Source organism: Saccostrea echinata, unplaced genomic scaffold, assembly GCF_033153115.1.
Source record: "Saccostrea echinata isolate AGI-Se365-2 ecotype Australia unplaced genomic scaffold, CSIRO_AGI_Sech_v1 ptg000025l, whole genome shotgun sequence".
Lineage (NCBI taxonomy): Eukaryota > Metazoa > Mollusca > Bivalvia > Ostreida > Ostreidae > Saccostrea > Saccostrea echinata.
In genome coordinates this window covers 5,917,260-5,989,348 of record NW_026889774.1, presented here as the reverse complement: position 1 = coordinate 5,989,348, position 72,089 = coordinate 5,917,260, and the positions used below count along the sequence as shown (strand labels likewise).

Here is a 72,089-nt window from a genome sequence, read left to right as displayed (position 1 = left end):
AAGCATAATCATGATGTAATGAGTTTCCTGGCCTTATAAAGTGAATTTCTTTGTGCTTTCCATATTAATATTTCTTCACTTAGGGCAGCTATGGTAGATTTGGAGTTATTGTAAATTTTATCGTTTTTTTTTTTAATAATGATAATTTCATTGCAATATTAATCGGTAACAATCCTCTAATAAAAATTAAGTTCAAATAACTGTATCTCACTTCCATTCTCAATGACCGTGTAGTGTAGGGCGCCGCCGCGAGAATTCCATCGACATCGAAAGTAAGTTTAAGATTTGCCTAATAGATAGATGAGCTATTTAAGTGAATTTCTCTGTGCTTTATATATATATAAAGTGTCTTGTTAATCTTTCGTTCAAATGTTTACAAATTTTCAGCTAAATCGTTCTATCAATCCGCTAAAATTTCCACCGCCGTTTTTTTAAATTCATTTATGAAAGGGGTCTTGGCAGCTTAATTTTTTTTTATACAGGGAGAGGTGAAATTCAGACATATATGTAAACATGAAATACATGTATGTGGAGATAACGAACAGTATTCGAGCTCAAAAGTCCATTAATCAGTACAAAATAGGAGCAGAGGAAACAGGGACCTCTAAGACATCAGAGGTGGGATCAGGTTCCATGGAGGAGTGAACATCCCCTGTCGACCTGTCACACCCGCCGTGTGCTCCTTGTCATGATCGGGAAATAACGGAAAAATCCGTCGACAATTCATTGTGTAAATAATGGCCTAACAATTAGTATGAAAAAAGTCGGACAGCATTTGACTTAATGATAGATTGTATTTACTGACTAGGTCATTGAGTAGACCATAGAACTTGCGAAATGATGACTTTAAACGAGACTGCTGATATTCTTGGTTCATCAATTTGTTTGTCAATAACTTACTTCGTTTTAGAAATTGTTCATGCGTAGAGCATGCTCTGGCGTAATCGAATCAACTGAGAGATATAAACTTCGTATGCAAGTGATAATGGTATATTGCTGCATAGGTAAGGGAACTTGACGATTGAAAAGTTGATTAAAAGTCATCACGTTTATCATAAAGCTTTGTTGTTAGATTGCCATTAACGTCTTTTTCTAATAAAATATCCAAATATGAAACAGATTTGTCAGGATCTGTGGTATCTTTTATGTCAAGCTCAGCGGGATATATCGTGTCGACATAAGAATGGAAATAACCATTGTTAATTGACAATACGTCGTCGATATAATATCTAAATGTCGAGCTGAAAACCACAGCAAGTGTTTGTTTTTTTTTACTTTTCTCGTAAAAGATTTTGAACAAATTCTGCTTCATATGAATACAAAAATAGGTCTGCTAATAATGGGGCGCAATTGGTACCCATGGGAATTCCAATAGATTGTTCGAAAACCTGGTCTCCAACAAACACATAGATATTATCAATCAGAAACAAGAGCATCATTTTAATGTCAACTTCAGAGTACTTATGAGTCCAATCAGATTGTTTTTTGACAAAGTAATTTTGCAAATGACATGTAAATTGCAGGCATTAGGTTTACATGTACATACAAAATTAATCGGTATGTTTTTCCTTTAAATCGAATTGAAAAATAGAATAGATTATATTCTACAATGAATTTATATCTTAAATCATCCGTTTGTTACTGTGGTTTCATTAATATTCGTGGGCATCAATTTTCGTGGATTTAGTAAAAATCACTGTTTCGAGGATAATGATCATTAAAAAAAAAAATCACCTTTTCATTTTATTTTTTTTTTACTCTCTGTATGCTTCAGCGGGAATCGTCACGCCATTTACAATGTTAAGAGTACGTTAATATTTTAAACCAGTTACTTACAGGTGACAACTCTTTAATTTATTCTTTATATTTCACTCATCTGTATTTTTAAAGTTGGAACCTTGAAGCGTTTACAACGCAGTGTACATGGTATAACAATAAAGGGTGAGGAATTCCAAACACCGTCTCCATTGTAAGCTAGACTATGATCTCAATTGGCAAATTTAATATTGGATATTGAAACAGATTATTAAAAACAATTAATTAAAATAGACTTTAATTTAATCAACGTTTTGGTTAAAAGATGTGCAAGTATCTCAAAATATTAAGACAATTTGGATTTAATCTTTTAGGCGCACACACGGACGATAATTAAGTGTGGCACCAGGGTATTAAAAAGTAACAAAAATAATTAAGTATTTAAATTTACAAAATGGTGTTAAAGACTTTTTTCACATGCACAGCGTGTTGTTTTTAGACTCGACGGTGACATCCAGACCCCCATGTTTGTAGATCTCTGAACAAACACATCCACGCTCGCTGGATACGACGCAACGCTTAAACATGCAAAATGGACGACAAACAAACTTTGAAGGGCTTCGAAACGGCAGGACTTCCGAACATACATACCCGCTTTCTCATGTTTAACCCCCCCCCCCAAAAAAAAAATTGTTTCAAAGTCAAATCAGCATTAAATTGTGTTAGAGTAATTAATTATTTCTACCGACATTTTTATTTTCTGGTAATTTGTGTGTAGGTGATAATTGGTGTTGGACAATTAGATTGTTTGAGAATAACAAATTTACACATTTAAACCTGATTATCTATCATCCTTTGTGTTATACCACTGATTAGTATATGAACGGCGTTGACAGTTCTACGTACATTTTGTTTGTTTATCTCCGTTCAGAATATTTAAACATATTTTGCTAAAAATTGCCAGATAATTAACAAACAGTATTTTTAAAAAAAGTTATTCTTTAAAATGATAAAATTCGTTTATAAAGCCAACCTGTTGGGGAAAGGGGGGGGGGGGATATTCACATATATTAACGAAAGTATTAATAGGCTTTTTAAAGGTTTATCAAAAATCAAAATGGAAGCACCAAACTTCGATGAGTATTTTGTGGATCGACTCAACAACGAAAATTGGTGTTCCACGAATAATGATGAAACCACAGTATATTCTACCTTTATTCTGTAGATCTTGTTATTTGATCATTACTTTCCTGGGTTCCTTCAGTATTCATACTTCCCATCCATCGGTATGTCACAAATTGTTTATCCAGGAAAGTTTGAATACTCTGTATATAGTGATTAAAGTAAAGGCTAAGAGTTGGAAGGAAAATCGTTTATTTTCTCATGGCAAACATTTTATTTCTATCTAGTCTTGTATTCAACCAATAAAAAAATGGCGATGACGACAAAATTTCAAATCAACGATATGAAATTGTTATGAACATTTCTTGTCAATTCTAGCTTTGTCGATTCTGATGTTTTTTGTTTGTTTTTTTCCCCCTTCATTTTTAGTCATTTTTGCATTCATATCATGTGTAAATAAACTTCGCCTTTAACAGATCACAATGGAAACCATCTTCCTGATATCTTACTATTCTTTATATTCTTACATAGCTCAAAGCTAAAATGAAGAATTGGAAATAATCATTAATGTATTTTATAAATATGTGTTAAATTCAGCAATTCCTTCAGATGCGAAACAAGAAAGAGATTTTATTCTGTCTTTACTGCAACTTTATTTGAAGTACGATTCATTCGATATACCGATCCCTATGTAATTTTATAGCATTTCAAAGTTCAGTTTATGAGGTACATGTAACTGTATATTATAAAGCATAAAATTACAGTGTCATAAACCCATATTAACATGATGTAATATGTATGCTACTTATCGAAGTCCTTCGTCTCAAAATTCAGAAGACATATTAGGATACAAATTTAATTAACCGTTCGAAGTGTTTTTGAAAAGTAGGTCAATGGTCAAGGTCAAGTGGATAACGCTGGTATTTTACATAATGGTTTATGACTAACAGTACATATGCTAAATAGCATAGACTTACCTCTCAAATGCCCCCAAAACATGTACATGTATATCTTTTAAAAAGTAGGTCAAAGGTCAAGTTGAAAGGTCACTAGGTAGGTAACCATGATATTTTACAAAAAGCCCGAGTGACAATTTATTAAACATGACCAAAATATCAAATCCATACCTCTTGCAGATCTCAAGGTGTAAAGTGCGACAGACTAACGGACGGACAGACTCCAGGCCCCTCGATCATGAAACAGACGTGGACTTGGGTCAAGATTTCAATCATCTGTAAATTGTTACTCGTGAACTGAAATCTTTACTTTGCAGACAACAGCAGTTTAATGATGCAAGATTGAATGACAGTTTTATTTGGAACTGTTGTTCTTTCTAAATGACTTCATTATACTATAAAGATTTTGACCTAAGCATAAGACGTTTCATGATCTTGGAGCCAGGTAAAGTGATCCTTAAGTGCCGTCCTGCTCTGTAGGCAACTCAAAACCTCGTTTGTGTACATTGTATTGCATCTTTAATGATAATGTATGTAAAAACTGTAAAGCGTCGTTAAGATCTTTTCCTGTCCCGAAACAAATCATTTTATTTATGAATTTGTCTTTTAGCATCAAGTGGAATACTAAATGCTACAAATTTTGTTTTGGGCAAAGGTCGATCTGTGCAATGTATATTTCCGGTTGTCAATAAATATAATTAACGTGAAATGAATAAAGAGCGAATGGTTCGGCATATAAACGGATACCTGACTATTTCACTAGTTTATATCTTTATCTGTTTTAATTTGCTTTAATGCTATTAAAATAATGATGTTCCAAGTATCTTATATAATGTATTTGTAACTGTTCAACAGAAACCTCCGGGGCGACCACTGGAACTGCTAACACTGATGTAACTACAAACGGCGCTAGCAACCCCGCGGCTACTCCTAGTGTGGTACCTTCAAATAGTCCTCACATCACTACAACAACTGGAAACTCCAGTTCCTTAGGATCAGGAAATGGAGCCAATGCAGTGGCTTCTCATGTCTTCTTTACATCGCTGGTTCTGATCGGAGTATTCCTTTTAGGCTTATTGAAATAGTAACATAAGCTGTAAACCATTTCTAGGAGATCGACAATTTTTTCAGCCTATGATCTTTTTCAAAGGGAGGTTTATTTTGAAATTAACAATTGCTGAAATTTCGTAAAATAAATAAATTTTACTGCATTGCATTGCGTATTTTTTGTTGCATTCAAAACTTAAGCCAGGCGCTTGTGCTAATTTGCATTTCTATGATTTTCTTGCAGGCAAAAATATGTAAAAATAAAATTTCCACCTTAATGACTTACCGGTAATTTTCGTAAAGGGGCAAGATACGTTCTCGAAATCAAAATGATATAATGATTAATTCATGAAATATAATTCGCATTACTTTTATATCGTTGGGAATAATATTCTATCTTCTATGGTATTTTATCTTGTTCAATATCGAGGTGTAAATCAAGTGTTCACAAACACCAGTTTTACGGCATCTATATTACATGAAATAGCATCTAATAGTCATCTGAAAGCTAAATTCAACCATATATCATTGAGAAAAATACTTTTATTGAAATTGAACTACATGAAAGGACATTCTTAATATCTAATATGACCTAAAAACATCAATCACGGATGGCAAATATCTGAGCATTTACCTTTACTACAAATATAAGGTGAATGGTCTAACTTACATCACAGTGAAAGATCAAGTGTTTTTACATTCTATCTAATTAAAAATGTATAAATTTATTATATTCTGGTGTAATATAGGTGAAGTATCCCAAGACATTCCTATATGAGGCATATAGATTGGTTAAAATATTGCTATTTAAATTTCCGCAAGTTACTGAAAGTCTTTAAATAAATTTGCATTAAAAACTTTTTAGCTGCTTGAAATCATTTCCTTTGAAAATTGAATCAGATGCTGTCTTATTCACTCACTCAAGGATAGCTGATTAAGTTGGAAGCTTGATACAATAGTGGACAAAGATGTGCAGTATCTAATAATTATAGATTAATTTTGGAAATAAACTCCGAAATATCTGTGTAAAAACGAATAATGACCCCCATAGTATAATGACTTCCGGTCATAATTCGACGTAGAAGAAGTTTTCTTTTTTCTTTTTTGCTTATATTATCAAAAGAAAGAGAGAGAGAAAAGAGTGTGTGTTTTGTTCGTTCATTTGTTGTTTAAGGTCTCTTTCGAGAATTTTTCACTCATATTGAGGCGCCACCACTTGCCAGTGGAGGGCTGTACTCGGCACTTACGGTCTTTCAGCAATGAGGGATTTTTTCGTGCCAGCACATACTGCGACACGGGACCTTGGTTTATATGGTCTCATCTGAAGGACAGATCCCTGCATCGTACAGTGGATTCGAGCCCACGGCGTTAGGATCAACTCCTTACGCCGCGATTCTAACCACAGCGCCAAGCTGGCGACTAGAGCGAGATAGATAGAATTGTTGATAATGTCTATCTACCGGTTAATTAATTAAGTTGCATCCCAGTGTCTGTTTTTAAGACAATGATTTAAACAGTGTACATACATATAATTTTAATAAAGCAAAATTGTCTTACAATATGAATAAGAAGAATTACGTGATGTTAAAGAGACTTTCGTACATTTTCACGAAAACCGAAAAGAACAAGCATTAATTAACTATCGGTATCCAGTGAATATGGAAACAAAAGTTGAGATACGAATAATTTTAACCTAAAATGTAAAGGAATGCATATTATGGAGTCAATACAAAAAATATCCGTATCTCGTAACCAACGTGAACTTGATCCATGTGCATTAAAAGTGTACCATGTTTGATTTTCTGGATGCCTTTATCAGAGAAAATTCTTGTCCAAGAAGAAACATCAGATCTGTTCGAACAAAATGTAATTCGCTAAATTAAACAAGTAAATATCCAGTTCGTCCGAACAATTCCGAACAAAAACAATTAATCTACTTTCTTCTAGCGTACGAGTACTCAGTATACTTAATGTGTACAATGAAAGAACTTATTTATCCACACAAATATTTTGTTCGTCCGAACTAAGAACTAACTTTAAGAATTATTACATGTATATATATTTTTGTCAGAACAAATATCTAATTCATCCGAACAATTGTAATTCTTTTCTGGGCTTCAACTGCACAATACTATTGCATGTTATTCCCTATTTAGAAAATTTATTGTCTTCATGGTTTTTTATTAAGTTATCAAGAATCTAGAATGATTACAAATGTATTTCCTAACAAGGTCATTACAATGACCCAGGGATTTTCGAATGCTCACTTTGATTTGGGTGTTGAAAGCTCAACTTATTTGTCAGTATCTTGCCTCTGTTTCAATGTTAATTGTACTCAGACCATGCTCTAACGTACTTAATAAATTGGGAGACATAAACACCATATGCAGGCAATAGTGGAATATTACTACATAACTACATGTATGAAGTTGGCGATGGAAAAGCCGATTCCGTTTGTTAGTAGATCATAAACATCTATTATACGTGAAATATCAAATTATGATAAAAAAGATTAAGACTAAAATGTTTGCTATTGCAAGCAATAGACATACACAATAATCTATACAGAATGATCACGTATTTCTACCTCCCAGAAGAAAAAACAACTGAGTGTACAAGTTAAGTAACTCGTTCGTTGTGTGAAAAAGTTTGTCCAACCGGATCCATGGCAGTGGAATAATTTTTTAAATCATTAATGTTAATACATTTGTTAAGTTTCATTAAGATTTTCCAAGCCAACCGTGAAAACATTCGTTGATAAAATTTTTCTTTTTTGTTTCCATGGCAACGGTGGTCAGTTTGAAAAATCGAAGTATCTAATCAACATTAAGAGTTGCTGATATTCATGTCTGAAAAGTTTCATTAAGTTTTTCCAAGACACGTAAATCTCCATGAAAAGCTTGGGCAAAATAATAGGTCTAGCGATAACAATACATGTATGTCGTCCTGATTTCAGTTCTAGAGGACATGATAGCAGATTTAACCAATAACCACTGTGACGTGAATTTTAATTGTATGCTGAGATCACAATAAGTCAGACGAAAAGAAACACATTTAATGCTGTTAAATACTTCTGACTGCTTGTTTGTCTATAGTCTTATCTTTACCATTATATTGATATTTGTCTATAGTCTTATCTTTACCCATTATATTAATATCCAGATTTTACTCGCAAAGTAATTATCGTAAATTTAATTAAAAGTCTACTTTCTTTTTTCGAAAAACATGTAGCCGTGAAATATCAAAAAAAAAAAAAAAAAAAAAAAAAAGCACAGTGGTGGACACATGTTTATGGAATTCCATATACGACAGCCAACTGCTTACTGCCAACTGCTTACTGCTTACTGCCAACTGCCACACATATTTGAATAAATTTTCATATTTATATTGATATTTATGTGAATTTTCATAAAACCAGGCGCGGATCCAGGATTTTTTTTACAGGAGGGGTCCACCCCAGTAAAAAAAAAATCCAACCCAGAAATTTCTTGACAAAAAAAAACAAAAACGTAAACTCCTTTCCTAAACGTAAAAAACCTCTTTCTGTGGGGGTGGGGGGTGGGTGGGGGGTGGGGGGGGGTAGGGGTTGACATCTTATGCTTTATATCTATGACTTTTCATATCAACTTAACACGGATCCACGTTTTCTAGGGGGGGGGGGGGTCCAAGGTCATCGTGGCTTTTAGTTGGTTTAGTATATACATTAAATAACTCTACAAATTCCAGGGGGTGGTCCGGACACCCACCACCCCCTCCCACCGAACACCCTCCCCCCCCCCCCCCCTAGATCCATGTATGTAAAACATAACTTATTTGGGAAAACAAAGAGATATAGATCTTTAATTTGAGAAAATATTTCACTATAGAAATTAACGGAAAATAGAAATTTATTTTCAAAACATTCCCCCCCCCCCGAAACAACAGATCCTTTTTCAGTTTTATTCATTCCAAAGGTTTTGTTGTCTCACGGAGGGGGGGGGTGTTTTTGAAGATTAAAAACAGGAAAATAGTCATTTTATTACCAATTTCAAATGAGATAACAAATAAAAAATGTACTTTATCACTTTATCAATCTCATATGTTAAATTTTACATAAGTTAAAACATACGGTGAGATTTAAGAATCATTTATCCATTTTCATTTTCATGAGTATTTGAAAATGGTGATGTTTTCAACCTGATTTCAATTGATAAGATTTCCTACCCCCTTATGAAAGGAGTTGTAAATAAGAGCAATTAACTTTTGTCACTGGTTTTTAAAATTAGTACTTAATACTCATGAACTTTTCTTTGCATTCAAACAAGTTTTTATGTCCAAATTGCCATTTATATGAAATTTTAGGGATGTCAATTTTGTCAATAATTCATATTCGAATATTCAATGCAAGTATTCGAATATATTCGAATATTCGATAAAATAAATAAAATCTGTTTAATTTATATAATGCATCATCCTACTCTCATGAAAGGTTTAGCGTAGGTATACTTATATTGGAAGTAAAATTGTTTGAAGACTTTTGTAGGTGTACAATAAGGAATTCCATTTGATATTTGTCAATGTTTGAAATAAATAATTGATTTCAATGTCGAAAAGTATAATTTTAACAAAGGAAACATGTGTATTTATAGTGGCTCCAACTGAGGAACCAGTCGTCTTACCAAAGGCGAGATGTAGTCGTAACGGTGTACTTTTCAGATTTCAATACATGTAATGAATTACAATTATCTGCCTAATAAGAGATATTATTATAATCTTTGATACAATGTAAACAAATATTTCAATAGACAATTTTCCTAGGTAATTAACTAATTTCCCGATAATGAATATAAAATTTAGAATTATGTACAACCCGAGATAATCATTGACAAGTAATTTACACATTTATTCTGAAATTGAGCAATATTGAATACAGACTAATTCTATCGGACATTCATTCAATGATCAATTAAATTTACTTTGAAAAGTATACTCCTCGCGTCTTTTAGACATTCTAAGAAGGTTTTCATTTTGTTGTCCTTGATTCTAGATCCGATAATATCTAACTAATAAAAACTATGAAAGTACGTTTTGTATTATACATAAAGCATTATTGTACAATTCATTAACACCTTGCTCAAAACAAAATACATGTAATTTAGTAGATCTATAAGATAAGAAAGTAGTGAAAGAAATCAGGCGATCGAGATTGATCGTTAGTAAATTAAACAGGGATAATTCCAGCACTGTTTTAATCAAAATTTATTAATCACAGTACTTCTTTTTACGAAATCTGAAAAACACCGAATATTCGAATCTTAAATTCATATTCGAATATCAACTCATCGAATGAATATTCGAATGTTCGAATATTCGTTGCCATCCCGAATATGAATTAAATAGACGGAAAATGTAGGCGGAATCGAGAGTTAGTGTGCGTAGTTTTTACAATAATAATAAAATTTGCTGGATTTAGGAATTTTTAAACTGTAAAGGCGAGGAAGGAGTAAATCGGAAGAAGGAGTATTTTCTCTTTAAAAAAACAAAACATTTAATTTTTTGTATTTCGCTGCAGGCAAATAATTTGATAGCTTTTTTTGATGCGGGTAAAGGGGGGGGGGGTCACATACGACAAAAGAACAAACTTTTAAAAGGGTCTTGAGAAACATTTGTTGGTATGTGTATTTATAATAGAAATATTACTGAAAGTTAAAATAACAAATAACTTTTACCTAGTTTAAAATATCGAGTAATATCTTTCGGGATTTTCTTTTTACCCTAGGCTTTAAAGTTAGAATTTCCAATTTTAAAGTTGGAATTACCAATTTTAAAGTTGGAATTACCAACTTTAAAGTTGGAAAAGCCAACTTTAAAGTTGAAATTATCAATTTTAAAGTTGGAAAAGCCAACTTTAAAGTTGGAATTTCCAACTTTAAAGTTGGAATCACCAACTTTAAAAAAAAAACATTACGTGGCACTAATACGCTTCCGTAAGGGAGAACTACTGTATATAGAATATGTTGGAAATTTAGTGGTTACGCCCCTCCCCCAACCACCACCACCATGAATGTTTTTTACAGATCTAACAGATCAAACATTAGCCATTAAAACGATTTATATAAGACACATGTAAAAATTCCCACACATAGGTACTTTTCCTAGGGTAAAAAGAAAATCCCGAAAGATATTACTCGATATTTTAAACTAGACAAAAGTTATTTGTTATTATATCTTTCAGTAATATTTCTATTATAAATACACATACAAACAAATGTTACTCAAGACCCTTTTAAAAGTTTGTTCCTTTGTCGTATGTGACCCCCCCCCTTTTACCCGCATCAAAAAAAGCTATCAAATTATTTGCCTGCAGCAAAATGCAGAAATTAAATGTTTTATTTTTAAGAGGAAACACCCCCTTCTTCCGATTTACTCCTTCCTCGCCTTAAAAGTTTAAAAATTCCTAAATCCAACAAATTTATTATTATTGTAAGAACTACGCACACTAACTCTCGATTCCCGCCTACATTTTTCATCAATTTAATTCAATATAAATGGCAATTTGGACATAAAAACTTGTTTGAATGCAAAGGAAAGTTCATTAGTATTATGTACTAATTTTAAAAACCAGTGACAAAAAGTTAATTGCTCTTATTATACCCGCACTTTCTAAAGAAAGTTCGGGTATATTGTTGTTACTCATGTCTGTTCGTCCGTCCGTCTGTCCGTCTGTCACACTCTTATTTCTCAAACTCCTCTTACATTTTACACAGTAGCCTAATCATCTTTTGGGAGATGTTTGGTAGTGTCATGTAGATGTGCAGTAAAGTTTCGGAATTTTCATTTTCACCCTGGGGGTCAAATGGGGGTCGAAAAATGACGATTTTTATGCAAAAAGCCCCTGGTTCCCTGAACTCCTCTTACATTTTACACAGTAGCCTTATCATCTTTTGGGAGATGGTTAGTGGTAACCTGTAGATGTGCAGTAAGGTTTCGGAATTTTCATTTTCACCCTGGGGGTCAAATGGGGGTCGAAAAATGACGTTTTTTATGCAAAAAGCCCCTGGTTCCCTGAACTCCTCTTACATTTTACACAGTAGCCTAATCATCTTTTGGGAGATGGTTGGTGGTGTCCTGTAGATGTGCAGTAAGGTTTCGGAATTTTCATTTCACCCTGGGGGTTAAATGGGGGTCGAAAAATGACGTTTTTTATGCAAAAAGCCTCTGGTTCCCTGAACTCCTCTTACATTTTACACAGTAGCCTAATCATATTTTGGGAGATGATTGGTGGTGTCATGGAGATGTGCAGTAAGGTTTCGGAATTTTCATTTTCACCCTGGGGGTCAAATGGGGGTCGAAAAATGACGTTTTTTATGCTAAAAGCCCCTGGTTCCCTGAACTCCTCTTACATTTTACACAGTAGCCTAATCATCTTTTGGGAGATGATTGGTGGTGTCATGGAGATGTGCAGTAAGGTTTCGGAATATTCATTTTCACCCTGGGGGTCAAATGGGGGTCGAAAAATGACGTTTTTTATGCAAAAAGCCCCTGGTTCCCTGAACTCGTCTTACATTTTACACAGTAGCCTAATCATCTTTTGGGGGATGGTTAGTGGTGTCCTGCAGATGTGCAGTAAGGTTTCGGAATTTTCATTTTCACGATGGGGTCAAATAGGGGTCGAAAAATAACGTTTTTTATGCAAAAAGCCCCTGGTTCCCAGAACTCCTCTTACATTTTACACAGTAGCCTAATCATCTTTTGGGAGATGGTTGGAGGTGTCTTATAGTTGTGCAGTAAGGTTTCAGAATTCTTATTTTCCCCCGGGGGACAAATGGGGGTCAAATTTTTAAAAAAAAATATTTAACATGTTTAAACATCCTGGTTCCCAGAACTTCCCTTATATTTTATGCACTAGCCTTAAATCATGATCATTTGGAAGATGATTGATTTGTCCTGTGGATGTGTATAATGGATTTAAAATTTGCATTTCCATGTGGATAGCAAATAGGGGCAGGAAAAAAATGGCCCCTCCCTAACCCATGGGGTCATGATTTGTACAAACTACACTTCTTGGGAATGTTTCCATATTAATCATGCTTTTGTTGTTCTTAAAAAGAAGAATTTTGAAGATTTTTTTTCCCTTTTAAATCTCTATAAAACTTTGATCCCTTATTGTGGCCTGACCCTATCCTCGGAGGTCATGATTTGAAAACTAGAAATATGTCCATAGGACATAAATGCCCCACCAAATGTATATTACTAATGCAACATGAAAATTTGTATGAGTGTATGAAGTTTGATGAGAATATCTTGAACAGTTTCTTTAAAATTGAAACTAAAATCTAAAAAAAAATGGATATAGATGATAAATTCTCACAAAATTATGTATAAGTGCATGCTTACATAAAAATATCTTAGATTGTTTCTTTAAAACTAAGCAAAATACAAATTAAAGAGAAGGGAGGTCAAGGTCACAGGAAAGTGCAAGGTGAAAAGTTTTTGATGCAGTTGAATAGCTCTCACTAATACATATCAGCATATTAGGTTTGATAAAAATATCTTGAATGATTTATTTAAAACTGAGCTTAACACTTATTTGAGAAAAGAGAGGTCAAGGTCAAAGGAAAGGTTGAGGTCAAAATGCTGATGCAGTTGAAAAGCTTATATCAGTATGTATTTACTATTAGCATAGAAGTTCAATAAAAATATCAGAAATGGTTTATTTAAAACGTAGATGAACACTAATTTAAAAAAGTGAGGTCAAGGTCAAAGGAAAAGTCAAGGTCAAAAAAGTTGATGCAATTGATATCTCTCAGCAGTATATATCAGCATATGAAGTTTGATAAATATATCTTGAATTGTTTATTCAAAACTGATCTAGACACTAATTTAAGAAAAGTAAGGTCAAGGTCAAAGGAAAATTAAAGGTCAAAAATTTTGATGCAGTTGAAAAGCTTACATCAGTATGTTTCAGCATATGATGTTTTATTGAAGTCGGACATGACAAACACTATATGCCTCGGCCATATTCATGGCAGTGCATAAAAAACTTGAATCTACACTATATGAGGATGTTTCCATATCAAAATGACTAACAAGCAAATTCAAAGAATTGTGGTCCCCTGCTTTCCGTGTCCTAGTGGATGGGATGCCATTATTTATGACATATTGTTTCAAATATGCAGGCCTTATCATATGTCATTCAAAAGTAATCACCAAAGTTAAAATTTTTGAATATTAGGTAAAACATCAAGGTCAGGGGGTAAAAAAATCATAGCATGCTTGGAAACATCTTGTTACAGGTAATGTACATGTCAAATATAAAAGTCCCATCTCTTCTCAATCAAAAGTTATCAGGAAATATAACATTTTTGAAAAGTAGGTTAAACTTCAAGGTCAATGTCACAGAGTCAAAAGTCATGATATATTTAGAAAGGTCTTGTCACAGGTAATATACATGTATAATATGAATGCCCTATCTTTTCTCTTTCAAAATGATCATTTAAAATAATGTTAAATTTTTTGAAAAGTAGGTCAAACTTCAAGGTCAAGGTCATGGGTTCAAAAATCATGTTATGTTTAGAAAGTTGTTGTAGGTAATGTACATGTGAAATATGAAAGCCCTATTTCTTATTATTCAGAAGTTATGACCAAGGTTAAATTTATTGTGACAGACGGACAGACTGACAGACAAATGAGATTTAATGTCCCCTAGGTCCCTTTTGTGAAAACGGACGACAATAATGCCCTTGCTGTTCATGAGAAGAAGATTTATGATGGAAAAAATCCCCTGCATTTTTCTATGTAAATCATTGGATCCCCATATGTGGCCCCACCCTACCCCAGTGGGTCATAGTTTTAACAAATTTGAAGCTACACTAAGTCTGTGTAAAGAAAGTTTCAACTTTTTGGGCCCAGTCAGTGGTTCTTGATAAGACTTTTTTAAAATGATATCACCAAATTTTCACTAATTCTTGATTATCCCCCCTTGAAAGAGGGTGTGACCCTTCACTTGAACAAACTTGAATCCCCTTTACCCAAAGATGCTTTGTGGCAGGGTTGGTTGAAATTGGCCCAGCGGTTCTAGTGAAGAAGACAAAAATGTGAAAAGTTTACAGGCGGACAGATGGATGACAAACAAAATGTGATCAGAAAACCAGAAAAACTCAAGTGAGCTAAAAACTTATGATCACAAGTACTAGGAAAGAGTTACAGTATTTGAAAAGCAGTTTTTTTTTCATGCATTGTTTTCAGAAGCTGAAAAGGTATGACTTGTATCCATGTTGAAAAAACTTCACATTTCAGAAAACAGTATGATTAAAAATAGTTAATCAAGGTGCTTTGAGTAGCAAAATAAGCTTAACTGGTATACTAATTCAACCACAGAGCTTAGTGAATTTTAAAATGCACAACCTTTTCAACTCTTAATCATTCTTAAAATATTTATATCATCATTTCTGATTCAAGGGAGAACTAGAGATATGATCAGAAGTATATCCATTGACTAATAAAGATGTACATGTATATTGTGTTTTTTAAGTCATTAATGTTTGTTTGTTGTTAAATGTCCCTCTTGGGAATTTTTCACTCATACGGAGACACCACCACTTAAAAATAATGAAGACGTACAAGTCGGATTTGAGGTTAACATTCATTTTAGAAGTTTTCAACAATTAAGACGTAAAGAGATAACTCCTTCCCCTTGCCCCTTCCCCTTCCCAGACCCCTGTTTGTTCATGTATGCAAACTAGTCTAATACTTTGGTTTGACATAAAAAAAAAATGTGAATATATACAAATAGTTTAATGGTCCATCTCTTTGAATGATTTTCATTCCTAATTCTAGGAGGGTACATGGGTTGACCCAAATTCATGAATGAAATGTCAAGTAATCTTATCATTGATGCACTTTTATTTAATTTGATGTAGTCATATCATGAACATTTCTAGTTCATTAAGAGAGTGGGGATGATCTCCAGGGGTTCATAACCTTAAACCATTAGATGTACATAACATAATAACACAAGAAACAAAATTATGTATAGTCAAATGGGAAAGTTTTCTACTATTTAGGAGTCACATGATCATTTGTCATTTCAGGGACAGGGAGCGGCTAGGGAGATTGGAACCCCCCCCCCCCCCTGGAATTTGCAGAGTTATTTAAATAGGACTATATACTGATTAACAGAAGCAAATAAAAAATGACTTTGGATGCCCTCCCCCTTTAAAAACATGGACCCCACCATCATTGTTTTTATTTTGTTTGTTTGTTTTTTTTTTTTTTTGCTCCTCAGGAAATTCTGGGCTGGAATTTTTTTGGACTGAGGTGTGGACCCCCCCCCCCCTCCCCAGGAAAAAAAATTCCTGGATCTGTGCCTGTAACTGAATGTAATGTCGACAACGGGAGATAACTCTTCAGAATGTGAAATTCGTCCATTGTGGCATCGATGATCCACTCTCTACCATCGGCTCATACATTCCGTGTCTGAGAGAGAAACGAACGATAACTCTGCATAGGAGACTGCCGATGATCTTTGATCCTTTTTAAACTTTAACCTACGGTAACCATTTGCATTTCGGTTTATTTTACCCCAGTCTATACTTAAACTTGTACTTACCGACTGTCATAGGTCCTGTCAACTTTATGAAATATAATCCAATTAAAACACAAAATGAATTAATTTCCACTGATATACATATAACACTGCACCATGTCACATGGCATGTGCAATCTAAAAATGATAATGGTAAAACTAGTACTAGCACTGGTAGGGTGACACAAGCCCAATGTGATGTAGAAATTTTCAAAAAGGTGTTCACATACTGTTACATGTACAGTACAAGAACAAATTTTAAATTATCATAACAAACGATGTTTTAACATAACTTTGCCATCTAGGCCTATTTCCAAAAACAGGCAAATTGTGTGTGTGTGTTGGGGGAGGGGGGTGACAAAATTGATTGGGTATGGCTTTTCAAGGAGGTTTTTGCCTAATCAAATACTAAAAAAAGTTTGCACATTTTGATAAATTCATCAAAAACGCTTTGTACTAAAATAATATTATTTGTTGTTGAGAAAATAAATTTAAAAAGTTCCAATTATGGGCCAAAAATTTATATCCCCCCCCCCCTTTTTATCAAAACCTAATTTACATCATTAATTAAATTCTGTTATTTCATACTGGTAATGAATTAAGTATATGAAATGCGTATAAGAGGTTCATGGGTCACATGGTCACCTGAGCATTTTATGCTCGATTTGACGAATACATGTACTGTGTAAATTATAGAATTATTTGGACTTTTTCCTTGGTATGCCCAATATGAAGGAGTGTGCATTTATAGGCAAACACCTTAGTGCGGGTATTACTGTCTCATGACAGCATCTAGTTTACAACTCCTTTCATAAGGGGGTAGAAAATTTTATCAATTGAAATCAGGCTGAAAACATCACCATTTTCAAATACTCATGAAAATGAAAATGGATAAATGACTCTTAAATCTCACCGTATGTTTTAACTTATGTAAAATTTAATATATGAGATTGTTAAAGTGAAAAAGTACAATTTTTATTTGTGATCTCATGCATTTAAAATTTGTAATATAAAATGACTATTTTCCTGTTTTTAATCTTTAAACACGTGCCCCCCCCCCCCCCGGTGAGACAACAAAACCTTTGGAATGAATAAAAACTGAAAGAAAGGATCTGTTGTTTCGCGGGGGAAGATGTTTTGAAAATAAATTTCCATTTTCCGTTAATTTTTATGGTGAAATATTTTTTTTCAAATTAAAGATTTATATCTCTTTATTTTCCCAAATAAGTTATGTTTTACATACATGGATCTAGAGGGGGGATCGTTGGGAGAGGGGGGGGGGTCCAGACCACCCCCTGGAATTTGTAGAGTTATTTAATGTATAGACCTATACTAAACCAACTAAAAGTGACCTTGGACTCTCCCCCCCCCCCCCCCCAGAAAACGCGGATCCGTGTTAAGTTGATATGAAAAGTTATAGATATGAAGCATAAGATGTCAACCTCCCTCTTTTTGCTTGAAGACTGTCATTAGAACTGGAAAGAGGAAATATTTCAATACCCGCATTTGGGCGGGATTTAATCTAGTTTTAGTTAAAATTATATATGTGACCAACGTAATTACATGAAGCACAACCTTGGGACCTGACCCTTGATCCAGTGACATGAATTGTCTAATTTTTACAAATTGATACAATTGTAGTCTTTTTTTTTAGTACTCAAACATTTTGCTTGCTATATTCCACGAGTAAACCTCATTGCGAGAGTATTTTTTTACTTCATTCCACAGGCACCAGGTGTTTGGGACCAAAACATCGATTGTATTTATTAATTTTGTTTCCTTTCATCTGCATTGCTACGTACCAACATGCAATACTGTATACAAGGAAATTTTTGTCTCCGCTTTATTTTCGCCCCTTTCGCCCTGCACACAAGTGGGTGAATTTAAGAAGGGGCGAATTCAAAGAAGAGAGTAGAAGAAGATGGGTGAACAAGGCGGGCGAAGTGCCTATAGTGCGACAAACATGAAGTGAAAAATAAAATCTCGATTATATAAAAATTTCTTTGATATTTCATCTAACATAAAAGTATATTTTATGCTAAATCTCTACAATTTACATAAATCTCACAAAGACTGAAATTATTTGCCTACGAAATAGCACACACACACTAAAGAGTACAAAAAGGATCATTTTCTCACACTTTAAGAAAATTTTTCGATATGAGTGGGTCTTCGCTCCATGTTTTTGAAAGTTGATCCTAAAAGTCTGCATAAAAATATACATTTTTTGGTTTACAAAAACATGGAGCAAAGACCCACTATACCTTAAAAGTACACTTTTGTGACAAAGCATTCGCATCTTTCCGAGAAATACTTGAAGTCCATTAAGTCAAGGGTTATATCACAGATATGATTTAAATGCCACAATTCGTCAGGAGCTGCGTGGCGTAGTGGTTAGCGTGTTAGTCTCGAATCAATATGAGCTCCGGATTTTTATTGATAAGGGGTTCGAATCCCACGAATACCATTTTATTTTTTTTAATAAAAGAATAATTTTTTCCGAGATCTTTTTTCTCAGAAAAGTTTTGTTAATCATAATTTCATAAATTTCAATAATGAGAACTTTATTTTAAATACTTAAATCACAAATTGAATATGATTTTATTAATATCTGAAACTATAGGCATTCTGCACGCTTTGTTCACCCATCTTCTTTTTTAAAGAAAACTGTGACCGGGCGAATTTAAAACGGGGCAAAATTGTTAATAAATGTGAAAGGGGGAAATAACCCTATATATAGTACATGTAGTTGAAGCTGAAGGTAATGGAATATGTATACGAGTTTTAGGGCACATGCTTCTGTTTCGATGAAGTATTTACTTGACAATGTTTACAGGTTATAATTTAAATGAAGATTTCACAATTGAAAATTCGCAGTCGGCTTAGCTATAGAATAACTAGAAATGTGCCATATAATTTTATTGTTTCAGTGGGAGTTTAAACTGTAAGTTGTTATCCACACTTTTTTATTGCTTATCTGTAAGCATCATACTTTTGTAATTTATTATAATTATACATGGAAAGGCGAAACACACAAAATAAAAAAAATTAATCGAATTTATTTTTTTTCTTTCAAATTTCCCGTAAAACAATCAGTATTTTAAAAATTATGATCATAAATTGGAAATAATTTCAATTGTCAACAAGATGGCCTAATAAAAAAAAAAACAAAATAGGAATCAAGGGAATTTAAGTCTTTATTTAGTATCCTTTGGTATATGCCTGAGGAGCCTGAGCATATCCCATAGATTTGGGAGCAAACACTGCTGGTGCCATGGACTTGCTCATAACAGGTGCATACTGTGCACTTTTGGATACCACTGGAGCATATTGCATTTTGGAGTTTGGTGCCGCCTGGGCATATCCCATTTTTGGTGCAGCTACAACTGGAGCGTATTGTACCCCTTTAGAGCTTGAACGTGCTGGTGCTCGCACGGCATAATATCGTGCAGCGGCTGGTGCGTAAACATACGTCGTTGCTGGACCACGTTGTCCTGGGTATCCTGTGTATCCTCTGTCTCCGCGTTTTCCAGGGTACCCAGCATACCCTTGTTTTCCGGCTACGCCATATTCTCCGCGAGGTCCTGTTGGTCCTCTAAGACCTGAGGGACCGGGTTCACCTGGTGGTCCTGCTTCACCGACTGCTCCAGCCTGTCCTGGAGCGCCTGTGTATCCTTGTACACCCTGCAATCCCTGTGGTCCGGCTGGACCTGGTGGACCAGCTAATCCAATGTCTCCCTGTTCTCCCTGGTATCCAGGAAAACCTTTTGTTAAGATAAATCATACCGTTATAAAAAAAGATATCATTTTAGATTTTAAATATGACCGCTCCCCATAAACAGACTGAGAAGTACATGTAGAGCGATTAGCGAGGCTTTCCAGTTGTATTTAATAATATTCTAGATAAATTATTTGAAACGCTCTACCAAAATTCGTTTTATATGGATACTTAATTTGACTGTCAGTATGCTGTTGCATGCCTGTGTGTGGTTTATGTACCACTTCATCTTTGTCAAAGACATGGAAAGGAACATACCTGGAGCGCCTGGTGGTCCCTGGTCACCTGTCAGTCCCTTTTTCCCTTGGGGTCCCATCAATCCAGGCTGCCCCTCAGCACCTACTGGACCAGTTTCCCCTTGTTCACCCTCAGGTCCTTTCTCTCCGGGTGGGCCGGGGTTTCCTTTCACTCCCTGGGCTCCCTGATCACCGATCTCCCCCTTCACACCCGGAGCACCTCTTGGCCCCTCTCCACCTTGTTCTCCTGGAACCCCTGGGTGTCCCTGTGGTCCTTTGAAAAGTATATAAATATTAAAATGTTTGATGAATTATTTAAGATTCATAATCCCTCAGTTCACTCATATAAAATGTTTCTTTAATGATTTTTCAAAAGAAATGTACCTTATAAGTACAATGCAAATAATTTTAGCATAGCTTGCGAGGTAAAATTGGACAAAAAAAAAGACAATCCAACTTGACAAATCTATAAAGGAATAAAAGCATAAATAGAATTTATCCAATTAAGAGTTATATATCTCTCTTATCAGAGTATCAATGAACCTTAAGAGGCCTCCCCGCCCTTAAAGATATTTTTTCTATTATTATATAAACAAATTAAAACAAAACTGCTTCACAAAGCCTTTTCTAAATACTATGCTGTTAAGACCTAATGACTATAAATTTCATTCAACAAAAATAAGAATTCCCAAGATTGATTTTGTTCAACAATAAAAGCTTTAGATTTTAGGATAAAGTTTAAAGCATGAAGCGATTCTTACTTTCTTAGAACCTAATTTTATGTCTTATCAAGATATGAAGAAAATATGACACAGTAAAAAAGAAAGAGCAATAATTTATTGTCACAACATGAAATTAAATAAATGGGACATATATAAAAATGCTATTATATTCTAGTTGCCCCCCCCCCCCCCCACACACACACACACAAACACTGTTAGATCTAGCACTGGCAAATTACAGGATTTGTACGGTTGACAAGGTTTTTTTTGTTTTGTTTTACATGTAATTTTTTTTTCTTTTTCTTTTTGCATGTCAGATTTTTTGGGGGAAGCCCCCCCCCCTTTGAAACCCTTGCTACGTGCTTGAAATTTATATATTAAAACATAATGAAGCGATATTTTTTAAAGTCAGAATATCACACTGTATTCTATGTAGGCAAAATAAAAAATAATTCCATTATTATACTTTAAGAAATGAAAATATATACAAACAATAAAAGTACTATATACGCTACATGGTAAATTGTTCGGATTTTTACCTTTTATTTAAAAAGATATTAAATATATTCTAATTTCGATACAATTATGAAAATGGAATGTTAATGTTTTGGGTAAAATATCATAAACAATTATCAAAAATACTTGTATTAGCAAAGGAAAATGCAAGTAAATGTTTGTGTCAATTCTTTTTCTTTTAACATGTGAAAATCATTGTAAATGAACGAACATTTGGGTAAATGATTAACACTGAAGAAGAGAGTTTTTGGATTATATTCTTAGGAAGTCATCTCTCCTTTCAAAAGGAGTTAGACCTGAAGAGTTTATTGGAGAGAAAAAAATAAAAATAACGTAGGTATCGTGATGAGATTACGAATAACATTAACTGGCATTTTTGAAATACTGTTTTAAATTAGATTTAAATCATACTTTGTAAATTTTCAGAAGTCATGAATATTGAATGTGGTGTCACAAGCAAAACAGGATTCCAAAGCCAGTTGCATGAGCTCGATCCTTATTACAGTGAGTTCGCAAAAAATCTTACCTGCTGGTCCCGGGGGTCCCATTGCCATGGCTAAGGCTGATGGGGCGAATTGATAGTAGCCATGGCGCTTCTGTCTTTCATGTTCCTCTACAACAGTAAATATAAAATTGAATTATTGCCTGATGGCGCCTTTGGTAGTAAATAAAATACTAAAATGTCATTTGCACATCAATACAACTTTTTTATAATCCCTAAGATCGAGAGCAAAATGTGTCTATCCTGTCTGACCTTTTCTGTCTGTCTGAAAAAACTATAATAATATTTGAACCGTTGTAGGTAAACATTTCAAGCTTTGCAATCATGTTGAACAATTAGCCCCTTTTGATTTCTCTGCTGTAGGGCGGAAAATGAGGGTCGCATGTCACGTTAGACAGGGAGTCACTGAATGCAGGCGAAATAAATGAAAAATTCTTGAGAGAAAATTTAACAGCTCCCTTTAACAGGAAAGCGCTAAAGTACAGACATGTCAGGTTTGACTGTAAACGCTTTCTCGTTCTGAACTTGAATAATAATGTGCTTTGGTTCATCAATTTTTCTATCAGGTTGTGTCGGCTGTGAAAGAATAATAAAGTGATATAGGAAAGATACTTTTATCTTAATTACGTTCTAAAGATACAGTATACTTCTTTCAAGTGACTTTTCCTCTTCAATTTGGTGAAGAAAATAGCACAAACTTAATAAAATACCGAAAATAATAAAAAAAAAAAATATATTTTTCTAACAATTCCGCAACTTTTATTTTCTCAACACGACAAATCATAAAGTAAGAAAACAAAAACTTACTGTGTTCATCCTCGGTAATGCGAGCAGCCTCTATTTTGTCCTTCAATTTGGCTATTTCTGCTTTTACTCTATAGAGCTCTTCCGCAAATTTGTCGATTTGCTCCTGGAGATCACTAGCGGAGGCTGTTGCCACAAAGGCACCACAGAGGGCGATAAGAAGATAGGCGTTCATGGCTGGTTTAGAGACTTAGTCTGGCTGTCGGCCGCAGACAAGAGATTTTATACCAGCCTCCGGATGATGTGGTCATGCCTCTTTTGCATTTTAGTTGGTATGCACAACTAAATTTTAGCTCACCAGGCTCCAGGAGGTACATATTCATCTTGCTACTATAGAAAAATTATAGCAGAAATTTAAGGATTAGAAGTCACTGTGGTAATAAAATATAGATTATTTATGTGGGGGAAATCTGAAAAAGAAAAAAAAAACTGTATTTCAAGTAGGATGTCATACAATGTACTTGACGTTGAATTTTTGCTCTGTTGAAAGCTCAGGGTCAAGATTATGAAATGTGTTAGTCTATTTGTATATGTGATATTAATACTCTTGCAAAGTGTTTTTAATCCGACTATTTGCATATATGCTATTCATCAGGAAGAAAATAGTTTAAGAATATTAATCTAGATTTTTTTAAACATACAAGTAGGTCTAGGGCAAAATGTTGCAGTGGAACTTATATGTCAACACTTGTGATCCATGGATAGATATAGTTACAATGTAGTGTATATACCTTTTAATAAATCTCCAGAATTATTTTCTAGTGAAACAGAGTGAAATCAAGTATTCTTAATTTTTAGGCAAAATGTATAATAAAAATAAACTTACCAAAATGCTTTATTAAAAATCAACAATTGAATGTATGCAAGTATATGTTTGTTTGCACAACATGCAGAAAGAAAGAAACAAATAAACAAAAAAGGGGCACCAGCAAGTAAATGTTGAAAAATATCTTATCCCAACAGCCCTACAAAAATTGGTTGAGAATTAATAAAAATATTGATCGCAAACATGCAAAATTTTCCATGCAGAATATAATTTTTGTGTGGAAAACGTTAATCTTCTGTTATTTAGACATTTCTGTCAGAAAAATAGTGGGACAGAGGAAAAGATGCTGCTGGTGTTGAACCTTACATCAGCTTTAATATAAACGAGAATACAATCGTTATGAAGACAGGCTTTTATCCAGCAATTGCGAGGTTTTAATATTTGCTTTCATGACAATGAGGGTAAAATCTATTGAACACAGGTGAGCTTCAGCACCCTGTGGCTAAATAAAATATGAGAGTTTGGTGTTTTTTTTGAAAGTTTTTTTCTAATAAGAAAAGTGAGTCCCTTCTTTTTATTTTTTTAAAGTAAGTTTGTTAATTTGCATATGATAAGATATTACATACTAGTATGTAATTGACTGTAATTTAAACAATGAGAAGACAATGTAACAACACGTGGAATATCCGAATAATAATAAAGTGAACTCATAAATAATGATTATCATAATATTGTCAGATAAGTATTGTTAGTCTGAAATTAAAACTTATAATATTGTTTTAAGCTACAACTCAGATACAGTTGTATATTTATTTTCATACATACATGTATACCCATGTACTATTAAATGCAAATTTTATGTCTCATCTATGTGCGATTTATTATTAAAAACTATATATAATAATAATAAAAAAAAAGATTATGTTTCATTGCATCTAAAATACAAGAATAAAAGATTTTACTTAGCTTTGTAACTTTACATACGTTTGAAATAAATTTCGGATGTGATTTAATTCAAGTAATTAGATTTCAAGGCAAATCTTTTTAAATTGGATCGCATAGATAGAAACTCAACGAAGTAGAACTATCAGACCTGTAGTTCTCCTCTCCATCCAAAGATAAAAATGCTGTCTGTGTGAAATGGGAGAAATCTTATCGAAAGAAGAAAGACAACTTAACGAGAACTAGGACACAGCTCATTTATATCGGAGCGAATGTTTAATTAGAACACAGATGTTAAAAAACTTGTAAGCATGCAAAATCGAGGGAATTAATTCCGAGTCGGCCTATATTTAGTTCAGGTTTTAGAAAGGTGCTCGAATTTCAGTTTTATTGTTTCCTAATTAGATAACCAGTACCTTTTATCTAGAGGTAATATTATTTAAATACATGATCTTTGAAATAATTGTCCTACATGTTGTATTTGAAGGTCTTGATAATAAAATCAGCCACTGTCTTTAACCAGGCGAAATGAATTTCAGGTAAACTGACTAAAATTAATGTATTGACAGATATGTAATGCTTCTGACTCTTAAAGTACATGGCCATGGAAAAGGGTATTTTGGAGATCCCCCTACCTTAAAGTCGGGTCAAACGAAAAGCTGTGTCAGGTATATCGATCGATAGGCTCCTCAAAATGTCTCCTAGCACCAAATACTATTTTTTCTACGTGTTATGTGTCGAATACGTAATTTTAATCCTATACCCCCACCCCCACTCCGAAGTAAAACTGTGACAATCTATGGTCCTCATTCTTGGGGGTATCCCCCCTTTTTCATCAAGATAATTTCCATTTAAGCTGTCTACCTATCCCCGCTCTCTACCGCGTAAAAAATCTCACAGGCCTGTATATTTCTTTATCTTGTGTTACAAACTCTTACTTGTACATTTACTAGTGTATGAGCAATAAAAGGCATATATTACTGTACATGTCTTGGATACTATGGTATGTTCGACCACTGTTTTCCGCCAAGGCACAACAAATGTTCTTATCACCAAGGCTAAAGGCTGAAACGCCCATCAGAAACATGTCGATAGAATCCGCATGAACATAAAAAACATTTGTACTTAATCAATTTTATTGACAAATTGTTAAAAATGTCCGAAAAAATATAACAAACCGATGCCATTTAACGTTGCATTGATCTGATTATTCTCCCAGTATATAGATGTGATAAAATTATGCAAATTATACACTTAGTTCAAAATTAAAAATTAGATATATCACAAGAAACTGTAACAAAGATTTCTTTATAACAACGAGCAAGCCTTTTTAAAAAGTAAGTAATTGGTCATTTTGATGATTCAAATTTTGTGACAGGTAAGCCTTATCATTGTTGAGGCGTGACAACGCGACAATGCAAACACAGGGATGAGCTCGCAGACGACAGTATTGAGTAGGAAACAGAAGTTAAATGTGTAATTGTTGATACACAAGTAGGATATTAAACCAATCAAAGCCACTAAAAATGTAAGATGTTTAGTATTTATATTTTAATTTTTTTAAAAATTTTGTTTCAACTGGAAACCTGTGAAATTAAGTTTGAGAAAAGAATATTCACTGCATGGACTACAGGATGTAATATATTTCAGTAATATAATACCAAAATACTATCTCATAATATTTTTTAATCTAAAAGAGTGATAGTACATAAGTTTGAATATAATATCATATATTGGATATCGATATCATGATTAAACTAAATAATTTTATTCTATTTATTTAAATGTGAAAATTGTTAATCAGTCAATGTACACTGAACTTGCATTTTTGACAATATGTTATCTCTCGATAACGACAATTGTACATAAATCTACGTAAAAAAAGTATTTGTGACGCTACCTCTGGCTTTTCGACAAGTTCACACAATTAAATTCAAATTAATCATTCCTATGGTTACGTATAAATTCATTAACAAAGGCGTCGTTTGACTATATGCATACTACATATTCAAACATTCACCTATTTTTGTGTTACAGAAATTGAATACAATGACTTCTTTCCTGAAGAAAGTTGCTTTAAAAGTCTTATTGTGGATCGCAGTCATTCTTTATATTGGTGAGTGTTCTGACAATGTTAATTTAATTAATCAATTTATTTTTTGCAAGCAAAACGAAGAACTACATGTATAACATAAACATTACACCCGGAAGTTTGTATATCCCCCCCCCAATATTATTCAGTTTGACATAGGTTTTATTGGAATTCATATTCAGATGTTTTGTAATGAGGAAGAGTCTCATGTAAAATTGAATAAGGTTCATTGATCCTTTAATAAGAGAGATAATTCTTACTGAGATTATTGAGTAACATCGTAAGGTGACGTACTCACGGTACTGGTCAGCATTTAGGGCCGTCACCAGAGACTTCCATGTTGGTCTGTCTTGTGTCCACCTCTGGACCTGTCCCAAGTCCTGATGTCTAGTTGTTTTAGACGTGCCCCCATGTCCAGTTGTTCTCTTTCATTTCCTTCTATAATGGTCTCCCCCAAGTCTCTTTTGGCCTGATTAAATTACCAAGTTAATCGGCATTTTCATTCACATTTTGCCCCGCAAAGTGTGTAATAATTGCTTGCATTTTAATTATTTATTAGATTTCTTTTTTAAAAATCATTATAGCTTTAAAAAAATCAAAAGTCATATAAGCGAAGAGAGAGACGGTGAACATTACTAAAGGACAGATGATACAAACAAACGTTTTGAAAAAAAATCATATGAATATACATATGTAACAACTGAACTTTGATACTTGCATCATTTACAATCAAAATATGTCCAAAAATATATACCATATCCAGGTATCACATCCATGTTTTTGTTTGTATCATCTGTCCTTAAATCATACTCCATGTTTTACATTTAAACGACAGTAGCATAAATATTCTGTGTATGTGTGAAAGAAAAATCAATCTCGCATATATTTTCTTAAAATCGTATTATGGATCGATCTTTATTTTCATAGATGCAGAGGAATTCAAACGAGTGTGTTACTATACAAATTGGTCAGAAAACAGAGCCGTGGTGGAGTCCAGGTTTCACCTTAAAGAACATATGGACCCCTTTTTGTGCACACATTTAATTTATGCATTTGCAAATATAAACCCACAAAAACTGCGTATAGAGCGGGCATATCCAGGAGAGGATGATGGGAAAATCCCGGGATCGGGACTTATGTTTGATTTTACAGGACTTAAACGGAAAAATCCAAAGTTGAAGACAATTTTGTCCATTGGAGGAGAGACTTCGTCAGATAATTTTAAAGTGATAATGGGATCCGATAAGAATATAAAATCATTCGCTCAAAATATCTACATCTATATCAATGACAGAAATTTTGACGGTATTGATGTTGACTGGGAATTTCCAGGAGCCATTTACAAGAATGAATTCGTGATTTTTCTTAAGGTAATGCACGTACATGTGCAAATCATACATGTTTTTATTTTCATTTATAAAACGTTTAAGGTTTATGTCAGACTACTCTCATTGGAATTTTGGGAGGTCCCCCCTCCCTTTTGAAACCGTTGCTACGGGCCTGACATGTATATACATATATTTACATTTGCTGTATTTTTCTACCAAGCCAACTGTGAAATTGATTTGAAAGTCATTTTTGTGTTTACTCACGCATAGAAATATACACGGTGAAACTCGCGCTAAAGTGACGTCGCAATGAGGCTACGGAGACGTTAATAAAAATGTAACGATATAGGGCAGCAAGAAATTTAAATATTGAGTATATTATTAGTTCTTTTTAACTTGTAAAATGTAAATATAAGGAATGTTTTTAAGTTTTGTGTGATTTATTGGTGTGTAAATCACACAGACTTGCACGTAGGCATATTTTTCATGAAATATGCCTACGTGACAAGTCTGTGTAATTTACACACCAATAAATCACACAAAACATAAAAACATTCCTTAAATATATTAATTGGTAACTATAAATAGTCTCTATAGTAATGTATAAACGTACACGTTGAGTTCCTAAGGTACATGTACAAGCATTTTATGGGGGAAAGAATTTAAATGGCTTTGCAGCTTGCAGTAAAAACAATTTGACAATTATGCTTTAAAAGAGAAGCAGGACAGACTTCCAGCAACAAGTTTCTGATCATAAGCAATCTTCAACTATGGCAACACCTAGAAAAATTTTCATGTTATCTGCCCTGTCAAGGAAAACGATACTGCTTTATATTTGACAATATTTTATAATAATGAGCTAGAGCAAAACATTTCACACACAGGGTAATTGTGATGAATGAATACACCTCCCCCCCCCCCCCCAATTGAATTCCGAGATTAGATGTCAAGACTGTATACAAGAAAGATCAAGTATCGATGATCAGACCTTGCTTTTTTTATTACAGCTTTAGCAATTAGACCTTCATTTAGATTTTCATGTTGAAAAACTTGCAGGTTTCAAGAGAAAGAAATCATTTATTTACATCTTAGATTTTTTTTCGAGGGGGGGGGGGGTTTAGAAACATACATGTCTATGGTCCACGTATTGCAGTCCTTTTTGAAGAGAAGCAACTTATTTATTTTATTTATTCATGTATATTTAGGAATTAAGGTCCGAATTTGCTGCCAAAGCCAAAGAAACCGGAAGTGATGAGAAACTTATTACCATAGCAGTAGCACCTGGAAAGCATAACATAGAGGAGTCGTATGATATGCCTGAAATAATCAAGTTAGTACAAAATATCAATATCAAGGCTCAGCGAAAAGCATTTTTGTGTAAAACTTAAGATATCTTGAGACAAAGTCACTATCAATAATTGTTCAATTTTATTTCGAAGGTGAAAAGGCCGATTTTAATCATATTGATAAACATTCGACAATATAATGAATAATTTGATGTCATCAAATGCGGTTTTTGTTTGTTTGTTTTTTTTTTATTTGAACTACTTGTGTAACAGATTTTCGAGATTTCTGTGAAAAAAATTGTATGTTAACCTAATCGGACTGTTATCACAGTAATGATGAATTTTTTTTTTTTTTTTTTTTTTACAATACTTAATTAATTTGTGAAACAAATCTTAACATTTAAAAATTTTCAAAATTAAATTTAAACCACTTAAAAACAAATACTTCATTTACATTAACTACCTCACGTACAAATACATATTATACAAAAATAAATATCAATTTCCATATACAGGTATGTCGATTTCATCAATGTAATGGCCTACGACTATTTTGGACCCTGGAGTCACGTCACTGGTTTCATGGCACCACTCTATTCCCGATATTCAGATTTAAGTATCGACACTACTTTATCCCAGGTTGGTATATCAATCATTCACATAATATATCACTATAAGGTATGCTAAAAAAATATGCTATCATTATCCTAAATTCTAAAATTGAACGACTAGTCTTAAAGCTAAATTATTAAAATTTACAGCTGAGAAGTATAATTGCAAGTCCGACGCTTAAATTATTTTCTCGAAGCACTTTTACGTGATATTTTACATCACGTATATGACTGTTAAGGAATTGAACAAAGTTAGATGAATAAATAACGTAAATATAATAATGTTTCAGAACTGGACAATGAACAAGTATTTAGAGCTAGGGGTCCCGCCGGAGAAACTTGTTATGGGTCTGCATGGTGCAGGGTCAAGTTTTACCCTGGTAAATAATAGCAACCACGGTGTAGGAGATGCAGTTTCCGCAGCTGGTATGAAAGGACCATTACTAAAAGTGGAGGGACGGATGGCGTATCCTGAGGTACTTGAGGGATACTCAAAATAAAATTATAAGTCCTTGAGTAACAGCTGGTATCATTTATAACATGTATAACAAATGTCGCAGCCGAAAACTTACAAATATGCAAGTTACATGCGTACATTGTAATTTAATTTTTTTTAAAGATATCGAGAAAGCAGACACATTCTTTCATAAGCATAGTGTATATTAAAAGGAAGCTATTATGTGTAAACAGTATGCAGGAATAATATCAATGAATGACTTAAAGATACGTTCACTTTTAGATTTGTCAGATGAGCAAAGATGAAACAGTGTACGACGAGGAACAAAAACAGAAGTACTCTTATCACAGGTCTCAGTGGTGTGGATACGAAGACCCTGATACTATTGTTTTAAAGGTTTGTAAGATCTTAATACTGAATATGTTTGTTGAATTCTAGATTTTAACATTTTTATTTTTCTTTGTTTAAAAGCACGTGTTATTCACCGATTTTTGATAAACGTGATTTGCAAAAGTAAGGATATTTCGATTTCATCAATAGTTTGGATTTTCAGTGCAGTGACCTGCAAAAATCACACACCTCATGATAATTTCGTCACACCAAACTGATAAAGTGATGTGTGTACATATACTGAGAACAATGTAAAACTTCAGTCTGTATCCGAAGTCCGTTTTTAAGTCTCTTGCAACTGAGTCACCCAGGAGACCTATTGCTATCTATTTTTGTCCGTCTTCGTGCGTCATCCTTCCTGGGTGGTATGTTGATACTTGAACATCTTTGGAACAGCTGAGCCAATTTTGACATATGGCATCTATGGGTGAAGGGGAACAAGAATTGCAAATTTCATGGTCCCTGCACCCTGGGGGTTGAGAGAAGGGGTCAAAACCATCAAAACTAAAGCAAACTTTAAAAAACTTCTTTACTCCTGGACATCAAGTACATGTAGTTAAAGTGTTGGTATAATTGGATAAGGCTTTGAGCCCTCTATGTAAATTGTGAAATCCATGGCTCCTGCATGGGTTAAGGGTTGTGGTGTTATGGTGGGGTTCTATTTATCACATAGTGAAATGCATACTTTCTTTAAAAATGTATTATTAAATTTTATATAATGTACAGCGCCATTGATTGCATTTTACCTGTAAAATTGTGCGCTTTGTATGAGCAAGGGAGTCTCATCCAAAATTGTGAAAATTCATAGCTCCTGGGTCAGGGGTTCTGGTGTTAGGGCGGGGCTCTGTTGATCATACAGTTAAAATGCATAAATTCTTCAAAAAGTCTTCTTCTCTGCCCCTAGACATTAAGCAAGCAGACTAAGTGCATGGTTATAATGAGCAAGGGTGCCTCTTTCGGAAAGGTGAAATTTATTGCCCTTGGGTCAGGGTTTCTGGTCTTAGGGCAGAATTATATCGAACATATAAAGAAAATGCATAAATTCTTTATAAAAAAGAATTTAATAGAAAAACTAACTGCATGTTTATGATGCCCCTTCCACAACTCTGAAATTCATGGCCTCTTGGGTAGATGTTCTGGTGATGCGCAGGGCTCTATTGATATCAATTAATTATCTGGTGAAAATGCATTAGTGGATTAGTTCTGGCAAGTACAGACAAGTAAATACTAGTATATCTGCTAATTATGATTTATTACCGAGTGCTTGATTAACTATTTTGCTGATCCCTGATCATGAATTTGGGCAATATACCTTGAGTTCATCTACCAGTTGTTGTTTTATACATAGGTGACCGTTAATGTCCTTGGGCCTCTTGTTATTATATAACGAATGATCTTCATTGCAATATATAAATCAAAAGCCTGAAAGGCTTCAATGGCGTCGAACATGAAAAACAATGCATGTCAAAAGATCTTTTTGAATTTGAAGAAAGCAAAAGTAAATTGTATGATTCAGGTAGCCTAACAAAATTTTTTGTAAACAAAATGTCAATTATTATAGTCTTAGGCCTCTATGTCATGATCCGAATAGAGCTTGGTTTGAATTGACCAGACACCGACATATCAGACAGGCAGGCCAGTCTAAAATTAATTCTGAATATCAAACTCATCTCTTTCCAGTCAGTTGAAGAACTATGAAGAATTTATATATTATTTTATAAAATTTATATAATATTTTCCTAATTGCAAATTTCTAAGCGCTGTTTTAGTAATTGCATCTACACAACCTAACTCTGCTCTGTTACGATTACGATCGAGCGTGGTATATGGGTATACTGGGAAATGGATAAATACTGTAACAGTAAAACAGGTCAATAACTTCGGTTTTAATGATAAAATTGGTCATTAGATTGTAAAAGCAAGTTCAGATTTTGAAATTCATTATTTTAGGTCTTCTAGTATTCGTGTTTATGTAATTTTGTGAATGTTTTACTGCCTATTGGGTTGTTCTTGTTCCGAAACCTTATTCATGTCATTCGACGCGCCCTTTAGAAATTCATCCGCAACAACTATCACGTTTTTCTTGTGTCAAAATAAACATAAAATCTTTGTTTTGTAACAGAATTAATTGTAGGTATAATTGATGCAATTTTCTTTTCAAGTTATTATCCATTGAGAGCATTTCCAAAGAAATTGATTTATAGCTACATGTATTACTATTTTCTTTTGCGGATGCATCGACTGACACATTCGGTCACGCAAAAGATCGGGGCCATAACTAAATGACGTTCGAGCTCTAGAGCTCGATGCCATAAAAATCGATGATCAAATATTTAATTTTAATGAGATTATAGAAACTGTAAATTTAAAATCTGAATGTTTCATGCAGGTTCAGTACGCTGTTAACAACAACTTTAGTGGCGTCATGTTTTGGTCTCTGGATTTAGACGATTTCACGGGAAAATACTGCAATCAAGGAAAATATCCACTGCTTTCAGCTGTTAAAAACATAACACATCTCATGAGTCCAGGTAGTGGCTCTGCAACAAATGACCCCAACCAACAACCTGTTACGGGAGATGTCACAAAACGACCCACCACAACCACAGTGTGGCCACCTAAGGATGGTGGTTTCAAATTATTTATCGTCGACTCAAGAAGTGCTGCGTCAAACCAAATGTTTTCCAATTTCATTTTACTGTTGACTTTATCTCTGCTTGTTGTATTCAATTTTGAATTAAAGTAATTTAACCCCAAGATCTAGACTTTTTAGCAAGTTTCTCAACCTTTAAAAAGTGTATACAGTTTTGATTTGAGTGATTGTACGTACATGCGGTATAGAAGTTATCATTTGTTCTTAGCACTAACTGCATATTTTTCAAACTGGTATCATATTGTTTTAAACATTCATCTTTAAATCTTCAGTATCAACCAGTAACTGTTGGTCTAAGAGAGCTAAACATCGCAAGTTTAATTTAAAATTTGGAAAAGGAATTGTGTATTTTTCTGTGGAATTTATTATTCTCTACATGTACAAAGCACTGGTTGAAGGGGAAAAATAAACTTAACAACTTGTTATTGTCAATAATTATATCATTTTATTTGACAAGGCATGCTTTCTCCACGTAAATAAGCTAGAATATTTCGTCCAGTTAGCGCGGACATAGCACCTCTCGCTCTCTCTGTGGCACTTCCAATATGCGGAAGAACAACACAGTTTTCAAGTGAAAGTAACGGACTGTCAGTCGGCAGGGGTTCTGGTGACGTCACATCCAAACCTGCTGCTGCGATTTGCCGGCTCTTCAAAGCGTCGAACAAGTCGTCCTGATTTACTAGTCCACCTCGACTTGTGTTGATGAATATCGCGTTGGATTTCATCTTTTCAAATGCATTTTTGTTAAAAAGTTCTTGGTTTTCTTTTGTAAGCGCACAACATCCCAACACAAAATCAGATTTTTCAAGTAAAGTGTCAAAATCTGTAAATTCTGCAGATACTTCCGAGGCCTCCTCTTTCCTATTATGTCCACTGTATAGAAATTTACTTACACCAAACGGAGCCAGTCGTCTGGCCACTGCGATTCCAATACGTCCCAGACCTACGATCCCAACCGTAGAGCCCTCCAAACCGTGACCCAGCATCCATAATGGGTCCCAAGTTCCCCATCCACCATCACGAACTGATTTGGAGGCTGAAAAAAGGGGCAAAGTATAGTCAAAAAGTTCATACAGAAATATAATAATTATTCGTAAACAACGGAGTATCTTACCCTCTATAAGCCTCCTGGATGTGGCAAGCAGAAGACCGACTGTGAGTTCAGCGGTGGCGTTAGTCAGTACGTCCGGAGTGAAGCCCACTGGTATGTTCCGCGCTCGACACTCCGCCATGTCAATATGATCATATCCAACTGACATCGTACCGATGCATTTTAGCTGGGGTCCTAAATGTCAAAATGAAATAAAACACACGCGTATTTGATTGTGAGGTTATAAATGCATTGCATTGCTACTTTAATCATGATACATTTTAAATAATTGAAAGTTGATGCACTCCAACTGATGTAATGATATATTCTTTTTTAATTGTCTCTGGGCCTGTAGAGCGCGGGGGGAGCCCCCCTTTTTCTGAGTATAGTATTTTTGCTATAGTAAATTTTCCTTTAGATGCTGGTTGCCCCCCCCCCCCTTTTTTTGTTGCTGTAAGAGGAACATTGGCAAATTACAGGATTTCGACAGTTAATAAGGTTTTTTTTTTGGGTCAGATTTTTTTTTTTTGGAAGTTGACCCCTCCCCATCCCACGTATGAAACCGTTGCTACGAACCTGTGGCCCTTTTCACAAAAAATCTTACGACTAAGATGAAAATTTGACATATATATCTGTATCTCTTTGTTATTTTTTTTTCTAAAATATTATTTACAATGTAATCTAGATAACGTAATAGAAATATTAGATTTTTTGTGACATACTACAGCTCAGTTGCTTGTTGGAGATTTGGAAAATTTTTGTCTTAGGCGTAAGATTTTTTATGAAAAGGGCCACTGGTCTTTGCATTTTAGGCCGTTGAGGATTTTTATTACACTAGCTTCCACTTTTCATAATTAAACCCCTTTCCTCCTCTAGGACATCTTGGACATACCGTAAACAAGGATTGTAAAGTTCTACTGAAGACGTTCTTGTTTGCATTTATTTTTCTTGGATCACAGTATATCTTTTTGTTGAGGTATAGTTAATACATATACCATGCGGTAAAGTATTAGGCCTATTAAAATTTGGGTTGTGAAAAAAAAGTTGGAACCTCTCCATCCCATTATTTTTCATCCTCACAATGCCAAGGTGTGTGTGTGTGGAGTTCCGAAATTACAAAACCTTGTCATTGTGAAGATTTTATTTTAACTTTTCAAAGTTTTTTTTCGATACTGCGTGCCTGTTACCAAAGTACATATAGTGATATGCTGAAAATTTATAAGATCTGGAATTATGCGTTACAAACTCATCGCGGTGGCATGGTAATCTTAGATCCGCCCATTAAAATTGTAAATACAGTTGCAGGTACATCGTAATCGACAAACAAGGAATTAAGCCATACCTGCGGAGTCCAAAACTTCAGCGTCAATCTTATCGGTCAGCAAACAAAACAATGCATCCTTTCCGGCCACTTGCCGAATGAGTTCAGCTCTGGGGACGGGTTTCTCGCTGTCCCACTGAGTAATGTCACAATGTGGTCGCAGGATCTCCAACCCATCTTGCGGAACTCTGCGAGTGACATAAACTTTTGGTTTGGGCGAATTGCTCATTGATGAAAATAAGTGGGTCGTGAACCCTGGGACAAACACGATATATAAATTATGAATCAGTTTCGGACTTCGCCTGATAACCCTAACACTTAGCATATCAAAATAGGGATTACCTTCAATGTTTATTTTTGAACCAAGCGGGATAACTCTAAAATAATTGAGAAATCTTGAGAAAATTGTAGTAAAGAACAGGAATCGATCAAACCTGATTTTTCCGGAAAAATATTAATAATAGTTGATTATGCGCATACTTCTTAAATATGTTTAAAGCCAACAAAGTAATTTTTTTCTCTTATTAAGTTAAAGTTAACCTTTCTAAAATCTCTGCACATGCAACACATGACTTTCACAATTTCGTTTCCCTGTGTATACTTCTTAATTGGTGATAATAAATACCATTCATTAAACAAGTTCATTTTCTTTTTTATTTATTTATTTTTTTTGAAAGCAAATAAATTCATAAAAATAACAAACTGCCACACATGGCAATGTACAAATTGCATTTTAAATCCATATGAAAAAAATATAATAATAAAACTAAACATACAGTCATGTAGTGTCACATTTCCATGATTACGACTACAAACTCCAACACATAGAACAAAGTGTTACCGGTGTAAATTGAATGCAAATATACAAATCTATATGCTAATATACAAAACAATATGCTGATACTTTGTTTTTATAAGTGACAAATGTTTTGTCATATTTTTATCCTCTGAACACCGTTGAAAACATGGGCATGCCCCCCCCCCCCCCCCCCCCCCTCAACAAATTGCTTTGTATGGTTATTATTAATTGGTATTGTATAACTGTGTAATAATAACATGAATCTCCACTTGCTACTGCATAACTGTGCTATAATAACATGAATCTCCAAAGTTTTAAACATGCAAATTCTTTTAAAGAAATGGAAGGACTATAATGTTAAGATTATAATTGCAATACAAAGTGGATGTTTTACAAAAGTGGACTAAGTACATATATCAAATTGTCTCTTTTTTAAAAAAAAAAAATTATAACATGTACATGTACAACTACAAATTATTCATGTTTCACATTTTTATCAATTTTTAATTTTGTACATTGTATATCGGCTGTAATAATGAATAAACTGGTGCATTTAAAACATACATGTAACAAATGAAAACATAAATAAAATTTTTGGACACTGACTCTGAGAAAACGGTGTGATTACTAAAACAGAAGACTGCGTATATGACACTCTCTAAGTCTACTGATAATAATTGGTTCATCACAAATAACAAAATCCAAATTAAGCCAAACTTCACCATCTCCAGACTTAAATTTTGCAGTGAATATAAGTTATTGGTTCTACATAACTTACCAAATTAAAGATACATTCATTTATTGACAAGTATAGTCTAACCTCATTATCTCGAACTCAATGGGACCATAAAAAACTTCAAGATATCCGAGGGTTCGAGATATTAAGGGTAAAATAATGAAAGAAAAAGTGCTTGGGACTTCCAAATTATTTCAACTTATCCATGGTATTTGAGATATCTATGTTCAAGATACTGCAGTTCAGCTGTATGTATATGCATTTGATTGAGTTATCAAAGTTTGAATGTACCTTAATTTATACAAAAGAAACTAAAAATAACCTGCCACCAAACTACACATTAACAGGGTTTTAAGGTTAATCAACATGCCCTTTCTAATATAATATAAAACATATAAAAATTACAGAGATCTTTCTACATAAAATTAGCATTTTCCAACTTTCACAGTCATTGATGTATTACATTTTCCTTTTGAAATGGTGTTTAAAAATGAACTCTAATAATAATATATTGTGCAAACAGCTTAATGAGATACATAATCACATGTTGTTGAACACTGCTAGATTAATTTGTGGTGTCCTTGAACTAGGAATCTCTGGTTCCTCAGGAAGACCTGCTAGAACATCTCCATTCATAGAAGCCATGGCCATATTGGTATCTGTGGGATTGTTCCCATGTAAGGGCTGGGATTTTATCACATATGCTGAGCCTGGGCGAGAGAAGTGAGCAATCTCAGATTTTGGGAGTGTGGGATCCACATGTGTCACCTGAAATATTGTCCATGGATTAGTTCTACAGAAAGTTCATTCTATTAGAACTGCACAAAATATTTTGATTTTTTTTGTATATGTATACATGTATTACTTTATATACATATGTACATGCATCTGTCACCCATGTATATACATTTGAATTTTCTTAACTGAAAATAAATTACAGATACATTTAAGTGACATATGTACATACATGTAGTAATACATGTATTAACTACTATTGATTCACAAAGAATGTACCCCATGTATTCTCATTTTCTTCTATTACACAATTATAGCCCTTTGATGAGGTCAATCCCTAGACATATAGACCTTAGAGAAAGCATATTGACCGAGCACGAAGTATGCTTTCTCTAAGGTCTATATATCTAGGGATTGTACCGAATCAAAAGGCTACAATTGTTTTATTATTTTTTTTATCAGTTAATAAGAAATGTCTTAAAATCTGTGTTTCTAATACTCAATACTTTCTCATATAAGGCATTATTATGTCATTCGCATTATGACGTCACAGTAACGAATAGCAGCTGCAGTATCTATTTTTAGAAACATCCAGTTTACAAAGACTACTGTGACGTCAACGTCAGCACTATTGTTGCTTCACAGAAGTTTCCAATTTTAGAAACAGCAAGTTTATTAAATTTTTTAGAAGCTTAAAATAGAAACATCCAGTTTAGAAGACTTTTTATACTTGATCATGTGATCCAGTTTGAGCCAATCAGATAGCTGGCAACAATAGAGAAATAATAAAAACTGTTAATCACTTATTTTATTCCAGGTGTACCTAAGATAAAAAAAGCTTACCCTTTTGACAATGTCCATTCTAATTAACTCTGACTTTGGGGTTCTCTTGCAGCCAGCAGCTACAAATTGAAATCATATGAATGACAAGAGTTAACAGTTAAACTGCTAAGATATTCTTACCATTAATCAACTCAATTTATAAAAGCATTTGGAAAGATGTTATATATTAAAAAAGAGTTGTACATGTAATTTTTTCAAACTTGACATCTCCGAATTATTTTTCATATAAAATCCATACCTGCAAAGAATGGCCATATAGCATCCATGGCTGAGGCAAAGTCAACTGCAGTCCTGTAATAAAAAAGATCACTACAAATGAAGAACATCCGGTCATATTAAAAATATATTAAATATCAATTTAACTTCTATAAAATCCTTCCATTTTACTTTACTCTTGCTTAAATTTTGAAAAAAGGATGAGAATTGCTTAAAAGATGAACTTGTGTTAATGTTCAAGATAAAACAAGGTCTTTCACTAGAGAAATTATCAAAATTACATGACATTGTATTAATTATAAACTACTCAATTATAGCTTGTGTAACAGAAATGTTATTGTCATCCCCCAATGTCTAAGAAGCAAATACAAATTAAAAAAATTGTTCTTTCCATCAACAATGTTAGAAATGCCTTTAGTTATCTACCCAAAAATCAAAAATGGAATGTACAGATGTTGTTAGAGTCCTAAAAGATTTTCTGTCTAGAAGTGAAGCCACCCTAAAATATCTTTCAAATGCCAAAACTGACAGTTTTCAGTCTAGTTATACACAATTCTTGAAGATAAATACCTGTTACAGGTGTTTGCTATTGTCACACTTTAAAGGGAACCCTTTACTTTTGTCACATTTTCCCTACAATATTTACCTCCCGTGGTTGTCTTTCAGCTCCGTATTCGGATGATGTTCCATTAGTTTCATGATTACTTTCCCATGTCCTTGGAAGGCAGCACAGTGCAGGGCAGTCCACTGTGTCCCTTTGTTGCAAATATTTACATCCGCTCTGAAATAATTTGTTAAAAATTTAAAATCAATCTTTGTATTGCTATTAATACAATGGTAAAAAAATAATAAATGCATTATAATATCTGTAAAATATCTCTAGAATTAACTAGGTGTATAAGACACTGAATCCGGTATTTAGTGTATTACACTAGTTGTTCAAATTTAGCTTTTTAATATACTCAAACTATAATGTAAAATACTTCATTTGCTCAAAGCCTAATTTGAAGGGGAAAGTGTTAGCTGAACTTGGACTAATCTATAACCTCTCACTAACCACAATTCAAGTGCTATAGAACTAGAGCTATATGGACATAAAACCCAATTCCATTCACACTTTAACCAATTATTTCTTGAGGTTTAACCTACAAACCCTTACAAAGACTCTTTAAAACAACCCATAACTTTTGTTCTTGAATTTTTACTGTAAGAAGAAGAAAAATCTTTGTCAGTCTGACTTGGACTAGAATAAGCCATTTACTATGCAGGTGCACTACTATCTAAGGTATGGGCCTGATGTATACATATATATATTGCCATTTACACAAACATCATGAATTGTTATACACAATTGTAACAAAGATGTAGATGAAAATTAATTAATCACAAAAAAGATTACAAAGTGAAAGTAACAATACATAAAATTGAGAAAATTTGAATAAATCATACCATAATTGATATTGGAATTGTTTGTAATTGTTAAGTTGCTGAATTTTAAGACTCCACATTAATTTGTAAATTTTGGCTATCATGTCTTATTCAGACTAGTAATTGTGAATTCTGGGTAAACCAGACCTTGCCATGACATGCCAGGTTGCTTCGTTTACTGTGCTTCTGTATAGATTTTAGGAGTACTAGTTCATTTGGACGATTAATTTTTCTTTGTTTGGTTTCTAGTCACACATTCAAGGGAGCTGGTGATATAAATGGAGTCATTGTATTTTTTTTTTTTTATAAAATATTATGAAATACCCCTGCTTTAACAGACATTCAACCACATCTGCATATCCCCAGAAAGCAGCCAGCGCAAGTGGAGACATCCCATCTTTAGACCTCTCATTAACATTTGCACCCTGTCTCAGAATTTGTTTCAAGAGCTGCAAAACACAAAGGCAATATTTCCTACGTGATATCTGAGTTTACATCCATTGGTATCTACGTCTTAAAATGGATAGAATAAATTCTAATGTATACTCCATGGATGTATATTACTCTGTATATGTATATCAGAAATATTATGAGGTTATCAACACTCTAAAGTTTACTTAATTGTCTCATGTACATGTATGTTATAATTTGAAAAGAGGAAATTCGAGGATAAAATTTAAACAGAAAAGAAATAAAGAAAAATATAACACTTATTACACATCAGAAAATGATTAGAATATATATGAATCAAAAATTAATGTCTTAATTTTCATAACATATGAGTATTTACCGTTAGATCGCCGTTCGCAGCGGCGTTAGCAACACTCATGGGCGCAGACATGTTCTAAAACACCTGCTTGGTCAGGATTCCGAACCCGACTGGAAATCACCCTTAGAACAGGCTGACTGATAATATGGCCTTGAGAATTGAATGAACTATCAAATAGATAGTAACATATGATTGATTTTTTTCTTTCACCACTGATTTTGATGTGCATTTATCAATTCCCGAAAAAAAAGCACTAGGACTTCCAAATATATTTACTCCTACATGTACTTCCCAAAGTGACTTTTCAAGTGTTTTCACGGATATTATATTTCCTGTAAGATAAACCATCGGAAGAAAAAGACTCTTAAAGGAAGAAAAAAAATCAATTCTAAGACAGTTTAATCTTTTTAAATGATTGTATCATAGGATTTGCACTATCGAATTATTAATTGCAAGTTATTTCTCTGGTCTGGAATTTTAGTCTCAAGCTGGGTTTAGGTACAGTAAGCGAATTTTAAATCATTGGCAAGCAGATCTTTTTTAAAATGAAAATTCGACTTTTTGCTCCACACATTATGCATCCAGGCTTATATTTTGCTGCGATATATTGGATTAAAAAAAAGTTTTTTTACATGGCTGAAATACTATCGAAACTCTGCGAAAAAATTATACCTGTAATTAAGCTTACTTATATTTCCGCCATGTTTCAGCACTGAAGCTTCAAGTTTCGTTGAACAAACGATCGAAATGATGATCAAGTGCCCGATGGACCGAAGGAAATTGAAACTTATTTCTCTTTTTTGTTTGTTTGTTTTTCTTTTTTCTTCTTTTTTTGGTATTGTTTGGTTTTGTTTTGCACTTAACACAGGAATTTTAGCATGTTTAAATGCTGATCTAGAAAATATGAATACCAGTAAACAAATAATTTTATATACACTTTTATACTTAACCTCATTTCGCTGCAATTTGGTCAATGAGTTGTTAATGTATATGTACAAAAACACAAAAAAAGTTCTGGATAGAGTGATTTAAAATGTTGCCCTCTGAGCTTGGCTGCAATGTATTTATTAGGAAATTAAATTCAATATGAGTCATTCAATTCTCTTTACGATCTTGATACAACTTATTCATTCACTCATATATTTCAAAGCAGCTTTCTCTCTAGAAAGATTAAGACAACATAGTTATAAAACACACAGTCCATATGTATCTGGTCATAAGTGAGTCATCATTTTTTTTCTCACTTTATATTTCATTGAAAATTGCTACGTTGAAAAAAAAAAAAAAAAAAAAAAAAACATTGCAGCTATTTGAAGTGCATTTTATGGCAATCTAATTAAAATTAGATGTTCCGAATCCGTTACCGCTTCTCGTTTGAGAAGCGGTAGCGGATTCGGAACATCTAGTTTTAATTAGATTTTAATTAGATTGATTTTATGGATACAATACCATCAAATGAAGAATTAATTGTTTGCAGTTTCTTCATACGATTGAAAAATAATTTTATCTGGAAGAGTTGCGGTATACTAGTACATGTATTACACATCAAATACGAAATCATTTTTTTAGGAAACAAATTAAATTGAAGGAAATAGTAGTATTTTAATCTGAGACAAGAAATTATTCTTTATGATGGATGCCTCACACTTAGATGTAAATTGTCACCAAAAACTTCAGACCCTGAAACGTATATACATGTAGTCACATGTTGTATGATCCTTGCATGGTTTGCTACCCGGGTTTACTTTTTGGTCTCCATCTAATTTTGGTTTTTGTTGTAAATTCTGTTTCCATCTGAGTTTTTTCATCTGTAAAGTAATATGTCAGGATTATTTAAAGTCTTGATATTTCTCATGTCCGATAGGAATGGCTAACCCATGCATTGCAATGAACATGCAATGAGATAAAAATATTTCTTCTAGTTGTAATACACGTATAAGTTCAGTAGTAGTTGACACATTTTTGTATCTACTTTAATCCGTTGTGCATGTACCTTTACTGCATGTTCCTAATAACACTTAATCTAAATTCCTCACTCAGACAAAGCTTTAAAAACACTTTGTTATAAGTACTTCTTACATGTATACTTCTCTACTTGTATGTAAATAATAACCTTAAAATGTTTCTCTTATTGAAATATACACATACATGAACTGCATGTAATTCATTTTATTTTTTTATTGATTAATTTACAAGCATTATTTATCTAAGAGATGAATTTAATTTTTGAGAATTAATGAGGACATGAACCACGACTCTTCACGCCAGTGTAACGACGAAAAATGACCCCTGTATACGTAGGAAATTGACCGGGGATCATTTGGCTATGCCACTGGTCAATATTATACGTAGAAAAATGACCCACATTTTGTAGAAATTATGGCCTTGGGGTCATTTTTCTCCATGTGGATTGTAGAAAAATGACCCTGTAGAATAATGACCCTGTGTCATTTTTTTGATACCAAAAAAAAAAAAAAAAAAAAAAATGCGTGGTTTTGGTAGGAAAAAATAAAAATTCTTGTTAGGCAAATATATACATATGGGTTAAATCATGCAGCCTTATGATATGAAGTGTCCATTTCTAAAAGTTTCAAAGTTCAAATGACAAAAAAAAAAAAAAAAAAAAAAAAAAAAAAAGGTCCTTGATATACTTTTATTTTAACAAATAAAATATACGATGATCATGTTGTATATTTTATTTGTCAAAATAAAAGTATTTCAGGAAGGACAGTTATATACTGTACTTTACATTAATAATACAAGATGTTTTATCCCCATTAAAGGAAAACCTAACGAGGCTATAATGATGATCTACATGTATTACTCTTAGAGCAAGAATACTTGTACGTAGATTCTTTGATTTGTTTTATCACATTTAAAGCATGTGATAAAACAAATCAGAGCTGCAACTTTAATGTCGAAAATTTTTGTTACAAAATTTTAGTTAACTATTGCAATGACACAGAAAAATACGGAAGCCCGTTGAGGCCAGTTCAGAGAAAGAAATATTTTTTATTGCGTTTAAACGCAATAATTATTGCGTTTAAACGCAAAAGATTGCGATTAATCGCAATGTATATTGCGTTTAAACGCAAAACACTTTGCGTTTAATCGCAAAAGATTGCGATTAAACGCAATCTTTTGCGTTTAAACGCAATACTTTTGCGATTAAACGCAATACTTTTTGCGTTTAAACGCAATAATATTTTTGTGTTTAAACGCAATATCTTTTGCGTTTAAACGCAATAATTTTTGCGTTTAAACGCAATAGTTTTTGCGATTAAACGCAATAGTTTTTGCGATTAAACGCAATAGTATTGCGATTAAACGCAATAATTTTTGCGTTTAAACGCAATAATCTTTGCGTTTAAACGCAATAATCCTTCCTTACAAGGATTTGTTTTGCATTTAAACACAATGATACTGTAGTTTCAAAATCAAACATGAATTAGTCAAAGCTTATAATTACATGTACTAGGACCCGACACTTCAACTTAAGAAGATCCGATTTGTTCTGTGTCTTTTTGCAAAATTTTCCAGTTTTTGAAAATTGTAATAAAACAATGGCATCCTAACAACCTGAATGTCTTAAATGTGTTAGAACCCAAAACTCTTAATGAAGTCTCTGATCAATTGCTTACGTGTATCATAACTTATAGAGAAAGTTTCAGTGGTATTAATAGCACTTGTCAATTTGATACATGTAGTACACATGGATCAATCTGTTTTCATTCGATTTTGATTTTGACCTCATATAAATCCATTACATATGTTCTTGTGTTTACTGTATGCAACCATAGGAAGGGTTATGAATGTACATTGAAGTCTAAATACTTCATCATGTTGTACGTAATTCCAACATTTCCTCCGTCCTTTCCAAAATCCCTTTATACATGATTTAAACTTGTGACTGCAACGTATGGGACAGTTTTTTTTAGCAGAACAACTGACCGAAACTTCATTAAAAATGTAGAGAATAAGCTTAAGACATGTCTCGTTCTTAGGATTCCTTTGTTTTTACAACCCGACATTTTTTTCTCCTCTATAAATTCTTATTAGTGATTTACCTTTCAGAGAGTGTTTTCTCGGAGAAATCTGATTCTATAAAGACAACACACAATTTCCTAATAAGTAAAAAGAGAAAGAAATAAAAGATATAAGTATGCGTGGGTCCATTGTTCTCTGCAAGGTTTGATACAAATGACTGCCTTTAAACACAAAGATTATTGCCATTGAACTCAAAGATTTTTGCGTTTAAACGCAAAAAGTATTGCGTTTAAACGCAAAAATATCATTGCGATTAAACGCAAAAATTATTGCGTTTAATCGCAAAAGTATTGCGTTTAAACGCAAAAGATTGCGTTTAATCGCAATCTTTTGCGAATAAACGCAAAGTGTTTTGCGTTTAAACGCAATATGCATTGCGATTAAACGCAATCTTTTGCGTTTAAACGCAATGATTATTGCGATTAAACGCAATGTTTTGCGATTAAACGCAATAATTATTGCGTTTAAACGCAATAAAAAATATTTCTCTCTCTGAATTGGCCTCAACGGGCTTCCGTAGAAAAAAGAACATTTACGAATTTCTTTTGTTCATATTTGCAATGGAAGATCTACACATGTATTTATAATCTTTGATTGAAGCAAAATTACATTATTGTCGTCCAGTACTAGTACAATATTGATTTCTTATATAATACCAGAGACCTATATGCTAAGTTTAGTAAGTAAATAGGTCCCTGATAATACTATACATTCCATAGTACAATATTTCTTCTGAAACAATTTAATACTTTATCTTCATCTAATTAATCATAAGGGTTTATGAGTTACTTAGAGACTTATCATAAAAGCACATTCTAACTGCAAAATAAAATTTCCAAAAATACAGCTCATATTGCTTTAATAAAATAAGTTTCCACAGTTGTAATCTACGGAAGCCCGTTGAGGCCAATTCAGAGAAAGAACTATTTTTTATTGCGTTTAAACGCAATAATTATTGCGTTTAATCGCAAAACATTGCGTTTAATCGCAATAATCATTGCGTTTAAACGCAAAAGATTGCGTTTAATCGCAATGTATATTGCGTTTAAACGCAAAACACTTTGCGTTTAATCGCAAAAGATTGCGATTAAACGCAATCTTTTGCGTTTAAACGCAATACTTTTGCGATTAAACGCAATAATTTTTGCGGTTAACCGCAATGATATTTTTGCGTTTAAACGCAATAATTTTTGCGATTAAACGCAATACTTTTGCGTTTAATCGCAATAATTTTTGCGTTTAAACGCAATACTTTTGCGATTAAACGCAATACTTTTGCGATTAAACGCAATACTTTTGCGTTTAATCGCAATAATTTTTGCGTTTAAACGCAATACTTTTGCGATTAAACGCAATACCTTTTGCGTTTAAACGCAATAATCTTTGCGTTCAAAGGCAATAATCTTTGTGTTTAAAGGCAGTCATTTGTATCAAACCTTGCAGAGTACAATGGACCCACGCATACTTATATCTTTTATTTCTTTCTCTTTTTACTTATTAGGAAATTGTGTGTTGTCTTTATAGAATCAGATTTCTCAGAGCAAACACTCTCTGAAAGGTAAATCACTAATAAGAATTTATAGAGGAGAAAAAAAAGGTCGGGTTGTAAAAACAAAGGAATCCTAAGAACGAGACATGTCTTAAGCTTATTCTCTACATTTTTAATGAAGTTTCGGTCAGTTGTTCTGCTAAAAAAACTGTCTCATACGTTGCAGTCACAAGTTTAAATCATGTATAAAGGGATTTTGGAAAGGACTGAGGAAATGTTGGAATTACGTACAACATGATGAAGTATTTAGTCTTCAATGTACATTCATAACCCTTCCTATGGTTGCATACAGTAAACACAAGAACATATGTGATGGATTTATATGAGGTCAAAATCAAAATCGAATGAAAACAGATTGATCGATGTGTACTACATGTATCAAATTGACAAGTGCTATTAATACCAGTGAAACTTTCTCTATAAGTTGTGATACACGTAAGCAATTGATCAGAGACTTCATTAAGAGTTTTGGGTTCTAATATATTTAAGACATTCAGGTTGTTAGGATGCCATTGTTTTATTACAATTTTCAAAAACTGGAAAATTTTGCAAAAAGACAGAGAACAAATCGGATCTTGTCAAAGTTGAAGTGTCGGGTCCTAGTACATGTAATTATAAGCTTTGGCTAATTCATGTTTGATTTTGAAACTACAGTATCATTGTGTTTAAATGCAAAACAAATCCTTATAAGGAAGGAAAATTGCGTTTAAACGCAAAGATTATTGCGTTTAATCGCAATACTATTGCGTTTAATCGCAAAAGTATTGCGTTTAATCGCAAAAGTATTGCGCTTAATCGCAAAAATTATTGCGTTTAAACGCAAAAATTATTGCGTTTAAACGCAAAAAATATTGCGTTTAAACGCAAAAATATTATTGCGTTTAAACGCAAAAAGTATTGCGTTTAATCGCAAAAGTATTGCGTTTAAACGCAAAAGATTGCGTTTAATCGCAATCTTTTGCGTTTAAACGCAAAGTGTTTTGCGTTTAAACGCAATATACATTGCGATTAATCGCAATCTTTTGCGTTTAAACGCAATAATTAGTGCGATTAAACGCAATGTTTTGCGTTTAAACGCAATAATTATTGCGTTTAAACGCAATAAAAAATATTTCTTTCTCTGAACTGGCCTCAACGGGCTTCCGTAGTTCTCTGTTTTTTTGCAAAATTTTCCAGTTTTTGAAAATTGCAATAAAACAATAACATCCTAACAACCTGAATGTCTTAAATGTATTAGAACCCAAAACTCTTAATGAAGTTTTTGATCAATTGCATACGTGTATCACAACTTATAGAGAAAGTTTCAGTGGTATTAATAGCACTTGTCAATTTGATACATGTAGTACACATCGATCAATCTGTTTTCATTCGATTTTGATTTTGACCTCATATAAATCCATCACATATGTTCTTGTGTTTACTGTATGCAACCATAGGAAGGGTTATGAATGTACATTGAAGTCTAAATACTTCATCATGTTGTACGTAATTCCAACATTTCCTCAGTCCTTTCCAAAAATCCCTTTATACATGATTTAAACTTGTGACTGCAACGTATGGGACAGTTTTTTTAGCAGAACAACTGACCGAAACTTCATTAAAAATGTAGAGAATAAGCTTAAGACATGTCTCGTTCTTAGGATTCCTTTGTTTTTACAACCCGACCTTTTTTTTCTCCTCTATAAATTCTTATTAGTGATTTACCTTTCAGAGAGTGTTTGCTCTGAGAAATCTGATTCTATAAAGACAACACACAATTTCCTAATAAGTAAAAAGAGAAAGAAATAAAAGATATAAGTATGCGTGGGTCCATTGTACTCTGCAAGGTTTGATACAAATGACTGCCTTTAAACACAAAGATTATTGCCTTTGAACGCAAAGATTATTGCGTTTAAACGCAAAAGGTATTGCGTTTAATCGCAAAAGTATTGCGTTTAAACGCAAAAATTATTGCGATTAAACGCAAAAGTATTGCGTTTAATCGCAAAAATTATTGCGTTTAAACGCAAAAATATCATTGCGGTTAACCGCAAAAATTATTGCGTTTAATCGCAAAAGTATTGCGTTTAAACGCAAAAGATTGCGTTTAATCGCAATCTTTTGCGATTAAACGCAAAGTGTTTTGCGTTTAAACGCAATATACATTGCGATTAAACGCAATCTTTTGCGTTTAAACGCAATGATTATTGCGATTAAACGCAATGTTTTGCGATTAAACGCAATAATTATTGCGTTTAAACGCAATAAAAAATAGTTCTTTCTCTGAATTGGCCTCAACGGGCTTCCGTAGTTTTTTTTTTTTTTTTTTTTTTTTTTTTTTTTTTTTTAATATTCCTGTAATACAATTACCTGCGTTGTCACTGATTCATTAATTAATTAATTTTTTTTTTTTCACTTACTACTGCTATTACTGAAAGCGGTAATCAGTCAAGTTAAATTCTTTGTTTCAAAACGATCTCTCTTTATACATTTATCTGTGCATACATTTTATGTTCCCTGATTAAGCTATATCGGTGTTTCTTTACCTTATCTCAACGTAAATTAATTCAGATACCTCACCTTGAGCATCATTGAAATTCCATGAACTACTTTAAGCGACTTTTATTTTCTTTTGGACTATCGTTTATACACTATCTCTGTATGGGTTATGTACAGGAAGTCATGTGGTTCCTGTTGCAAAGAGTGTATTTCCATTTTAAATCAGTAAGCTTTAACAGTCATTATCAAATTTATATATTCATTTCATATAATAGTTATAACGGTAGATAATGAATCTTAAGTAAACGTACTTATAGCGTGTTGTACTTGATACACTGCTCACGTTTGGTGGTAGCCGGTGTCAATCGAGATCTTTTTTGTTAACAACCCAGGTATGTCCCTGATGGCCAGCTGGCGATATCACTGTATCATCTGCACCTGTATCCGCTTCCGAAAAACCGATTATTTATCTTTCTTGTTGAATTGACACCGTGAATCACATGTCTTGTTCTCACATTTCCTTTCAAAACATATTCTCTATATAAATTTATATATTCTTTAAAATATTTTTTGGGAGGATACAACAAATTAGAACTGTCGCCCGCGTGGCGCAGTGATTAGAGCGTTTGCTCTAGAGTCGCGTAGAAAGCAGTTGATCCTTAGGTCGGGGTTCGAATCCCACTGCGGGACGTGGAGACCTGTCCTTCGGATGAGAACGTATAAACCATGAATAAACCATAAATATGAATTTAAACTTAAACAAAATCCATATAAATACTTAATTTCAACTCATTTTCTCAACATTTTTCCTCGCTTCAAATTTACACGCCATGTTGACATTCGAAACTCTCTGGATTGTTCATAGAAAATGCACAGAGTTCGAGTTATCGCCCGTGTTTATTTGGCTACATTGCCAATACACGGAACGAATTCTATCGTTAAAGCGGGTCCGTAGGACAATATAATCTACGTTTGACCATAAAAGAGCGTGGTAGGACATTTGGCATGGCGTCTGTAAGGTGTTCCTTTGGAGATGTTTGTTTAAAAAATAAAACAATTCAAAATTATTGTAACAGTTCTATGCCATGAAAAGTAATTTGACAGGATTAAAGGATGTAAATTCTGTGGGTAATTACTACATTTAATAGACACCATACGACTATTGCAAGATTACCGTAAACTCGTGGCAACAATGAGTGACAGACCAGGTACGGATGCCAAAGAAATAAATGACTGCTAGGCGACATGTTTGACATTTTGCTTGATATCGTTTGAGAGACAGGGTCACCATCGCTGCTGCAACCTCTCTGATCACCTTCATTAACGGCCAACCTTACATCTGCTCACAAAGGGTGCGCAATCGGCTTCGAGAAATTAGTTTGCGCACAAGGGAGTCATTTGAGGGTGTTGTACAATGAAGTGAAAGAAAGAATAGCAAGATGGTAGATATATTTATAAAAGTAACGGGAAAACACGCGTGTTGTTATGTATGCAGAATAGGTCTATCGATAAAGGAGATCGATTGGTTGCTCGTTTTGTTTACGGGTGAATAGGTTGAATCCGTGCTACGCATGATTCAGTCACGTATAAGGTAGATTTTCGGGTGTTTTAAGTCATTCGAAGTTCGCTGCTACATTGCAACAGACTAATCCCCCACCCCACCCCACCCCGTCCAGTATCGATATTTCGTACGTTTTTGTTCGTTTTGATGTTGTTGCTTTATATGAGTGTTTTTCTTTTGTAGAATGATATGAATAAGAGGTCGAACTAAAGACTGCTTTGTATAATGTATCCACTTCATTAAAGTCTTTTGCACTCGCGCATGCAAACTCATCCTATATAAAAGTGTTTTGAGTTTTATTTTATAAATAATTTATGTTCGGTTGAACTGGTGAATTTAGAACATAATTAACATTAACACATGTGGATGAGGCGGACGAAAATACAGTATGGTGCGTTAGCAATTTTTTCTAGTGTTTTCTGTACTCTAAATATATTCCGATTTTTATAAATATGACTGACACAAAGAAAACTAGAGTCTGTCGTAAAACAGTAATATCCACATGTGTACTCTTTTTGGTACATGGGTAACTAGCGACTACAATAGTTATTCTATAATTATTATTATACCTAGATGCATATGTACGGAAGCCGGTAGGTGCCAGGTAGAAAAACATTTTATCTGGCGGCCGCCAGATAAGTTTCTGGCGGCCGCCAAATAATTATCTGGCGGCCGCCAAATAAGTTTCTGGCGGCCGCCAGATAAAAAGATCTGGCGGCCGCCAGATAAGTTATCTGGCGGCCGCCAGATAAGTTTCTGGCGGCCGCCAGTTATTTATCTGGCTGCCGCCAGATAATTATTTGGCGGCCGCCAGAAAGTTATATGGCGGCCGCCAGATAAAATATTTTTTCTACCTGGCACCAACCGGCTTCCGTACATATGTGATCATAATGTGGACTAATAAAATTATTAAAATGTCATTGTGCCACATCCCATGTAAGCGTTGTGTAACATTTTTTTCCTTTACAAGCTATACAATGAGGTCATACTTTCAGTATAACACAGTGACAAGTTCTTCTTCTGCCAAAACAATCATTGTATTAATTAAAGACCAAAGAGGCTGGGCATTAATCAAGCGTCTCTTTTAAAAACTACATGTTTCGAAGAACTTCATTTATTTACTACTGTAGTTTCATAATTATTCGTGGAACACCAATTTTTGTGGATTTCGTTGTTGAGTCGATCCACGAAATAAAATGTTCATCGAAGTTTGGTGCCTCCATTTTTATTTATGACAAACCTTTAAAAAACCTATTACGGCTGTCGTTAAACAACACGCTGTGCTTGTGAAATATGTTTCCAACACCATTTTGTAAATTTAAGTACTTAATAACTTTTCTTAAAAGTATTCTTTTTTAATACCCTGTTGCCACAATTATCGTCAGTATGCAACGTACTATTAACATTGTATATGGCGTGAAGATTCCAGTTGAAGCATACGGAGAGTAAAAAAAAAAATGAAAAGGTGACAATTTTTTTGTATGATCATTATCAACGAATTTACGCATCCTCGAAACAGTGATTTTTATTAAATCCACGAATATTAATGAAACCACAGTATGCTGCTAATAAAGCACACATCTGGTTATGAAAACATTTGAAAAGAAAAGAAATGCTTTTACCTTAGTTTCAATTCAAACAAAACCAGAAGTCTCTGTCGAGACTTTAGCTCTACTGGTTTGTACTTATAACAAAGGAAGAGAAAAGTAGCACTTGGACTTGCAACAGCAATGAATTAATAATAATCCTTGTTTTACTCTCTTTTTGTTGCAAGATGAATTGCAATCAGACTAAAACTGTAGAAAGAGTAGCCTTTTAAAAGAATTTTAGAGAAATTTTGAAACTAGTTACCATGGCAACATCATTCAATAAAGACTATTATGTATCTCAGTGTAGTCTACTTGCATGCCATGTTATATTAAAATCAGACCAAACTGTAGGCGAAGTAATATTTTGTTTGTTGTTTAACGTCCCTCTCAAGAATTTTTCACTCATATGGAGACGCCACCACTTGCCGGTGGAGAGCTGCAAATTTTGACCTATGCTAGGTACTCAGGGCCATAGAGCATTAAGAGATCTTTTTCGTGCCAGCACCTACTCCGACATGGGACCCTGGTTTATAAGGTCTCACCCGAAGGACCGGTCTCCATGTCCCACAGTGGGATTCGAACCCGCGACGTAAGGATCAATTCCTTACTCTGCGATTCTAGAGCAAACGTTCTACCACTGCGCCACGTGGGTGACAAATAATGTTTTGAAAGTATGTCAAAGAAATTTCAGCTTTTTTGTAACCATGGCAACACTTCACAAAAATCAAAAAATGGATATACAGAATTATGTATCTCAGTGTAATCTACTCGTGTGCCAAGTTATATTGAAATCAGACCAAAACTGTAGGAGGAGTAGCATTTTTAATGTATTTCACAGAAATTTCTATTTTTAGTAACCATGGCAACACCATTCATCGAAATCAAAATCTGATAAAGAGAATAATGTATCTTTGTGTAGTCTACTTATGTGCCAATTTATATTGAAATCAGACCAAAACTGTCGGAGAAGTAGCATTTTGAAAGTATTTCACAGAAATTTCTATTTTTAGTAACCATGGCAACACCATTCATCGAAATCAAAAACTGATAAACAGAATAATGTATCTTTGTGTAGTCTACTTATGTGCCAATTTATATTGAAATCAGACCAAAACTGTAGGAGGAGTAGCATTTTGAAAGTGTTTCACAGAAATTTCTATTTTTAGTAACCATGGCAACACCATTCATCGAAATCAAAAACTGATAAACAAAATAATGTATCTTTGTGTAGTCTACTTATGTGCCAATTTATATTGAAATCAGACCAAAACTGTAGGAGAAGTAGCATTTTGAAAGTGTTTCACAGAAATTTCTATTTTTAGTAACCATGGCAACACCATTCATCGAAATCAAAATCTGATAAAGAGAATAATGTATCTTTGTGTGGTCTACTTATGTGCCAATTTATATTGAAATCAGACCAAAACTGTAGGAGAAGTAGCATTTTGAAAGTATTTCACAGAAATTTCTATTTTTAGTAACCATGGCAACACCATTAATCGAAATCAAAAACTGATATACAGAATAGTGTATCTTTGTGTAGTCTACCTATGTGCCAATTTATACTGAAATCAGACCAAAACTGTCGGAGAAGTAGCATTTTGAAAGTATTCACAGAAATTTCTATTCTTAGTAACCATGGCCACATCGTTCACCGAAATAAAAAACCGATATAAAGAATTATGTATCTTAGTGTAGTGTACTTGTGTGCTAAGTTATATTGAAATCAGACCAAAACTGTAGGAGAATTTTGAAAGTATTCACAGAAATTTCTATTCTTAGTAACCATGGCAACACCGTTCATCGAAATCAAAAACCGATACACAGAATTTTGTACATGTATCTTAGTGTAATATACTTGTGTGCCAAGTTATATTGAAATCAGACCAAAACTGTAGGAGGAGTAGCATTTTGAAAAATTGTTTACAGACAGACAGACGGACAGACAGACAAATAGACGGACGACGGACAACTTACTATCGCATAAGCTCTTCTGGTCCAGGGATCGACATTAACGGTTGTCCGATTGCCCGGGACAAGTAAATTCTCAGTTTCGGGCAAGTGAAATTGTCGACATACTTATGTACATATTTATTTAGTTTACATTAATTTATAAATAAAACAATAAATTGAACACCTGACTGACAATGTTTTGCATTCGAAATATCTTGGTAGCGTTTCTGGATTATACCGTTCATATAAAAATCGAATTTGTTGTTTTCTTTCGTAGGAAATACACTCTACGTCTAACAAAATTTTGTTAACTTCTTATTATGAAATTAGATTATTCACGCACAGAATATAAGTACAGTGTAACACGTTGTATCCTGATCAAGGTAAGATGTATGTTTCGTAGCAACTATCTTCCTTAAGCGTTGCTTCACAGTTATCGCTAAAAATCACGAATCACAAAATGATCCTACCGCAATTAATTTTCAAAAATATGATTTTTTTTAAAAAAGGAAACGGAGGGTTATTGCTGCATGGCAGTGTATGTTAACAGGTTAAATTTACAAGTACAGCGGTATACATTTATGTACAAATGCAGGATCGAAATTGTTTCAGGTACCCGGTAGCTCAACTTGCCAAATTGACAGTAGTGTATTTCGTCACATTTTTTTTCTTTTCATAACGTTTGCAGTAATTAATAATTTCGTCTTAAGTTCCATCCTAATTTTGGGCAACCAAGTTTTGCATTCGGACAAGTCAAAGTTTGAGATCACTTGCCCGAAGGGAAAGTGAATCTGAAAGTTAATGTCTATCCCTGCTGGTCTCTGACCAGTAAAGCTAATAAAAAGGGATAGGAGTACACTAAAACTCGCATTATTCTGTCCTTATAGAAATGTTATATACACGAGGAGATTGAAACTGTAATTGTTTATCAAATATTTCCTCCAAAAATGAAATTATTAATTATATATTAGCAGACCTATTTTTGTATTCATATGAAGCAGAATTTATTCAAAAACTTCTACATGAGAAGAAGAGAACACTTGCTATGGCCTTCAACTCGACATGTCGATATTTTCAAATAATAATAGTAACATTCATTCATATGTCGACTTGATTTATCCCAGTGAGCTTGAAATAAAAGATACCACAGATTCTCACACATCTGTTTCATATTTAGATATTTTTATAAAAAAGACGTTAATGGTAACCTAACAACAAAGCTTTATGATCAACGTGATGACTTCAACTTTTCAGTCGTCAACTTCCCTTACTTATGTAACAATATACCCTTATCACCTGCATATGGGGTTTTTGTTTCTCAGTTGATTCGATACGCAAGAGCATGCTCTGCATATGAACAATTTCTAAGACGAGGCAAGTTATTGACAAACAAGTTCACGAAACAAGGATATGAAAAGTCTCGTTTGAAGACATCTTTTCGCAAGTTTTTTGGTCGATACAATGACCTTGTCAGCACATACAACCTATCATTGAGTCAAATGCTGACTGACGTTTTTCATACTAGTTGATAGGCCAATATTTATACACTGAACTGTTTACGGATTTTTCCGGGTTTTGTTTCCCGATCATGACGAAGAGCACACGGTGGGTGTGACCGGTCGGCAAGTGATGCTCACTCCTTCATGGCACCTGATCCCACCTCTAAATTTTGAGGACAGTGTTTGCTCTGCTCCAAATTTGTATCGTTTCATTGGACTTTGGAGATTGAATACTGTTCGTTATCTTCATATTTCATTCTTACATCAGTGAATTAAAGAAGACAAAAGATACTGCATCGGATAAAAGTTCAATTCTTTCATGATCTTTTTCTTCAAATGAATACTTACATGTATCTGTTCCTTGTCACTGTTTGTGTTCTATTGCGTATCAACCCCTCTGTGACGGAGAAGCTAACGGAAGTAAAATATACACGATGTACAAGTGTAAGTGACCTACCATGGTATGCTGAAATTAGATGTACAGCAATGAACATATTGAAATCGAGGTTAGTATACTCAGAGGAACATTATATTGTCAGCTAGTTTGTTTAAATGATGTTGTAATAATGATGTAATTATTATGCTATTGTTTTAAGGGAATAATTGCTATTGTACATGCATATGGTATCATTTTCATATACTATGCGCCACACAATTTGTACTTAGAACAAAGAATAATTATAATAGATGTAAGAAGCAAAGATTTTTAAGGGTTTTATTTTTACTCATTTAGTTTATACTTTTTCTTCAATAAATACCGCATAGGGTTTCTTAATTTTCTTTTAGTTTTGATTTGTATATTAATTTTTCATTGTACGAAATACAATACATATGCACAAAGAAACTGTTTTAATTTCTCATTGAATATACTTGTTCAAATAATTAACCCATGTCCGGTGATATAGATCTTTGAGGAACAATTACATCCTAATCATGCAAATCACAGTTTAATAAATTATTCATCTACAAATTGTTGGAAAATCTGCTTGACATTAAAAGAAAAGTTGTTCAAGTTTTGAAGATATTTATTGAAATAGTTGTTTTATTTGTATTCAACAAGAATATTGTAAATTAGAATTATATTTCATTGTTACATAAAATTGTTTGTTTATTTATTATGATTGTTCATTTTCCTATTTATACATGCAGAATCTTTCAATGTAATGAGTGATATAATACATGTATGTTGCATATTTGATACTGTACAGGTTTCATGAATAAATTCAAGTCGATTATTTTTCATATATTTATTTTATTATCTTGTATAACATTGCATAAACATCGACATTACAATTCCATTTTTTTAAAAAAACAACAATCAAACAATTAAATCATATCCCTATATACATTGTATATAACTATACCCTGGTCTGTGTTAGCTGTCTCTGTTATCTGGAAAGAAAAAGGATTAATTTATTGATTATACATTGTGTATATACATGTACATGTATGTTTAAGGGACATGGACACAGTTGCATTGCAGTTTTGTTTACAATTTTAATTTCATATTTTTATTCAAAAAATAAGTTAAATTTAATGAAATAAACCTGCGGGAAATTTCTTACAATTCAATGACAGCGTTAAAGGGTTTCTTTGAAACATTACATCAAACGACTGTGTTTGTAAACAAGGACACATGCTCCATTTGTGCTATTTGCTATCTTTGTACACATCACTGAACACGAACTGACAACACTGGTGTGTTGGGTTTGCTCTCTCAGATTTCTATATGTCTCCTTGGTTAATATCTTTAATATCTTTTAGTTGGCCACATCTGTTTCATATTTAGATGTTAATTTTACTGACTATGGAAGGTAAGGGCCAACCAACAACTAAACTGTATAACAAATGAGAGGACTTCAGCTTTTCCATCGTTAACTTACTTATTAATGTAATAATATTCCGCTATCATCTGCATATGGTGTTTATGTCTCCCAACTTATTAGATATTCAAGAGTATGCTCTGATCAATTCTTAAACCGTGGAAGACTACCGATAGATAAGCTGATGTTACAGGGATTACAACAACCAAGCTTAAAGTTCAGCATTTCGTAAATTTTAGCAAATATATCCTATAATTGGGTCGTATTTCTTACCAATTGTTAGGCCTTTGATTTTATGCTAAACAGGTCGAGACCACTAGATTTTCTGACGTCGAAATTTTTAAAAGATATACTTGCCTGATTTATTTGAAAATACAAAATTAAAGCTACCCTGCGCTAGCTTTCGTACATCTACAAATCAGATTTTTCTATTCAGATTTTTTCAGAAATAGTTGACAAATGAATGGCCATGGATACCTGATTTTTTCCCCATGATTATATAATTACTCTAAACAGATATATCTATTATTTAACTAAATACTTAGATAATTACATCCTAGGGGGACCTGACAATAGCGCCAAAGGTATAAGAAGAGTTCTGTTCATACTAAAACTTGTTTCTGGAACCTCAACTTCACCTCTAAACAAGAACATTAAAGCTTACATAAAGGTCATAAACCAAATAATCCTAGAGTTCACTAGCTTGTAAAGATGTGGTCAGTCTGAAAAAAAAAATTACCTAAAGTAATTGTTACCAAGGGAAGACGTCTTCCGATTCTAATCAAAATAGAGAAATAAAAATGTCCAAAGGGAGCAAAAGACTGGAAATCATAAGCCAATCTACTTAAATAATACACTTCCTAAAGCTGACTAAGCATTAAAGACGAGTTTTTGAGAAAAGATGGAATAATAAAACTAATTAACATTCAGTTCTACAACTAGCCCTCTTCTTCTTCTTTAAGTTTTCTTCATTCTCTTCATATATACAAAAAAAACTCAGTGACCTCTAGAACCATTAGCTGTAGCAACGAATTTAGGGAAGATTTGTGTTCTTAATGAATTGGTTAGTTACTGTTTGCTCGCAAAACGATGGACAGTTAAGCATATTCATGATCAAGTAAAAGGAGGTAGACTTTTGTATAAACATTCTTCCAAACCAAAGACCCTTCAGAGCAGAACACATGTTGAGATAGGACAACGGAATAGGTATATATTAATTTCACAAAAATTTCCAAGTTACTAACTGATACATGTAGTTTGTTGCTAATTGTAGAACTTACATGAATGCACGTGCGACAACTCTGAATCGTCCGATCGTGATCGTGAAACTAAAAATGCACAAGATTTGACTGTTTTAACAAAAAGAAAATCTCCTACCATATATGTTACATACACTTCTAACAAGTTCTTTATTAATAATTTTCCACTAAATCATCATTAATCTATCAACATATACAGAAGAATTGTCAATGAATAACTTTAAACCTGAAAGCCTGCATAAACGATTTTACGATTTAAGTAAAATGGACTTTTTAAATACTCACATTTTCTAGTTGGAAGTTTTATAGCTGGAGGATTACTGTATGTGGCCGTCAGCTGTTTTTTCTGTGAGTACAAATTTTCTCTTTCTACAAATATTCATCATCAAATATTGTATTTTGTATAAACTTAAAGGAGGGGGGGGGGGGATAATACATCAAAGCCTTTTAATTAATGCATCTTTCATTCTATTTTCGTAATAACAATAGGAAAAAGTTTATTTATATATGTGAAGATTCTCTCCCTTACCATCATAAAGTTGGTTTGTTATATTCCTGCTGAATGGTTTTGGAGGAACAATTGGTGTGTCAGCTTTAAATAAATGAAAGAACAAATAATTTACATGTATTTAGTGGGTGTCTTCTGTCATGGTCCGTTATTGAATATGCTTTTTATCCAACAAGTCGTGCTTCCTACCTCCGAGCCTTCGGCAAGGAGATAAAATACACCAAACTATTTAATAAAAATTATAATAAACCATCGGAATTTTTATATCGCATTCACCAAATTTTAATGGCTTTAACTCCTTTTTTCGCTTTTCCATCGACTGTCTAATTATGCTGCATAACGTTTTTTAAGCATCATCTGTTTCTTCAATGATTTTATTTCATTATTTATATGAATTTTACCTTAATCTTCCATGCTTACAAATGCATGGCATATGTGCATTGGAATACAAAAAAATTCATTCAATAACAAACATTAAAGGGGTAAACCTGATAAAATTGCCAATATAATAACATTTTGACTAATTTTAAAGAATGTATTAAAGTTGAAATGTATTCCTTAGAGTTTTTTATTGTTCGACTGATTTTTGTTATCTTTAAGTTCTTGGATTTTGCAGCCTTTTGTTTACTCACATTTTAAAAGCAAGGATTCCTTTACACAAGGGTTCCCGTCCACCGTCACTGTTCTCGACACTAAAAATATAGTTTTTAAAAGTTTATTACGAATATTCGTCAAAGTAAATTAAATCTGATTCACTGAATTTGACGAAAAGCACTCTTCAGAAAGATGTCTAATATCGAGGTTAATATATTTTTATAAGTCCCATGCAGGCAACAAAACTGTTTTCTTTTTACCCTTGCCAGAACTTGTGCAATACCTTTCTTTGGTAACAGTGGCGGTCTCTGTTCATTTCCGTATGTGGGCTCTTCTGTTGTTTTTGTTTCCGATTTGTTTGCTTCTGAATTTGAAAAAAAAATGCTATAATGTAATGCATTTAAAATGCCATAACATATTATACTTACAAGTATCTGAGTACAATTTGTTTTGTTTTTGTTTTTGTTTTTGTTTTGTTTGTTTTTTTTTTTTTGTTTTTTTTTTGTTTTGGTTTTTTTGTTTTGGCAAAGGAAAACAGTATTGAAAAGATCTGATACTGTTAAAATTGCTTCATTACACATGACCGTTATAAACTTAGTTATTCTTCGATCAAACATGATGTCGTCAATATATCATTCTTTACTTTTTTTAAATACGTGAAGTAAGAAAAAATCTAACAAGTACCGACATATAGAACTTTAAGAATACCAAAAATCTTGCTTAAAAGTACCTTTACCTGCATATAGCTGATTCGTAATATTTGTTTTTAAAGGGCGACAAGGTTGGGCTGAAATAAGATCATGAAAATAAATTTAAAAATTTCTAACTCTAACTCTCGAGCTGAATAAGCAACATTACAACAAAACGTATTTACAACTTCTTTTCAACGAATTGCAAAAAATGGCATAAACACGCAATTTATATCAGTACTGAAAATGGTTACCATATTCATTGTCATTGTCTTTATCGTTTTTTTCTAAAACTGACTGAAGGTCTTCCACTAATGTCTTTGAATCTGAGCAAAAGATAACAAGACGACATGAGTTTTCATAATTCTATAATCTAGATTATAGAATAATTAATCGTTTGCAATGTCCTTGGTAAATTATAAAATAATAATTTGTTTAAGCTGAGCTTGTGCAATAGTGAATACTATTTGAAGAGTGTTGAGTCAATAATTTTTCGAAGTTTGAGTTTCTTCGGACCATTAATATATTTTCCAAATACGTGTTCCTCCTTTGTCCAAACTCAATTGTAAGACTTCATTAAAAGTAAAGTGAATAATTCTACTTATATTTACTAATGTGAACAAAAACTAAATGTCACAAGGTCAAAGTTAAGAGGCATGTCTAATAACAGACAGGACATATAACTGTGAGTTTAATGTTGCAAGGGAAAAATAATGGTAAGTTGAATATCAGTAATTTTCTTTCTAAAACTGAACTATTATGCATTGTAATTATAAATTATTACTTTTTTCTAATTGTTAACTATTAACATTTTGATCGATGTTTTAGTAAAGTATTAACATAACCCCATCCTATATAGCTTGCATGTTAAAATGACACTGCATTTCTTGAGAAAGGGATATTTTACCTATTCCCATTATAAAAATGTGACCTACAAATGTCGCCTAAACCTAGCCTTGGGGATCATGATTTTATCAAACTTGAGTTCATATACTTTCGGGATCCTTTCATATCAGTATGATAAATTCTCGTCCAACCAAAATGTTGAGAACCATTTGCTTGATATAGTCCTCAAACTTATACACAAGTTGGGCTTTGGCAAGGTACTTTTCTTGAATCAGGTTACAGTGTCAAAGCTCACGATACTGACTGCTGTACCCAAGTCTAATCGTTTTCAGTCAATGTGTTTAGGATTAATGCTTCATTGTCATTCAACTTTGTAGACACTTTGCAAGTGGTCTTAAGAAATGATTGTTAAGAATTTTCTCATGATACATGTAAAATCCAAAACTATATGAAAAGGTTGGTAAATATAATTTTATTACCACTATAGTAATTTTCAATTTGACGGACTGCATATTTCTTCTTCATGTAAATTTCACAACAAACGTTTCCCGATTATGATTTACCCAAATTCTTAGAAATATAAATGACGACCTTATTTATCTATCTTGTAAAATAGACTGCGTATATCAGCTATTGTATCTTACTTCTCCCCTGACCCTTAATAGTGTAACTTTATATTTGAAACTCGTCTTCACAACAAGAGTTCAAAAATTAATTTAAAAGTAAACCGAGTTCTTAGACTCGTTTTAATAGTATAAATAATAGATACCTTTTCTTGGCAACACTGGGAATTTTCCTGCATTACTATATGTTGGTTCCAGAGGTTTCTTGTCTCTTGGTTTATTGGCTTCTACATGAACATCACAATGCTTTTACTTCATTTCTTTTTAAGATTACAAATGCGTAAAATACTCAAACAAGTTTTTTTAAACAAAACATTATTGGATATAGGTGGAATAAAAACATTTCAAATCTTTCGTAACTTTTAAATATGTTAGAAACTTCTAAATACATCAAAAGATATTGGTTAGGGAGTGCAAATATATAATTACATGTATTACCTTCGTATAATTCATTTATCATCATCATATCTGGTCTAAACTTTATCGAAGGTTGTAAATACCCCATTGTATCTGAAAATATAATATAATATTTCTAATGGTATACCGGTACTGGTTTCTTGCTCAAAACATTGTATTTTTTACTGTGTAAGAAAAGCATCATCAAAAATGGTCAGGAATTCTAGTATCCGTAAAATCTATAACTGAACTTTAAAGTATTAATATACAATCTAACTTCATTGAATAAGAAAGAATAAGTTATTTGGGTACTTCTGTGTTTGTGGAATCTGTCCACTTGCAAAGGAACAGAATTATGGCATTATATAGTTTTTAAGATACATATACGATACTCTGAAATATATACAAATCTGAGTTACCCTTGGTACTCTCTTGTGTCTGAGCTCGTCCAGAAGTGGGCGATTCAGTGTTCGAAAAAATCTCTGGAGCCTTGTAAATAGGAGTTTCTAGAAAGAAATTGGCAATATGTACATTTTATCAAAGGATCCAAAATTTTAAAAGAGTCTAATTCGATGTACTTGTACAATCAAATTGGCGCTAACTTCATTTATCAATGTTTAAATTTGCAAATGTTTTCCCTTATATAACACTATTTGAACAAGGCGTTTTTACACCTGTGTAAAACAAGTTCGTCATGTGACCTTTAAACTAATTGTTAGTCATAAACGATCTACGTAATTTCATAGTGACGTCATAAGTGATCGAGGTGTTCAACACATTCAATTTATACCGTTGAGTTTTGAAAAAATAAATCATTTATGGGCTTAAAACTTCAGTACCTTACCCTTTGTAATAAATCAGTCACAAATGTAAATATAGGTAATAAGGTTTCATTTTAAGTGTTCTATCGGGATGTAAATACGGGTTGGCATGTGATCAAATCTACCATAAAGCCCTCCGTTTTATGGGATTTGATCACATGACCAACCCGTATTTACATCTCGATAAAACTTATAAAACGATACCTTATTTCTTAATTATCTTAATTTTCGTCGAACTAAATCAAACAGACTTGAGTTCATTTGGCTTTTTAAGGTAGTACACAACAGGTAGACCAAATGTTTGATATTTCCTCAAATTCATATTTTTGAAACTTAAAAATTTTAAATTTAAAAATGTTTAGACAGAAAATCTCTTTTTCTGTATAACATGAAAAAAATTCCACCAACATACCCATATATAATAAATTATGAAATATAACCTATCAGACCACTATAAGAAGAGAATGAAATCAGACATTCGACATTAGAATGTGCTTAGTTTTAAAAATTATCATTTGATATACATATTACTAATGTGTATGATGTTGTTTGTAAATGTTACCTTTTTGTTATTAAAATTCAGTAAAATTTATTGATACCGGTATAGTTAAATACATCGTGATGTAAAAATAGCACATGTAAGATCGAGAATTTAAATTTCACATGCAAGTATTATACACTTTAAGATATTTTTAAAGAAAATTGTGATTCAAACTTTCGAAATAAAATCAACAGAATGATTGAAATGAAACAAAGATTAAAATGTGTCATAATGAGAAAAACTGATCCAGAGGTTTCAAATATTTTGGAGATTTCAAAAAAAAAAAATTCAAGGCCAAAAAAAAATATTGAATGAACCAGATGAGTCCTAAATATGACCTTGGCCATTCTTGTACATCAAGAATGGAGACTCCTAAAACATATTTCCAAATATTACGTCTTTTGTATGAAGGAATCAAAAGTTACACTTTATCTAATACCAGAAGGTTATATCGCATGTAGATGACATTAATACATCTTAAATGTAGACTCGCGAATGTCCAATTTTTTGGATATCTCCAATCTTTTTCCAGAATTGGTCAAATACATATAATAGTTCATTTTTTTAAAAAAATGATTGATTAGTGAGTGTATTCTTTTTTCTGTTGCCTTATGTTTTAGAAGAGATGAGCTGAACCTGATTTCTCGGGTGATTTGTACATGTACCACCTTAAACATACACATCCTACTTCTTAGACTATTACCTTCTGGAATAGGTTGAATGTACTGGTGAGCTGACGTTTTACGACTTTCGTCATTTAGCTCGCAATATGCATTAGTCGCAACGGACTCCACTTCATCGTACAGATGTGTAGAGACACCCAAGGAACTGTGAGGTCTGTTTCTCCTTTGTAATTAGAAAATTATATTTAATATAACATTTGGCACCTCCGACTCAACTGCTATTTTTTTAAATCCAACCAGGCCCCAAGACCATAAACTGAGAACAGACTTAAGTCAAAATTTTGATTTTTAATATCTTGAGTTTTATTTCATGCATTTGCTTACAAATTTGCAATTTCGTATAACATTTTAAATTCAAACAAATAATGAATATTTTGTTTGATTATCAAAATTATTTCAAAAGTTATATTGGTTTGAAATTTTGACTTAAGTCTGTTCTCAGTTTATGGTCTTGGAGCCAGGTCTCTTAAAAACAGAAAAATGTATCGACCTGCTAACAAACTGTTGTAATTTTTAATACTAATTACCGACTTTAAATAAGTGCAACATTCTACTACAAACTTTATGAATAAAATATTAATTTCGGATATTTACCGTTTATGCGGCTTTTTGTCTGGAACCACATATGAAAAAATTGAAATGAATGGATATTTAGATACTGGAATGATATAAGCATTTAAATGAAATCTTCGAATCTTTCAATTTCAAATTTATAATACTGACGAATAGAGACTTGTATTTATTTAACTCACTCTTTGAATTCTTTTTTCTACAGAACATCAATATGCAGACGGTAAGGCAAATAAAGACGGCTACAAACGTTCCTGCCACGGCAATGACTATAACCGTCGTAAATGGGAGTTCTTGATCATCTCTTTCAATGTCTGAAAGATCACATAATTTAATAAACATTGTGCCTGATATATAACTTCCAAAATGGTGACTTATTGCCACTGATCGTTCCCCCTTTTTTTTCTTGTTTCTACCTGTATGGTGTGTATTTACCTTGACCTTGTTGTAGGTAGAGGTCTAAAATGGGCTTTGCCTCGTGCCCAATCCCAGTCACTTTTTGTGAATAAAACTATGCAGAAAATAAAATTCATCTGCTTCATATTTGGATGCTTTACCGACTATAGACGACAAAACCAAATAACAACTAAATTGTACGACAAAAGAGATTACTTCAGCTTTTCCATCGTCAACTTTTTCCTTTTTTACCAGCATATGGTGTTTATGTCTCCCAACTTATTTGCTACTCCAGAGCATGCTCTGAGTACGATCAGTTTTTAAACCAAAGCAGGTTACTCACACATAAGTTGATGTTACAGGGGTTTCAACAACCTCGTTTAAAGTCAGCATTCCGTAAATTTCATGGTCGTTATAATGACCTTACAAACAAAGAAACATTGTAACTTATCACTGGGTCGTATTTTGGCTGACATGTTTCCTACCAATTGTTAGATTTTTTTATACTAAATTTGACTAAAAATGTTCCGTCTAATTGAACAATACATAGGGCTCACGGTTCGCTATCTTCAACCTTTGCTTCATTTTCTCTGTAAAATAAGTCGTTTTGAACTCTGTAAGTGATGTTTTTTTCTTTATGTTATGCGTGGTTTTAATGTATAAATTAAGCGGTTGGTGGGCGCCGATTTGCCATTAGAAAAATAGCAGTTTATCTGGCACATTCTTAATTCAAAGTCACGAACAGTTTAATGCATCATTTTCATTGGGAGACTTAAACTTCTTTTAGTGCCTGAATTGCCAACTAAAAAGACCATTCAACATTTTTACAAATGGACCACCATTTCGTTGTAATTTAAACTGGCAATATCTACTTCTTATTTACTTTATAATTTCAAAATAAGATTTTCTACTTAAGTAAATTTAAGTAAATTTCTCGGTCATTTTTTTTAAATCAAGTTATAAATTAAAAGCATGACTTTACAAAAAGAAACCTAATTATTCTAAGGAATCACTAGTACATTGTGTTATCTCTGTGGCTTACACTTTGTATTTTTTACTAAATTTCATTTGTCCACAATCATAACATTTGTCACTGACTTTCTCAAGTAGATGGCCCTTAAATTCAGGTCATGTATGAATCATATACTTGACACTTTATGCCAGTAAATTCATTCATAATGTTTTAAAATAGTTTGCTTGCTTTACTTCGTGTATGATTTGTGAAGAAGTAAGTTTAATTAAAAGAAAACAATTTAAAAATGAAACAGTTATTACAAAAGGAATATAATTCCACTTAATTAAAGATCATTCAATTCAATGTCATAGAGAATATAGATATCAAAGATAGACATTGGTTTAATTACCTGAATAAGAACAAATATATTATAGTACTAATGCATTGAATGAATCGAAAAAGAACAAATTTAGAAATCTTCGACAAGCTAAGGATACATGACCATTTACTAGTATTACAAGTTTAAGTGAGAAAAGATTTTCTTATCATACTAGTATTGAAATGATAGAGAAAAGTGAAAGAATATAAATATCCATACTACAAGCAAGTTTATCATAAGCTATATCTAGTTCGATAGCTTTATTGAAAGAAGTAATTTTTCATTCTTTTTATCTATAATTATTACCTTCAAAGGTTGTAGTTTTAGGTATCGCTTTGTCAGCTGAGAGAGAAATTAATTGTTTCTACTTACAAATGCTTACTCCTTATTTTCAGTTTCATTTTTTAACTTAAAATCATTATGAATATTTTTCTGATGACTTAAATACTTTGATTAACATCTCTTTTTATAAGAACAAAATTTACCTGTATAAGTCGTTGGCACGGTAAAATTTATTACAAACTGATCGTACGGGTTTCTTTGAGAATCGTAAGATTTTAAAATAAGTTGATAGAATCCATAGTCTTTGAATTGGTCTGGTCTCTGGATCACCAATGTCACTGTATAATTACATTGTGATTTACAGTTTTCGGGATAAACGCTTTTCGCACCTGTGTATTTATTTTTGTCGGTGTTCCAGTCTGTAATTCTCTGAATGAAAAATGAAACATTTATAAAGAAATACTTTTATAGCCCCTTTCTGCATTAATTATATGAACACAAGGTGTATTTTATACTTACATAGAGTACGGTTGTAAATTTTTCAGGTTATAAAGGGTTTTTTGTGTTGTAATTAGACTTTGCTTGGAAAAAAATACTTCCACACATGTAGAATGCTTTCTATGCAGCATGTGCGTGCAACACTTACCATTGCAGTATTGTTTTTGAATATCACCCATTGATCTTTCACGTCATATTCGGATTGAACAGTGGCTGACACCTCGCATGATAGGGCAGAACATTTGGCCATTGGTGGTCGAATGTTGGTGATTGTGTTTGTACCGGCTGTAACTTCTACAAAAAAATAATAATATACATGTATGAAAAAATAGAACAATACTAAAGATACTATGAGCGCTGAACTCACAAAATGATACCCCCGCTGCAATATCAGTTTAATGGCAAAGTCCATTTTTTGCCATGGAAAACCCCAAATAACTGTCCGACTAAAACATAAAATAGGAGGTGCAAAATGACACTCCCTAATAAAGATTCTTTAAAAGTCTCACTGAATTTTATTCAGGAGTATAGAAGAAGTTGCAAATAAGAAATGGGTACTCCCCACATTATGGAAAGAATGACAGTGTCTATTTTTTTGCTATTGTATACCCCAAATATCTGTCCGATCAGAACATGCAAAAGAAGGTCATAATGGTACATGTTCTATATAATAAAGATTCTGTGAAAGTGTCATTGACTTTTACTAAGTGGTATAGGAGGAGTTGCGGATAAGTGATGGGTACATCCAATATCATAGAAAGAATGACATGCAGTGTCCGTGTTTTGTTATGGGAAAACCCAATTATTAGAACATAAAAAAGAAGGTGCACAATGGGATTAAGTAATGAAGATTCTGTGAGAGTCTCATAAAATTTTATTTAGTGGATTATAGTAAGTTGCAGATAAGAGATAGGTACTCCCAAATGTTATAAAAAGAATGGCTGTGTCCGTGTTTTGCTATGGTAAATCTCGGATAACTGTCAGATTAACGTAAAATAGGAGGGCCACAATGGGACTATGTTATAAAGATTCTATGAGAGTCTCATTAAATTTTATTTAGTGGTACAGGAGGAGTTGCAGATTAGAGATGCATATTCTTAAATGCTTCGGACGGAAGGACGCACGGACGGAAGACGGACATCCCGATTACTATATACCCCCGCTTTTCAAGCGGCGTTTATAAAAATGATATATTTTACTTTGATCATAACTGAAAGCATATTAGTATTTGGTACATAGGGCACTTAACAAAATTGAGATTTGTAATATTCAATATGTAAATTTGTCTCTGTTGAATGAAGAAATCGGCATACTAAACTACATGTACATATATAGTAAAATGTATGAGTATAAGTTTCATGGATGGCAAAAAACACCATACATGTATTTATAGATTGAGGCAGATTAGTCTATCTCACATTATGCATCTAGATCAAAGGTGCTGAATAGAGAGAACCGAATGGAATTTTGATTTTTTAAAAAAAACAATTCAATTCACATATTTTAAAATGGTACAATTTTGCTATCAGGTTGTTCGTCTGTGTCATAAAATTCCTCAATAAAGTCTTATAAGTTTTTTTTATATATATTCTGACCTAAAGAGAGCTTTTGGGCAAAAAAAAAGGTTTCATTTAAATCTCGACTTTCCGATATTGATGCATGTATGTACATGTAATTAGTATACTCCGTCAATTTTTCTTGTGATTCTTATCGTTGCATCAATCATTTTAAAGTATTGACATAGTTACATAAGATTTTAAGCCTTGAATATTTCAAACGTTTGTTTATTTAAAAATATGCCTTGTGACTTTCAGAGCTTTATCAGTCTCGAACATCATTTTTGTTTATCAACAGAACATATTAGGCATGGCTGAAAGGTGTATCCGTCGATCGGATGTACAGTACTCATCCCTAGTCATCCCAGTACACGTGTACTTACATGTAGCAGTTACACTCAGCCGATTTGTGACTTGTGCTTGAGATCCTTGTGCATCTAGATTTTTTTTAATCTTTCTTTACAAGATTTTTTATATCAAAGATAATATATTGTTATTGGTTGATTGGATACAAGCACAATTCAGGATATAAAATTCAAAAATATGAAATACATTTCGGACTAGGCAGATATATGAAGATTAATATTGCGGTCATAAAATTTAACATGATAAACAGAAAGGTGCTCTTTCGTTAGGTTTTGATTATATTTTCCATAAATGTAAAATCCCAACTTTAATTATTAATCATACTATTAGGAAAAGATAATTATGTATACTTGTTTGAAGTGAAATCTGATGACCTTTCAGGAGAAATAAATCCTTATTAGTCATCGTTTTGTCTTTTGATTAGAAAACTTTCTTTAACTACTCTAGTTGTCTTTTACTGAACGAATCATAATGACCTTAAGGTCAAGTTACTCACCCGAGCGTGCGCCAACAGATATAACAACTATTGCAACTTGAAGTATGATCTGCAAAGATATTAAAAAAAACTAGGTTATTAGTAAGATAACTCGACATACTTTTTCTCATCTTTGTGACTCACAGACGAGAGGAAGTCATTGAACTCGGAGGACACTGTAGTTCTGCATTTAGGATTGAGTGTAGTAAGTACTGAAGCGTTAGTGGATTAGTATCCTTTGTTGTGTTTTGAATAAAAAAGTACAGGCCTGTTATACCTATTTTTCTGTGTATAGATACTGATTTTTGGTATAAACACTGTAATTATGGAACTTCTAACTTATCTGTAGAGCGTGCGTGAAGTATTTCTTTGATATCACTCCTTAATGTGCGATACCCTGAAATTAAATTATTGTGTCCTGATTCAGTTCTTAAAACAATTTTTTTTCTACAAATACCCTCTCTGAGACTTGAATTCTAAAATACGTTTGAAAGTACTAACATAATGAGAAAAATTAAACGCCTGTCTTTTTTCACATAAAAGGGATTTTTGAATCAGATGACCATTAATGATTATCACAACAATGATGGTTTGATGATGATGATGATAAAACATTGAACAATTTCCTATAACAATGACAATACACGACACTCACAGAGTATCATCTTATTAAGTCATATAAACCGAATGACTGTTTATTCACGCGTGCCTGTATTTTTATCATTGTCATTATGCAATATTTTATCAAAATACTCTTTCAGAGTTTAAATATTATAAATATCTATATATAAATATATTAATTCTTGAATTTTGATTTGAAGTTCTAACGACCTTCATTAAAATGTAACATGTATACATGTATATAGGGTCAATCTTGAAAATAAATGCAACGATTTAAAGTATGTCGAATTCATTTTATATATGTTTATCTTAGAATACATACTTTATGTATATGTACGTACTTGAATGACTTCTGAACAAATTCTAAAATTAATGTACTAAGTGTACTTATAATTACCCGTTTTTTAAACCCCTAATAAAATTCTAGTTTAAAAAGGTGGGATTTTATACCTGCCTTTATTCAAAAGATACTTGAAATAAGATGTGTTGATAAAAAATAATTTTCCTCAGTTTTGATTTTTTTATTATTATTATTTTTCTTTTTACATTTCATGTAATACAATGTACCTGCGTTATCACTGATGCTTTAATTAATTAATTAGTAATTTTTCTCCTACTTCATGAAAGTGGTAAATGTAATACCCGTAAGTCAAGTTAAAAATTTCTTCAAGGTCAACAAAGATCTTATTTTTATTTGTGCATGCATCTTATATTCCCTGATTAAATTATATCAGTATACATGTAGCTCTTCTCTATTTAAATTAAAACAGTTATCTCACCTTGAGCATCATTGTTTAAAATTCCGTTTACTACTTTTTGAAAAGACATACAAATATAAAGTGACCTTTATTTTCTTTTGTACTTTCCTTTATAAACTAACTCTGTCTGAGTGTGTTTAGGAAGTCACGTGGTTCCTTTTTAAAAGAGTGTATTTCCATTTTAAATAAGATAAGCTGTTACAGTCATTGTAAAGTTTATGTATATTTCTTTATATATAATTATAATGGTGGAAGGTGAATAGTTAAGTAGAAGTACTCGTATTCTGTTGTACTTGAGACGCTGCTCA

General features: G+C 33.0%; 5 protein-coding genes across 7 annotated transcripts; 1 reads left to right on the top strand and 4 right to left on the bottom strand.

Moving 5' to 3' along the window:
* Positions 1-19,489: 19,489 nt before the first annotated feature.
* On the bottom strand, positions 19,490-23,210 carry LOC133192531 (collagen alpha-1(I) chain-like). Its single transcript, XM_061328522.1, has 4 exons — positions 23,008-23,210; positions 22,225-22,311; positions 20,483-20,734; positions 19,490-20,210 (listed from the first exon to the last, which is right to left on the bottom strand). Exons 1-4 carry the CDS (start codon positions 23,177-23,179, stop codon positions 19,648-19,650), a joined length of 1,074 nt encoding a protein of 357 aa, XP_061184506.1. The 5' UTR covers positions 23,180-23,210; the 3' UTR covers positions 19,490-19,647.
* A 3,543-nt stretch (positions 23,211-26,753) lies between these two features.
* On the top strand, positions 26,754-33,881 carry LOC133191913 (chitinase-3-like protein 1). Its single transcript, XM_061327670.1, has 7 exons — positions 26,754-26,828; positions 27,732-28,174; positions 29,338-29,462; positions 29,934-30,057; positions 30,320-30,505; positions 30,769-30,882; positions 33,266-33,881. The coding sequence occupies exons 1-7, from the start codon at positions 26,762-26,764 to the stop codon at positions 33,620-33,622; spliced, it is 1,416 nt and encodes a 471-aa protein (XP_061183654.1). The 5' UTR covers positions 26,754-26,761; the 3' UTR covers positions 33,623-33,881.
* Positions 33,882-33,899: 18 nt separating this feature from the next.
* LOC133191914 (glyoxylate reductase/hydroxypyruvate reductase-like) lies at positions 33,900-36,279 on the bottom strand. The gene is made up of 3 exons (XM_061327671.1): positions 35,962-36,279; positions 34,644-34,814; positions 33,900-34,565 (listed from the first exon to the last, which is right to left on the bottom strand). The coding sequence occupies exons 1-3, from the start codon at positions 36,263-36,265 to the stop codon at positions 33,970-33,972; spliced, it is 1,071 nt and encodes a 356-aa protein (XP_061183655.1). The 5' UTR covers positions 36,266-36,279; the 3' UTR covers positions 33,900-33,969.
* Positions 36,280-37,212: 933 nt separating this feature from the next.
* Positions 37,213-41,589, bottom strand: LOC133192530 (protein phosphatase 1 regulatory subunit 16A-like). The gene is made up of 6 exons (XM_061328521.1): positions 41,488-41,589; positions 41,022-41,146; positions 39,916-40,050; positions 39,292-39,344; positions 39,054-39,112; positions 37,213-38,243 (listed from the first exon to the last, which is right to left on the bottom strand). The coding sequence occupies exons 1-6, from the start codon at positions 41,536-41,538 to the stop codon at positions 38,016-38,018; spliced, it is 651 nt and encodes a 216-aa protein (XP_061184505.1). The 5' UTR covers positions 41,539-41,589; the 3' UTR covers positions 37,213-38,015.
* Positions 41,590-57,002: 15,413 nt separating this feature from the next.
* LOC133192528 (uncharacterized) lies at positions 57,003-71,829 on the bottom strand. 3 transcript variants are annotated; one of them, XR_009721824.1, is made up of 20 exons: positions 71,803-71,829; positions 70,424-70,472; positions 68,154-68,299; positions 67,711-67,936; positions 67,532-67,567; positions 65,678-65,809; positions 65,520-65,538; positions 64,946-65,088; positions 63,300-63,386; positions 62,923-62,994; positions 62,631-62,711; positions 61,270-61,341; positions 61,063-61,113; positions 60,610-60,690; positions 60,365-60,424; positions 59,754-59,816; positions 59,510-59,593; positions 59,246-59,293; positions 58,630-58,687; positions 57,003-57,534 (listed from the first exon to the last, which is right to left on the bottom strand). XR_009721824.1 is itself a non-coding variant. In XM_061328519.1 (19 exons), the coding sequence occupies exons 1-19, from the start codon at positions 71,812-71,814 to the stop codon at positions 57,518-57,520; spliced, it is 1,479 nt and encodes a 492-aa protein (XP_061184503.1). In that variant the 5' UTR covers positions 71,815-71,829; the 3' UTR covers positions 57,004-57,517. The 3 variants fall into 3 exon arrangements, 2 of the variants coding, with proteins under 2 accessions (XP_061184503.1, XP_061184504.1); XM_061328519.1 differs by lacking the exon at positions 58,630-58,687 and having other exon boundaries at positions 57,004-57,534; XM_061328520.1 differs by lacking the exons at positions 58,630-58,687; positions 67,532-67,567 and having other exon boundaries at positions 57,004-57,534.
* Between the last annotated feature and the right edge of the window lie 260 nt (positions 71,830-72,089).

Bases quoted from the DNA above. Each gene is read 5' to 3' on its own strand.
- LOC133192531 (XM_061328522.1), bottom strand. From the start codon at position 23,179: ATGAACGCCTATCTTCTTATCGCCCTCTGTGGTGCCTTTGTGGCAACA. The intron at 20,735-22,224 runs GTAAGATTTTTT...TACTTTTCAAAG, and splicing joins GGGACCCCCGGGACCAGCAG to GACCACAGGGACACCCAGGG. The intron at 20,211-20,482 runs GTATGTTCCTTT...TCTTAACAAAAG, and splicing joins GGGACCACCAGGCGCTCCAG to GTTTTCCTGGATACCAGGGA.
- LOC133191914 (XM_061327671.1), bottom strand. From the start codon at position 36,265: ATGCTAAGTGTTAGGGTTATCAGGCGAAGTCCGAAACTGATTCATAAT. The intron at 34,815-35,961 runs GTATGGCTTAAT...TTTGACATTTAG, and splicing joins TGAAGTTTTGGACTCCGCAG to GACCCCAGCTAAAATGCATC. The intron at 34,566-34,643 runs GTAAGATACTCC...CCCTTTTTTCAG, and splicing joins ATCCAGGAGGCTTATAGAGG to CCTCCAAATCAGTTCGTGAT.
- LOC133191913 (XM_061327670.1), top strand. From the start codon at position 26,762: ATGACTTCTTTCCTGAAGAAAGTTGCTTTAAAAGTCTTATTGTGGATC. The intron at 30,058-30,319 runs GTTGGTATATCA...ATAATGTTTCAG, and splicing joins TCGACACTACTTTATCCCAG to AACTGGACAATGAACAAGTA. The intron at 30,506-30,768 runs GTACTTGAGGGA...GTTCACTTTTAG, and splicing joins GACGGATGGCGTATCCTGAG to ATTTGTCAGATGAGCAAAGA.
- LOC133192528 (XM_061328519.1), bottom strand. The intron at 68,300-70,423 runs GTGAGTAACTTG...ATTTTTTTGTAG, and splicing joins ATCTGTTGGCGCACGCTCGG to AAGTTACAGCCGGTACAAAC. The intron at 61,342-62,630 runs GTATCTATTATT...TCTTTTGCTCAG, and splicing joins CCCAGTGTTGCCAAGAAAAG to ATTCAAAGACATTAGTGGAA.
- LOC133192530 (XM_061328521.1), bottom strand. From the start codon at position 41,538: ATGTCTGCGCCCATGAGTGTTGCTAACGCCGCTGCGAACGGCGATCTA. The intron at 41,147-41,487 runs GTAAATACTCAT...TGTGTTTTGCAG, and splicing joins CTGCGAACGGCGATCTAACG to CTCTTGAAACAAATTCTGAG. The intron at 39,113-39,291 runs GTATGGATTTTA...TTCAATTTGTAG, and splicing joins TATATGGCCATTCTTTGCAG to CTGCTGGCTGCAAGAGAACC.